We start from the raw sequence: 72,089 nt of genomic DNA, 5'->3' as shown, positions 1-72,089 counted from the left end.
AGTTTGAGATGAGAAAGGAAGAGGGTGTGTGTCACGTTCCTGACCTTATTTTCCTTTGTTTAGCTTTGTTTAGTTGGTCAGGACGTGAGCTGGGTGGGCAGTCTATGTTATTTGTTTCTATGTTTAGGTTCATTGTTATTTAGCCTCATATGGTTCTCAATCAGGGGCAGGTGTTTGACGTTTCCTCTGATTGAGAACCATATTAAGGTAGGCTGTTCACACCGTTTGTTTGTGGGTGATTCTGTCACGATCGTCGTAACTTTGAAGAGAGGACCAAGGCGCAGCGTGATATGAATACATCTTCTTTAATGAAGACAAACAAACCCGAAGCTAAACAAACTACGTGCACACATGCGACATAGACATAGACAATTACCAACAATAGCCTAATGCCTATGGCTGCCTTAAATATGGCTCCCAATCAGAGACAACAATAAACAGCTGTCTCTGATTGAGAACCAAACCAGGCAACCATAGACTTTCCTAAACATCTATACTGAACACAACCCCATACACTCTACAAAACCCCCTATACAATACAACCACCCAAGACGAGACAAATACACACAAACATCCCCCATGTCACACCCTGACCTAACTAAAATAATACAGAAAACAAAGATAACTAAGGCCAGGGCGTGACAGTGTGTCAGGAAGGGGGGAGAGATTTTTTACCGCATATGTGGTGAGAAATGTTTGTGAGTAGGAAACTGTTGATAGTTTAACCCTTTACACTTGTGGGAATTGGCCTATATGGATAGGGCTAAAGTGAAATGTTTCTTAATGAAGACATATGAACAGCATATGCATAACCATGATAGCAATTGAAAGGAAACAGTTTGGAGATTATGGGGAAATTATTAGACCAAAGGTGAGGACACAACAGTTCACCTGACAAAAGACTGAATCGAAACATTACACTGTTTAATTTTATGTGTATTTTAAATTTACTGTACTTTCGCCGCATTTGTTGATTTACTAAATCTGAAAATAATCTGGGTACATTCACTAATATGACAAGAATATTCCTGGAATTGTCAGCATCGTGTGTATAGGTGGCAGGGAAGTCAGGCGCAGGAGAGTCAAACGGAGTGTAAAATKGAGTCTTTTAATGAATGTCCAAGTAACATGGTCCATAACACTAATAAGAAAAGAACATAAACAAATATGGGTACGAAGACCCGTCGCGCACCTATACACATAAACACAACACTAACAATAAACAATATCTGACAAAGACATGAGGGGAAACAGAGGGTTAAATACACAACAGGTAATGGATGGGATTGAAAACAGGTGTGTGGGAAGACAAGACAAAACCAATGGAAAATGAAAAAATGGATCAATGATGGCTAGAAGACCGGTGACGTCGACCGCCGAGCACCGCCCGAACCAGGAAAGGCAACGACTTCGGTAGAAGTCGTGACAGGAATACGTTGGGTAGATGCAACATAAGACAACAAAAATACAAGAGTTAGAGGTTTAGAGGACTAATTTGGTGTTCCTCCGAAGTGTTCACACACTCTCCGAAGTGTTCACACACCTCTCCGAAGTGTTCACACACACCTCTCCGAAGTGTGCACACACCCTCTCCAAAGTGTGCACACACCTCTCCAAAGTTTTTTCACACACTTCCGAAGTGTGCACACACCTCTCCAAAGTGTTCACACACCTCTCCGAAGTGTTCACACACCTCTCCAAAGTGTTCACACACCTCTCCAAAGTGTGCACATACCTCTCCAAAGTGTTCACACACCCTCTGAAGTGTTCACACACCTCTCCGAAGTGTTCACACACCTCTCCGAAGTGTTCACACATCTCTCATAGCTGTGCCGTTGAGGAACTAGAGCAAACACACTTGTTGTTGTTTTGTTTGGAACACAACCTTGCATCCCCGCCATCACACAATTACTGTTGTTGTTTACACAATCCAACAACGGTCCATTATAAATTGCAATCTAGGTCAGGTGAGAATCATTTAAAAGCTTATTCTATTGCCAACATGACTACCTAAGTTATAAAATATGATGCTACAGTGTTAGGCTTTCACAATGCAATTCAGGGAAACAGATAACCATTTTGGTGTGCATAGAATGGAGTCATGGGTGCATTCAGGTGCGTGTACCGCAACACATTTTCTTTGCAATAGACCAACATAGGCTCATTCTGTTCTTGTAACTATACATCAAACATAGTGATCATAAATGCTGACAGTGTATACGACATGAGTTTTATGATGTGAAAATGTGAGGTGCACATTTGGACTTGCTTSAATTAAATCAAAGTGGTATTTGTTATAATTGTCAACATCTCATCTTTCAACATACATTTCCCTCGATCAGACAACAAAACATTTGCAAACGTTGCCCAATTTGCGGGAGAGATGGGGTCAACTTCTTGTCTCGGGAGGTGCTCAAGTTCAGAACGGCAGTCAGTAAAAACCCATACAGCGCTGTTAAGCGCAGAGCCAAAGCTCTGATGTCATATTAACTGTAGCATGTTACTGTACAGCCACTGCGTTCCAATTTAGGCATTTATCAGTGCCCAAATCTGCCATTTTCAACCCGTATACGGGTGYGAGTCTAAATGTAGTGCTACAGACCTAGTTTTCTCACACCACACAAGTGAGACTTTCTCAAAGACTTGTAGAGGATGTTGATTTTCAAAATAAGTTTCCTTTTGTTGACCATTTGACTTCTAAGGATCAAAGTTTGGAAGGCTATTTATTAGGCCCTATACTGTACACTGAGTATATAAAACATTAAGAACACCCGCTCTTTCCATGAGGTAGACTGACTAGGTGAATTCAGGTAAAAGCTATGCTCCCTTATTGATGTCACTTCTTAAATCCACTTCAATCAGTGTAGATCAAGAGGAGGAGACAGATTAAAGAAKAATTTTTAAACCTTGAGACAATTGAGACATAGATTGTATACAGTATGTGTGCCATTAAGAGGKTGAAGGGGCAAGACAAAACATTTCTGTGCCTTCGAACGGGGTATGGTGGTAGACGCTGCTGGGTTTTTCATGCTCAACAGTTTCCCGTGTGTATCAAGAATGGTCCACCACCCAATGGACATCCAGCCAACTTGACACAACTGTGCGAAGCGATGGAGTCAACATGCCTGTGGAATGCTTTCAACACCTTGCAGAGTTCAAGCCGAATTGAGGCTGTTCAGAGGGAAAAATGGGGGAGTGCACCTCAATATTAGGAAGGTGTTCCTAATGTTTGGTAAACTCTGTGTATAWTTGGGGGTTTTCTCTGTGGACTATTTTCCTTTTGATTATTATACTAAACTGTGCAACTGGACTGTTACAGTCAATCCTATTTTGGAACTGAACTGAATTAAACATTTACTTTCATTGGAGGACAAATACACTACCGTTGAGTTGACAAGTTTGGGGTCACTTAGAAATGTCCTTGTTTTTGAAAGAAAATGTTTTGTCCATTAAAATAACATCAAATTGATCAGAAATACAGTGTAGACATTGTTAATGTTGTAAATGACTATTGTAGCTGGAAACAGCAGATTTTTTATGGAATGTCTTCATAGGTGTACAGAGGCCCATTATCAGCAACCATCTCTCCTGTGTTCCAATGGCACGTTGTGTTAGCTAATCCAAGTTTATCMTTTTAAAAGGCTAGTTGGTCATTAGAAAACCCTTTTGCAATTATGTTAGCACAGCTGAAAACTGGTTTTCTGATTAAAGAAGCAATAAAACTGGCATTCTTTAGACTAGTTGAGCATCTGGAGCATCAGCATCTGTGAGTTTACAGGCTCAAAATGGCCAGAAACAAATAACTTTCTTCTGAAACTCATCTGTCTATTCTTGTTCTGTGAAATGAAGGCTATTCCATGCGAGAAATTGCCAAGAAACTGAAGATCTCATACAATGTTGTGTACTACTCCCTTCACAAAACAGCGCAAACTGGCTCTAACCAGAATAGAAAGAGGAGTGTGAGGCCCCGGTACACAACTGAGCAAGAGGACAAGTACATTAGTGTCTAGTTTGAGAAACAGAGTTCCTCTGTCCAGTGTCTGTGATCTTTTGCCCATCTGTATCTTTTCTTTTCATTGGCCAGTCTGAGATATGGTGTTTTCTTTGCAACTCTGCCTAGAAGGCCAGCATCCTGGAGTAGCCTCTTCACTGTTGACGTTGAGACTGGTGTTTTGCGGGTGCTATTTAATGAAGCTGCCATTTGAGGACTTGTGAGGCGTCTGTTTCTTAAACTAGACACTCTAATGTACTTGTCCTCTTGCTCAGTTGTGCACTGAGACTGAGCCTATACATTTGAGTTGATTGTGTTGATTGTTGTGGAATGTTGGTTTGATGCCATCTGATTTATTTGTGAATACACATCATTATTTTCCGGACATTTGTGCCCTCCCTTATAATTTCTATTAGCGCCCTTGGATTTGGTCGTAAATGACCGTTTTAACCTTTTCACTATCATCTGCAAATTGTTTGGGATTGTTCTTGGCACTTTCACATCAACAGGTGTGTTCACCTCTACCAATATTTGCATGGTCAGAATCACTGGTCTCTTTATTTACACATGTACCTACAGTACCTGTAAATTATATGTATTCATAGTTAAAGTGGTTCCTGATTTACTGGATATAATATGAGTTATTTCCTCCATAATCACAATCCCTTGAAGAATCTCACAAGGCAAGAGCATGGAAAGGTCAAGGGGCAATCAGGGATTTGAAAAGCAACAAAGCTATCACCCTGCCACTTGTTTTGGGAGGGATGGGGCTGAAGCAATGTAACCACTCTCAAATTTATAGACACAGAATCGATGGCAATATATCATTCTTTTAAAAGTTAAAAAATGTAATAGATATACCAATCCCAGATTGCCCCTTAAATGAAAAATAATTAGTTTTTCCGCAAGACTTGCACTATTGCGCTGACTTGTCCAATTCCATCAGTTTTGGAACAGTTGTTATGCACTGCAGGCGGCTGCTGTTTGGGTTTCCTGTGGCTTTGAGTCTAACCAAGACAGACTGAGAGAGGCTTATTAATGCCTGCCTCGCACCGTAGATCCATTCTTAAGGCCACGACCAGGAAAAATGCATCGAGCCACAAATAGATTCCTACACRTAGATTATCTAAATGTATAAAGCACAGACATAAATGTCCACTGCACTAGGTTGTTTCCTGAAGGGAGAAGGAATTCAATGTTAATAATAGCTGACATTTTCATAGTTCATGTCTCCATCTCTGTGTATAAACATGAGAGCAGGCCTGTTGAGTTTTGCTTGTGTAATAGACCCAAATTGTAAAGTGTGATACTTTACACCTCTTTGGCTAACCCTTTACATTACATTTCCCCCCTGTTAATATGTAGCTACACAGTAATAACTGCAGTAATGTCATAGTACTTACATAACTATTACTATGTAGTTACATGGTTATAGGGTTTAATGGTATGAGTTATTACACAATTATACAACTGGTGGGCCTAATTCTGAATGCTGATTGGTTAAAACCRCATTCCAGTTAGTGTCTATTCCACAAGTTACCACCGGCCAAATCTATGATGTTAAAATGCCTATTTACTCTGTTCCATCTGACTGCGCAATCCACTGTCTAATCAGCCCAGCCAGGCAATTTATAAACTTGATCTTTACTATAAAAAGCATCTAGACAGTATCTCACATTTCTTTTAGACTAACATTTAGTTTGCAACAGCGGAGATTTGTATAAACCTTGTGGTCTGTTTCTCCGACATTTGCAACATTGTTTCAATATTCAAATTTGATCTCCAGATGTCCTATATAGTAATGAACGTGTCGGGAGTCGGGATGAGCCAGACATGCAGGCAGCTTTTCTCAGCCAGTCAAAATCATGAATCAGTATTACTGTGATGGATATATACAAAGAACTATCAATAGAAAACAGGTAAAACGAAATTAAGTGCAGCTAGTTTTCTGTCTTTTCAGCTTCAGTTTGAAGTGATTCAGTTTGAATCACGCATCATTAGCTCATTGTTATGGATATATCCAAATAAACRTAACTAGAAAACAACTTAAACAAACACAAATTCAGCTTCTTTGCTGTTATTCTGGCTGCACTGTTTGATGTACCTGTAAGTTAGCCGTAGTTGGCTAGCTARCAAGCAAGGAATAAGAACGTTACCAGCCAGTATGGCAATGGAACATTTACAACAACTGGGTCGCGTCTCTGGCAAACGAACCTATAGAACGAATGGCCAGCCGGCTTGGGTAGCAACCCTAGATTTGTGTCGGGACTATATCTTGTGGAAGGATGAAATAGTATGAATAAATTAATCCAAAAATGTTTTAATGAAAATACACTACCGGTGAAAAGTTTTAGAACACCTAYTCATTCAAGGGTTTTTCTTTATTTTTTACTATTTTCTACATTATATAATGATAGTGAAGACATCAAAACTATATAATAACACATATGGAATCATGTAGTAACCATAAAAGTTTTAAACAAATCAAAATATATTTTAGATTTTAGATTCTTCAAAGTTGCCACTCTTTGCCTCGACTTCGTCTCGGGCCTAATAACACCTGTGCCAATATATCCTACAAACACCGGCTTCGAGGGAATTATCCCTTCATTGGAGCAAGGACTGTGTAATTACACATCCACTTGCTGAAGGTTATTCCACATGTGCAACTAGTAAGGTTATTAAACAGTTTTCTTGTTTCACTATATAAGTACTGTTTTGTAAGTACTTTTTTGAAAGTCACCTGTGAATTATCATGTTAATAAAGCCAACAAAATTGCCGCTACCATCAAATCCACAGGTAATCCCAGGGCTGATACTATCTTGATCTAATGATGTAAATAGCCTAGGACCTGGTAACAAGGCACACCTTACCGTTACCTACAGCTTGTTTTCAGTAGTTTTTTCGATGTTATAACCAGATTCAAAGGGTATATTGAATCAAATGGTATGTTACTACAATGTTGTTAAAAATGGATACACTTGTATTTATAATGCACTGTTATGGGATAGGTTAGGCAGTTTAGACAGCACACAACAGCTCACTATCACTTCCACACTCCATTCCCCCAGGGGGCAGCAGCAACCTTGTCCAGATGCCGAGACTAGTTGATGAGCACATCAGGTGCTGACAAATAAGGTCAGTCAGTGTCCCAGCTTGCAAAGCATGAGGCATTTTGTCTGTTTTTGAGTCTTTAGTTTGGGCATGCATTTGGTATTTTTCCTTTTTCTACATACAGTGCCTTGAGAAAGTATTCACACCCTTGATTTTTTCCCACATTTTGTTGTGTTACAGCCGGAATTTAACATTTATTAATGTTGCTTAACAAGTCACATAATAAGTTGCATGGATTCACTCTGTGCAGGGGCACAACTTCCACATAGATTCCTCCTAAATCGTTAATTTTCCAAAAATCGAAAAACAAAACCTAGATTGGAGCCAATGTCTTAGGTAGCTGAAACTGTCATTATGACAACCTTGTGAAAGTGACAAACAGACAAGTTTTCATTTATTTCAAACAACTTTATATTGAAGGAGTGCCTTTGATTTGATGGCCTGCATATGCACAGTTCAGTGCGACACCACAGTTAGAACCGATGACGTGTTTATGCACATGTGCTGTGCTAGCTAACGTCGCCATGTCATTGCCTACAAGTGTGATCTGGGATTTCTAATGGAGAAGCAGATTCTGCCTTTCTTTATACTGTACTTAATGTATTTGATGTTGCATTGCAAAGGAGAGAGAGCAGTCATTGTTTCTGAAACAATCCTCCCAAAAACTCACAAAAAATGTAAGTTAACCAATTTGTTCACTATTTCATGACTGATACTGTACGTTTCCACATTAAAATCAAAAGAAAAATAAGAAGCCAGAAGAACACTAGGCTGACATCAGGAAGTAGCGTCAAACTGACCTCTCACACTTTCCTCTGCAGCCCAAATAGAAAACACTCTGCGCAACATGCTGATTCTGTCTCCTAATTTGTGCTGTTTTTAAAGGTTTGTGATGTGAAAAAGTAGTAGCGGTGCATGGGTAAATTCACTGAGGAAGCCAAGCCAGGAAAAAAAGCAATATTACAACTTATGTTGAGATAATTGTGTTGTTTGTTATATAACCCATTTGTTCATACGCCACTGTGATATACAATAAAGCCGAGRCAAAAAGACAGCATTCACACAGTGGAGGAATAAATTCAACCACACATAAGTTTGTTTCATCACAAAACCGGAGAGCATGACCTACAGCAGGGGTATTTAACTCTAACCCTACGAGGGCCGGAGCCTGCTGGTTTTCTGTTCTGCAGTACCTGATAATTAATTGCATCCACCTAGTGTCCCAGGTCTAAATCAGTCCCTAATTAGAGGGGAACAATGAAAAAACACAGTGGAACTGGCCTCGCGGTCCAGCGTTGAGTTTGAGGGACCTACAGCATAGTCAAGCAAAATAATGTTTCCGACAGTTTACTAAASAACTACTGATTTAGAACCACAGAGAGTTAACGCAAGTCAGCACAAAATAAACAGTAGTACTGCCTCCATTATTCCAAAACCATTTCAATGTAAACATTTAAACATCATTAAATCAACTAGGCCAGGGATCATCAATTAGATTCAGCGGGCTGATTTTTTCTTGAGCATATGGTCAGGGGGCCAGAACACAATTACAAATCATTTGTAGACTGCAAATTGACCGCAAGAAACCCAAACAGATTAAATATTTTACTAAAACATAATCATTTCAAACCTTGCTTACATTTGTATACGATCACATTTATCTCTCTATTATGCATGGGAATACTTTCCTAAATTAAATTCACTTGGAGCTGATTTTCTGGTATTTTTACAGTCTTATGTCCAACAATAAAAAATAATAATAATCTGCCCAGAAAACTTGTGGGGCAAAATAAAATCACTAATACAGTGAAAACAAACTTAAAGATACCAAAAACGATTTAGTCCAATCAATGTTGCTAAATAACATGTGCTTGTCCATGTTTACTGATTTCTCTGTGTGTGTGTGTGTGTGTGTGTGTGTGTGTGTGTGTGTGTGTGTGTGTGTGTGTGTGTGTGTGTGTGTGTGTGTGTGTGTGTGTGTGTGTGTGTGTGTGTGTGTGTGTGTGTTTTATGTGTTTTGTGTGTGTGTGTGCAGGCGCAAGCAGAAAAAAACATAACACACAACCTATGTATTTCCACTGTATCTGACATTGTGATGTTGCACACTCCATAATAAAATCCTGGGATATGTTGATTATCCTGGTGGCTAGGAGGTTCCCAAAAAGTTCTGCAGGCTGATAAACAACAAATATTCAACATTTGAATTCAAAATTCATATGAAAGTAATTGGTTGAAAATGTTAACAATTTCGTGAACAATTTAACGTTATCCTTACATTTCGCAAAGGTATTCCTTATTCTTCTGAAACAGTGTCGACTTCAAATCAGAATTGTTGGTGCGCCGCAAGGTGTTATGGGATAGACTCCCCGGCAAAGCCTTGCTAGTGTCACGACTTCCACCGAAGTCGGTTCCTCTCCTTGTCCGGGCGGCGTTTGGCGGTCGGCGTTGCCGGTCTTCTTGCCATCATCGATCCACTTTTCATTTTCCATTTGTTTTGTCTTGTTTTCCTCCCTGCCACCAGTTACACACCCCTTACAGAATTACACACCACAATATGGAGTCAGCAGGAGCAGATGCCCCTGGTATAGGGTTTGAGGAGCGTGTCCAGGAGCAAGCGGCGATGATCCACCATCTCGGCGCCGCCATGGACCGCGTCGTCCAAATCATGGACCGCTGGGAGAGACARGGAGTTCCTCCAGCGCTTCCACCAGCATAACCAGGGCCTCCTCTACTCGCCTCCCCTTCACCCGGTCCCAGTGGGATTCATCTCGCCCTTCCCCGGGAGTACGACGGGACGGCTGCACGCTGCCAGGGTTTCCTATTGCAGCTGGATCTCTACCTGGCAACCGTTCACCCRGCTCCTTCGGGCCGTAAGAGGGTGTTCACCCTCGTCTCGTGCCTCTCAGGGAAAGCCCTGGAGTGGGCCAACGGCGTGTGGGGAGAAGGAGATGCGGCGCTGGACCATTTCGAGGATTTCACCTGCCATTTCCGGGCAGTCTTCGACCACCCGCCCGAGGGTAGAGCGGCAGGTGAATGTCTCTACCATCTGAGGCAGGGGATGAGGAGCGCCCAGGAGTTCGCTATGGACTTTCGGACCCTGGCCGCCGGCGCGGGATGGAACGACAGGGCCCTGATCGACCACTATCACTGCAGTTTGCACGAGGACGTCCGTCGGGAGTTGGCCTGCAGGGACACCACCCTCACCTTTGACCAGCTGGTGGACCTGTCAATTCGGTTGGATAACCTGCTGGCTACCCGCGGACGTCCAGAGCAGAGTCTGTCGGGTCCATTCCCCAGCACCACCGCTCCAAGGCCCATGGAGCTGGGAGGTGCTGTGCGCAAGGAGACCGGAGGAGGTTCCGTCTCGTGCACCATCTGTGGCCGCAGAGGTCACACTGCCGGTCGGTGCCGGGTTGGTTCCTCTGGGGATCGAGGCAGCAGGCAGGGCACTCTGGTGTCACCCCAGGTGAGCCAGCACCATTCTCACTAAGCCCTCTGTTGCACACATGTTTTGTATGTCACTTATCCTCAGTTTTCCCCGCTACGGTGGAAAGTCCAGACCAGGTCTCCACCATGCGCATTCCCCCTGAATATGCCGATTTGRCTATCGCCTTCTCCAAAAAGAAGGCGACTCAATTACCACCACATCGACGGGGGGGTTGTGCGATAAATCTCCTGKTAGACGYTGCACTTCCCAGGAGTCACCTCTTCATTATTGATTCTCCTGTGTTTCCCATGGTGCTGGGCCTACCCTGGTTAGTCTGTCACAACCCCACTGTTTCTTGGCCACAGAGGGCTCTCACGGGGTGGTCGCGAGAGTGCTCAGGTAAGTGTTTAGGGGTTTCTGTTGTTGCTACTACGGTGGAGAGTCCAGACCAGGTTTCCACCGTGCGCATTCCCCCTGAATATGCCGATTTGGCTCTCGCCTCCTGAAAAAGAAGGCGACTCAATTACCACCTCATCGACGGGGGGATTGTGCGATAGATCTCCTTGTAGGCGCTGCACTTCCCAGGAGTCACGTGTATCCCGTGTCACAGGCGGAGACGGCGGCTATGGAAACATATGTCTCMGAATCCCTGCGTCAGGGGTACATTCGGTCCTCCACTTCACCCGCCTCCTCAAGTTTCTTTTTTGTGAAGAAGGAGGGAGGTCTGCGCCCGTGTATTGACTATTGAGGTCTCAACCAGATCACTGTGAGGTACAGTTACCCGCTACCTCTCATAGCYACAGCGATTGAGTCAATGCGCGGGGCGCRCTTCTTCACCAAACTAGATCTCAGGAGCGCTTACAACCTGGTGCGTATCCGGGACGGAGACGAGTGGAAGACGGCTTTCAGTACTACCTCGGGTCATTATGAGTACCTCGTCATGCCATACGGGTTGATGAATGCTCTGTCAGTCTTCCAAGCGATTGTAGATGAGATTTTCAGGGACCTGCACAGGCAGGGTGTAGTGGTGTATATTGATGACATTCTGATATACTCCGAAACACGCGCCGAGCATGTGTCCCTGGTGTGCAGGGTGCTTGGTCGTCTGTTGGAGCATGACCTGTACGTCAAGGCTGAGAAATGCCTGTTCTTCCAACAATCCGTCTCCTTCCTAGGGTACCGCATTTCCACCTCAGGGGTGGAAATGGAGAGTGACCGCATTTCAGCCGTGCGTAATTGGCCGACTCCCACCACGGTAAAGGAGGTGCAGCGGTTTYTAGGGTTTGCCAATTACTACTGGAGGTTTATCCGGGGTTTTGGTCAGGTAGTGGCTCCCATTACCTCACTGCTGAAGGGGTGACCGGTACGTTTGCAGTGGTCGGCTGAGGCGGACAGGGCTTTTGGTCACCTGAGGGCTCTGTTTACCTCGGCTCCCGTGCTGGCCCATCCGGATCCCTCTTTGGCGTTCATAGTGAAGGTAGACACGTCCGAGGCTGGGATAGGAGCCGTGCTCTCTCAGCTCTCGGGTACATCACCGAAGCTCCGCCTCTGTGCCTTCTCGCGGAAGCTCWGCCCGACGAAGCGAAACTATGACGTGGGGGACCGGGAGCTGTTGGCTGTCGTCAAGGCTTTGAAGGAGTGGAGACATTGGCTTGAGCGGAATAAACACCCTTTTCTTATCTGGACTGACCACCGCAATCTGGAGTACATCCAGGCGGCGACGAGACTGAACACTCGCCAGGCAAGGTGGGCCATGTTTTCACCCGTTTTGTTTTCACCCTTTCTTACAGAACAGGTTCCCAGAACGTGAAGGCAGATGCACTGTCCCGGCTGTATGACACAGAGGAGCGGCCCATGGATCCCACCCCCATACTCCCGGACTCCTGCCTGGTGGCGCCGGTAGTGTGGGAGCTGGACGCGGACATTGAGCAGGCGCTACGTGCAGAGCCCATTCCCCTCCAGTGTCCCACTGGGCGTCAGAATGTTCCGTCTGCTGTCCGTGACCAGCTGATCTATTGGGCCCACACGTCACCCTCCTCTGGTCATCCAGGCATCGGCCGGACGGTGCGCTGTCTGAGTGGGAAGTACTGGTAGCCCACTTTGGCTAAGGACGTGAGGGTTTATGTTTCCTCCTGCTCGGTGTGCGCCCAGTGTAAGGCTCCTAGGCACCTGCCCAGAGGTAAGCTACACCCCTTACCCGTTCCACAACGGCCTTGGTCGCACCTGTCGGTGRATTTCCTTACCGATCTTCCTCCCTCACAGGGTAACAACACGATCCTGGTTGTTGTGGACCKTTTTTCTAAGTCCTGTCGTCTCCTCCCTCTACCTGGTGTCCCTACGGCCCTACAGACTGCGGAGGCCTTGTTTACACACGTCTTCCAGCACTACGGGGTCCCTGAGGACACAGTGTTTGATCGGGGTCCCCAGATCACTTCGAGTGTCTGGAGTGCCTTCATGGAACGTCTGGGGGTCTCGATCAGCCTTACCTCTGGTTTTCACCCCGAGAGTAACGGGCAGGTGGAGAGAGTTAACCAGGATGTGGGTAGGTTTCTGCGGTCTTATTGCCAGGACTGGCCGGGGGAGTGGGCGGCGTTCGTGCCCTGGGCAGAGATGGCCCAGAACTCGCTCCGCCACTCCTGCACTAACCTCTCCCCCTTCCAGTACGTACTGGGGTATCAGCCGGTTCTGGCTCCTTGGCATCAGAGTCAGACCGAGGCTCCTGCGGTGTTCACCTTCAGCGTGCCGTGCTGCGCCAGAAAGCCAACGCAGACCGTCACCGCAGTGAGGCCCCGGTGTTCGTACCGGGGGACCGGGTCTGGCACTCAACCCGAAACCTGTCCCTCTGCCTGCCCTKCTCGAAGCTGGGTCCGCGGTTTGTGGGGCCAYTTAAAGTCCTGGGGAGACTGAACAAGGTGAGTTACAGGTTACAGCTTCCCCCCGATTACCGTATTAACCCCTCGTTCCATGTGTCTCTCCTCAGGCCGGTGGTGGCTGGCCCGCTCCAGGAGTCTGAGGTGCGGGAGGTTCCTCCAACCCCTCTGGACATCGAGGGGGCCCCGGCGTACTCCGTTCGATCCATACTGTACCCCAAGGCCGGTGTCGGCGCGCTGCTGGAGCCGCGCATCAAGGGGGGGTACTGTCACGACTTCCACCGAAGTCGGTTCCTCTCCTTGTTCGGTCGGCGGTCGGCGTCGCCGGTCTTCTTGCCATCATCGATCCACTTTTAATTTTCCATTTGTTTTTTCTTGTTTTCCTACACACCTGGTTTTCATTTCCCTCATTTATTGTTGTGTATTTAACCCTCTGTTCCCCCCATGTCTTTGTGTGGAATTGTTTGTTGTAAGTGCTTGTGCATGTTTACTGGTGCCGACGGGTTTTGTACCCATGTTTGTTATTCTTTATGCAGTTGATTTTGCAATTAAACTGCTCCGGCTATTACCTTGCATGGGCAATAATGAACCAGCTAAGTTAGCTAGCTACAGTAGTTAATGTGAGGCTACATCTAGTCTACATATTGAACTTCAATTGTCTCAGGCCAGGGGCACAATGTATGAAGTTATGGTTAGATCAGAATTGCCACTATAATCSTTGGCCTTGACAGAGAATTAAGTCAAACAATAAGTCCAAATCCCCATCTCCATCGATGGCTTTGGAAAGGGCAGATTTAGCTAGCTAGCTACAGCAGGACAAAAACACAAGGAGACCAGAAACAGACACTAGTTTCTGACAATTATGTTTTGCATTTGATGTGATTAGATTGGTGTGAAGCCAAATCCCAACTGGCCTCCCTTGGGGGTGGTTTTGCTGTGCCAGAACTACCCACAGTTGAGCTCAGCTCAACGATGATTGGCTATTCTTTTCATTATTTTTATCAAGGGAGGCCAAATGCTTGCTGGCATCAATCAATCAAATGCTACGACGGCAACATGTCATACTCTATTTGTCCAGACAGCATCAGATATATGGGCTACAAGAGACAGATGGGCGCTGTTTCCCTCGCTCTGATGATTTCTCCAGATAGATTCAGTGAAYTGAAGGAAAATTATGAAAACACTGGAAGACGAAATCAATAGTTTTATTATTTATTTATTTTATTGGTCAAATATTTTAGGAAGCCTGGCTTCCGTTGGCATCCATGAATATACACCACTGAGAAAAACTAAAATGTAAGTCTCAAATCATTAAATAACATTATTAACTAAATGTTTCATGAGTTTAATGACGATTTGTCAAATGTTTTGACATAGTTGGAAAATGCGTTGACATTGAGATTAGCTAGCTACTTGCTAGCTAGCTACATTAGTGAATTAATAGGGGAATGCTAGCTATTAAATTTACCAACCTTTTTTTACTCACTAAAGTAATTATTGCTGAGCGTCTGAAATAGGGAATAAAATTTGAATGGTTTGAATATGATCATTTTTTATCCATTAAACAAAAGTCAAACCGATATTCTGTTAAGTATATCCATTCTTCTATCTCCTAATTTTTCCTGGTTAGCCTATTGACTGCAGTGATTGTTACATAATCACTAAAAAGTAATTTCACTTTACATTGTAATAACAGAGTTGATTGTTAAAGATTGTTATATTGTAAGTACAATGTAACTAAAAGGGTTATACCTAATTCTCCTGTGCAAAATTGCTGTTAAATTGTAACTACATAGTCATTGAAAGTTATTTAACTTTACATTAACTTGCTTTCTCCTGAGTAGGTGCATTATAATTGCAAGTGTATCCTTTGTAATAAAATTGTAGTTACATATCATTTGTTGTAAAACGTTTTGTTTGGATCCTGGATGCTGATTTGACAAACCACGTTCCAAGCCGTGCTGTATGGCGCTTTCCCCTGCCATTGAAAATTGTTTCCCGAGTCAAGTTGCCGAGTTGTAATGTTTAACCACTGACCATTTACCTTTTCATCCAAATGACAACAAATCTGTTTTTGACAACTACAACCTTATCAATATGGATTGTGTAGTTAGTTTGACCATATTGTCAATGTTAGGCAAGCTAGCCACCTTTACTATTAGAAACKTTAGCTAGCTTATCAAGCTAGCTAAAATCTTATTGGTTGAAGAATTGTTCCAACCAAAAATCGCATGAATCAAACAAAGTCAGATTTCTGATGTCACACCTAGGAAATAGGAAGTTCGCAGCTGTATTCGCCGAATAGGAACATCCAGGCAAGTGTACAGATAGAGCACCTGCCCTTTAACTCCCCCATGAGAAATGTGCCTTTTCAGATTGGTGTCATTTTTTTATTATTACATTTTTATTTCACTTTTAATCTATTTTCTCTCTTGATATTTAAATGAATTTCCCATCATACTAGTTAATAAAAATATATGTATCTTCGAAAATCTTCTCGAAATCTAAAAGCAATGCCAAGATTCGAAACAACGTCAAAACAATGTAGATGAAACTGTCATTACTACGACCTTGTGAAATTTTCATAAAAAACGACTTTACATCAGATGAGTGCCTTTGATTTGACAGCTTGCACATGAATAGTTTGTCGCGACAAAAAGATCATCAAGGACAACAACCACCCGAGCCACAGTCTGTTCACCCCGTTATCATCCAGAAAGCGGTGAGTACAGGTGCATCAAAGCTGGAACCGAGAGACTGATAAACAGCTTCTATCTTATCTATCTCTCACTAGCCGGCTTCCACTCGGTTACGCAACCCTGCACCTTTGAGGTTCCTGCCTTGTATACATAGACCTGGAATCACTGGCCACTTTAATAATGGAACACTAGTCACTCTAATAATGTTTAAATTATGTTTACATACTGCTTTACTCATCTCATATGTATATACTGTATTCTATTCTACTGTAGTTTAGTCAATGCCACTCCGACATCGCTCGATCTAAAATTTATATATTTCTTAATTACATTATTTTACTTTCAGATTTTGTCACACCCTGATCTGTTTCACCTGTTCTTGTGCTTGTCTCAACCCCCTCTAGGTGTCGCCCATCTTCCCCATTATCCCCTGGGTATTTATACCTGTGTTTTCTGGCTGTCTGTGCCAGTTCGTCTTGTTTTGTCAAGTCAACCAGCGTGTTACTCCATGCTCCCGCTTTTTTTGCTAGTCCTCCCGGTTTTGACCCTTGCCTGCCTTGACTCTGAACCCGCCTGCCTGACCATACTGCCTGCCCTGACCTCGAGCCTGCCTGCTACTCTGTACCTCCTGGACTCTGACCTTGTTATGATCTTTTGCCTGTCCACGACCATTCTCTTGCCTGCCCCTTGGATACTAATAAATATCAGAGAATCTAACCATCTGCCTCCCGTGTCTGCATCTGGTCTCGCCCTATGCCCTTATAGATTTGTGTGTATTGTTGTGCATAATACGCTACTGCACTGCTGGAGCTAGGAACACAAGCATTTCTCTACACCCGCAATAACATTTGCTAAATATCTGTATGTGACCAATACAATTTGATTTGATTTGATTTGATTTGGATCAGGGATTTCTATGGAGAAGCAGTTTATAGGCCACTTTATTCAAATGATCTTTGACGTTAGTCACAAAGATCAACACCAATCCGGCAGCAAAGAGGAGAATGGATACTGTTCCTGAAGACAACGCACCAGGCAACATGGGACACTTTTTTAGTGAATGCATGATAAATGGCAATGGACAGATTCATGTGAACAAATGTTAGCAGACATAACTAGGCTAGCTGTAAGCTAGCTAGCTAGCTAGTTTAGCTATAGAATTGAAAATCAGTTTTGTCCGTACTATTTAGTCTGGGGAAGAATGAAATAGGATGAATTTACTTATTAAAATAGTATTTTTAAAGGTCCAATGCAGCCGTTGATAATAGAGCTTTTATTGAGAGTGCTCATCAACAGTGGTGTAACCTTGCCTGGGCCTGACGAGTACTGAGCTGTAGTATAAGTGATGGGTCTCTGCCAGGATCTGACCACTAAGACTCATTAGTCCCAATTGATAGCCCTGATGCACTGATAGGTACTCCGAAAGGTAGCGGCGCAGGAAAAGGTCAGCGTATGGATATTGATTTGACCTCACTAACCCATCCCTGATTGGCAGCATCTGTCATCCTTAGATTTAATTTAGCGGTGATTGAGTGCTGGAGAGGACAGCTTGGTAATAACCCCTGCGGGCTATCTCATTGCACTGGCTCTTCCAGATGGAATCTGTGTCCGCCAACATTAATGGCACATTGACCACTGTGCCCACTTGATCTATGCTGCAAATGCAGGGGGTGTGTTCAAGATACGTATTTACAGTAGCTTTTGCTCTCTTTTCCCATATAAATGTTATACTTACCATGATGAAGACAAACTTAATTTCAGACAACAGATGTAAATAGTTCTGGAATGTCCAGGTKTGATACATTCCGAGACTGTGACAATCTGCCCTGAAAGAGCCCCGCTCTCCGATTCCCCATCAGCACACCACAACATTGTTTGTGTTCTTGATACTCTAGATCAGGAGCGTCAAACTCATTTTGCCCCGGGTGCCGCATTCGGTCTTCAATGAGGTTTGGAGGGCCACACACAAAATGTGTGCGGAAAATAGTCCTCTATCCATCATTTTGGGAATTTACGATGCTCCCTGACTGTCTATCTTTCATTTCTGTGATTATTAGCGAGCTTGACACAGTCAAGAAACTGTATGAATGTAGGTCCATTAGCATTTCTACACAGTCTTGATTTGGTTTTAGTCGTAGATTAGATTGAGTTTGTTCCCTCCCCCCAAAAAAAATATTAAAAAAAAATGTATATCCTGCCCGCGGGGCCATATGTTTGACACCCCTGCTCTAGATAGAGGAAGACCAGGGACCATTTGTTCTTGAGCGATTGCACAGTTGTTCTTAAGTCACTAATCAATATCTCATTTTAATTTATGAGGTGGCTTGGCGTCTTCAGTGAACAAATGTGCATGGTGGTAGACAGCTACTTTAATGTCTCTGGCCATCATAGCAACACCTTAAATGTTACATTATTCAGTTATGGGATGCACTGGACATATTTTTTGTTGTTGAGCAGAGCAAGACCTGCTGGTGAATCCAATGCCAATGTTAAGAATATGGGAGGAGGAGACTTGTCCAACTATCACACATTCCCAGGAGGGATGAGAGCAAGTGTGAGCCAACCAACATCAAGCATTCCATCTCCCCCCACTCCACTCCTCTCCAGCCATCCTCCAGAGCAGATAGAAGACATAAATAAACAGGGATGGTGGAATGGAGGGGTTGCAGAAAGGAGGACAGGCCTGGTTACATAATGGAGGGACTTGTTTGCATGTCCCCTCTTAGTTCACATTAGCAGATGGAGGAGGGGAAGCTTCAAGACACCCTGCCTTTCCTTACTTGGGCTATGCCACACTGCATTAATGTCTCCCATTCCTAGTCACTGATAATTGGCCTACTTTGAGGGGTTTGTTTCTTTGTACAGTACCAGTCAAAAGTTTGGACACACCTACTCATTCAAGGGTTTTTCTTAATTTTTTTAATATTTTCTACATTGTAGAATAATAGTGAAGAAATCAAAACTAAGAAATAACACATATGGAATCATGTACTAACCAAAAAAGTGTTAAACAAATCAGAATATATTTTATATTTTTCAAAGTAGCCACCATTGCCTTGATGACAGCTTTGCACACTCTTGGCATTCTCTCAACCACCTTCATGAGGTAGTCACCTGGAATGCATGTCAATTAACAAGTGTGCCTTGTTAAAAGTTAAATTGTGAAATTTCTATCCTTCTTAATGTTTGAGCCAATCAGTTGAGTTGTGACAAGGTAGGGGTGCTATACAGAATATAGCCCTATTTGGTAAAAGACCAAGTCCCTATTATAGCAAAACAGCTCAAATAAGCAAAGAGAAACAACAGTCCATCATTACTTTAAGACATGGTCAGTCAATGTGGAACATTTCCAGAAATGTGAAAGTTTCTTCAAGTGCAGTCACAAAAACCATAGAGCGCTAAGATGAAACTGGCTCTCGTGAGGACCGCCACTGGAATGGAAGACCCAGAGTTACCTCTRCTGCAGAGGATACGTTCATTAGAGTTAACTGCACATCAGATTGCAGCCCAAATAATTGCTTCACAGAGTTTAAGTAACAGACACATCTCAACATCAACTGTTCAGAGACTGTGTGAAGAAGACACAATTAGAGACAATTAGAAGAAGAGGCTTGCTTGGGCCAAGAAACAAGAGCTTTTAGAGATTTTTGGTTCCAACCACTGTGTCTTTGTGAGACGCAGAGTAGGTCATCTCTGCATGTGTCTGCATAATCTCTGCRTGTGTGGTTCCCACCGTGAAGCATGGAGGATGAGGTGTGATGGTGTGGGGGTGCTTTGCTTGTGACACTGTCTGTGATTTATTTAGAATTCAAGGCACACTTAAACAGCATGGCTACCACAGCATTCTGTAGCGATACGCCATCCCATCTGGTTTGCGCTTAGTGGGACTATCACTTGTTTTTCAACAGGACAATGACCCAACACACCTCCAGGCTATGTAAGGGCTATTTGACCAAGAAGGAGAGTGAGGGAGTGCCGCATCAGATGACCTGGCCTCCACAATCACCCGACCTCAACCCAATTGTGATGGTTTGGGATGAGTTGGACCACAGAGTGAAGGAAAAGCAGCCAACAAGTGTGCATATGTGGGATTCCCGCAAGACTGTTGGAAAAGCATTCCAGGTGAAGCTGGTTGAGAGAATGCCAAGAGTGTGCAAAGCTGTCATCAAGGCAAAGGGTGTCTACTTTGAAGAATATAAAAAATAAAATGTATTTTGATTTGTTTRACACTTTTTTGGTTACTACATGATTCCATATGTGTTATTTCATAGTTTTGATATATTCACTATTATTCTACAATGTACAACATTTTTTAAATAAAGGAAAACCCTTGAATGAGTAGGTGTGTCCAAACTTTTTACTGGTACTGTATATACTGTAGAATTATACATTTATATAACTATGGTGTGCAACATGCAGACTGATTTCTCCCATCTGCAGCCTAGTAAACGTGCAAAAGCAGAAGCAAAGAGAAGCAGAGAGAAGCAGAGAGAGTGAGAATACAGTGAAATCAAATAGAAAATGGAAAAAATACAGTACATGGCTAAACTGCTACTGGAGGCTAGATTCTTTCATGCATCAGGAATTGTTCTGCATTTAGTCCCTGAATTATTCTGCACAGTCTCATTGTTTGACCATTGCAGACAATGTTAAATATCTACAATAAGAATAAAACATTTATACAGTATTCAGATTAGGATTGTATGCATGGTTGCAATCTGTATTTTATCACTGAGTAAGATACATTTATGCTAAGTTACTGTACATAATAACTGTGGTGTTTCCTTGTGCACTACAGCCAAATGAATGTGTTCTGTTTTTATTTGGCGAACATGCAATAGGAGAAATGTTCAGGATATCAAACCCTTAAAATGGAACTGTTTAGACAAAATAAGACATTAGCCAAGAGAGGCAATGATAGTCATTCCAAAAAATAAGCATGTTTCCTGAGAAGCTTGCAGCACACACTGTACTGCATGTCTGGGATGTTGCTTTTAAGGTTTTTTTCCCACTGTGTGACATGCCATCCCTAATAAACTCTGTTTAAGCTGTGTGATGACAGAAATGAGACAAATAGAGAATCGAAGGACCTTGACAGCTTAGGAGTTGTTAATCCTGCATTTCTAGTAAAACTACTCTTGTCTACTTGAGGTATACGTTTAAAATAGAGACTGAAAAATTCTTGTAAGCATATTCACAGATATATTTTTTTATGATTCCATGATACAAAATGTCTGAACAATTATTGAACAGAAATACATACTATTATAACTTCATGATACATCAAAAAGTTACAATACAGTAAGTATTTATTCATTGTAATAATTACTGAGAATTTTTCACTGAGGATTTTTGCAGTACTGAACAGTTAAGTGGACTGTGTGGCATGTGTGAAATTCAATTACAGACCCGCTGTGGAGGCCCTCTGTGCAACACTGGCTGATTGGAGGAAGCACCAGCCAGGTGGCGACCCTGCAGGCAGTATCTAACACACAGCACAATGCCCTGGGCCACGGCCAAGAGCTGGGGCTCTGCCACCTCCCAGCCCACCAACACCACCACTCACCACTCCACACAACACAAGTAAATTGACATGGTCACTAGTCGCAGACATGCAGTCTCTACAGATGGCTCTAGCTGCCTTTCTGCACTCAGGTCACTAGGAAGGTAAAGTACATTGTTGGGCACTTTCCTCTATACCTCATGTACTGCTCCTGAAATAGCACGTTCTGATTTTTTCATCTTCACACACTCACAGAGTAGAATCACTGTATATGGGAGGTTTTTGAGGGGAAAACATGTGTAGAACTGTGTTTGTGGTTAGAAAAACACACAAGTACCGAACATTACGATGACATACACTGAGTGAACAAAACTTTTTGAACCTGCTCTTTACATGACCAGTGAATTTACTGACCAGGTGAATCCAAAGCTAAGATCCCTTATTGATGTCACTTCTTAAATCCACTTCAATCAGTGTAGGAGAGGAGACAATGAGAGGAGACAGGWTTAAGAAGGATTTTTAATCCTTGAGACAATTGTGTATGYGTGCCATTCAGAGGGTGAATGGGCAAGGCAGAAGATTTAGGTGCCTTTGAACAGGGTATGGTAGTAGTTGCCAAGCGCACTGGTTTGTGTCAAGAACTTCAACGCTGCTGGGTTTTTCAAGATCAACAGCTTCCTGTGTGTATCAAGAATGGTCCAACACCCAAAGGACTACCAGCCAACTTGACACAACTGTGGGAAGCACTGGAGTCAACATGGGCCCGGCTCCTTGTGGGTGTTCCTAATGTTTGGTATACTCAGTGTATATTTTGGGGGTTTTCTCTGTGGACTATTTTCCTTTGGATTATTATACTAAACTCTGCCACTGAACTTGTAAGTCTGTTCTTAGGAAGGTGTTCTTAATGTTTTGTACCCTCAGTGTATATTGTACCCTTAACATTATGCATTCCTTTGGAGTTTGAACTGGTAAAGTGAAGTGTTTGTTTATGATACTGAATTCATGGTTATATATTATGTATTAGGTGAATTGAACCACCTGGTGACTCTGTCTGTCTCTGCCACTGTGAGATATAGGGACAGTAAGTGCCAGTGGCTGGGCTGATGTGGGATTGAAGTGGAACTAAGTCAGAGGTCTTTCTGGTTGGAGAAGGCTCACCCAGGCAGACATGACACCTCCATGTTGTTCAAAAACGTACTTTCTACATGTGACCAAGACTCAGTGCCTTCAAGAAATACTGTACCACAGTAGATGTACAGTAACTAGTGGTAACAGTAAAACTAGTGGTAACAGAAATGTATTATGAAATCAAGACTGTTTTTTCTTACTGTGCCATTGTCAATGGCACAGTAACAGGCAAAAGTAAAGACAAAATCAGACGAGCATTCCTGGGTCCCCACATTCCCCCACCCATCACCATCACCTCTGACTGGCAGACCAACTAATGGGTCCTGACAGAAGAGAATCAGCTTCAGTTGAGAGGGAGCAGCTGTTGGAGAAACACCTGCCTGCCACTCTGTTTGGCCATCAGCAAGAACGACCAGGCTTCATTCATACAAGATTCTAAATACCATCTCTTACTTTCCTTTACCACCACCCAACCATTCCTCCTTTCTTAGCCTGCAGAACAGCACCCAATACCAAAGCTACATGTTAACACCTATAGCATGATCCAAGTTTTTATTTTAAGCTGTGAGGGTTGTTTGGTTAGAGCTTATTGGTCAGTCATCACCTGTCAAATCCAATCTCCAATGACAACTGTGTGGATCATTACTTTACATTGGTCAAACTGTACTAGCTAGCCTCCAGAAAATCATGGGCTAATGTGCTGGCATCGTTGGACTACCAGTGTGAGCTCTCAGACAAAAGGCAGAATTCAGACAGATTAGGATGCCACATTATCACTGCAATGCAGCTTCCAACATATCCCTTCGTGCTCTGCATTTTAACTCAATGAGACCCATCATGACACTGGTGCAATATGGACTTCTAACCCCTTCTAAACATAATGTGCTTGAGCTAAAGACTTCTGCATCCGTTGGTACATACCAACCATTAGTCTGTGTGATTAACTGAAGCTAGAGCGGTGTTTGTGAGGCAAGGGCAGATGCCGAAAAAACATCTGTAGAGTCCGAATGGTTTGAGATGCAAACTATTACAAGCTATCTATGACTGATAGGGTCAACCAAGCTCTATACCTTCCATTCTCTCTTCCAGATTCTTCAGAGGAAAATCATGTTTCAGTGATGTTAATTTGAATGTTTTGCTTACTCAGTTTCAAAGAGACAGCTTGGGACTGCCCCCACCCCAGCCACCCTGAGTATGCATAAGATCAAGAAGACAATGAGCAATGAGGAGGGGCATGATCAAACCAAGCAGGCTGTTTCTAAAAAAGGAAGGAGTAATTAGTGAATTTGGTTGGAGAGGAGTATGGCGAATTAGAAACCTGCTGGATCATGTAATTAGGAGTAGGCATGTCTGGACCACAGCACTGAGAGGAGGGTACTGTAGGGATCTCAGTGTTGGAAATATCAGAATCACAGTGGTCATGCCTTCATCATGACTACTTTAATGCTTGTGGAAATCATTAGAAAATATATTTCACAAAAATATTAGGATTGTGTATGACCATGACTATAATATTGTTACCTTTAAATCAATATGTGCACTTATGCATGTGTTGAGGGTTCCACGCTCAAAGATCAAGGATTCACTGTGCTGTGTTTGTTTGGCGGAGTCAGAGTCTACCCACTGAGCACAACAACCCAGTTGTTCGATGGTTTCACCTGGCCCTGAGCTTGGCTCCAGGAGAGCAAACCAACAATACACCCAGTGTTATCAGCCTCTCACATGTGCGTTTAAGCAAATGTATTCAAAATAGGCCGTAAAGATTAGTTGCTGATTGGTGCCTTAAGCCAACGTTGGCTCAGTTTACGGCAAAAGTAGACATCTGCTCTTATTTCTTCAAATCTATATACATTGTACGGTTTATATAACCATTAKATGAATTTGACTTTGGATTAATATCAATCCCCATGAATAGCTAGCTAATTGACAGAATAGACGAAAAAAAGGTCTGATTAAATAGCTGCCTTAGAAAGAAGAGGGATTTATGATAGAATGAATCTGAGAGAGAGCAGATAACAACAGGGATGAAATCATAAATAAATGTCCTGTGAGAGAGAAGTAGCCAGAGGACTGACAGCACCAGATTAAAGGCTAGGCCTTTTAAACAAATTGGGTGGTCAGAGAGGCATATTGCCTGTGTCCTAGAAGATGTTTTATAGCTCAGATATATAACCACTGTGACACAGAACACTTACAGCACAAGCCACAGGACATTATGCCATGAGCTCCAACAAGCTCAGATAATGGGTTCCTCATATGATATTAATGAAAACTATGTTATACCATTATGTATTGTTGTAAACAGAGTAGTGTACACATTTATTGTCAGGTCAATCTATTAATCAGATGCTGGACTGTTTTTTTTGTGCCTCCCTTTTTATGGGAGGCTGCATTTTATGAAAACAGGCTGAATTAGATCCAGTGTGCAATGACCTTTAAAACTCAAATCCAACACCTACATGTTCTGGAATAGAGAGGGAGGGTGAAATGATCTCCTGTTCACTGGTTTGAAACATTTGAGAGACCTCCCGAAATACTTCAACAACCCTGCTAACTCATTCTATTACAGTATTTCACTGGTGTTGATTTCCAACACCTTACATTAACTGTTAAAGTCTGACATTTGAGTCACTTTATTTGAGTAATGCCAATGGATGTCTCACGAATCACCTTCAAAAATCCTAGTGGCTTTTAATCAACTCTATGAAGGTTAAGTCCCCCAGTAAGGGATTTGAATAGCTAAAGGTATCCATTAATTGAACAGAGTCATCCTGATGTTGCTCTTTGTATCATCTTGTGCTGGCTTTGAATGATAGCATTATTCAGCAACATATTGTATTTTATGAGGAGCTGTCGATTTTATTGTGTCTGAAAATGTTGTCATCAAGCCTCTTATGGAATGGCTGTAGATAATCTGCTGCCCTGGGACTAATCAGAGCAACTAATGAGAGAAATATAATACAAGAGAAGAGAGCTACCAAAGGTCAATAAAGACAAATTGCTGTGAATCAATTACTGTATGGGTTAAGGAGATCTTATCGTATGTCCTCATGTATGTGACATGGATGTAAACAGCCTGTATGATTGCAATAAGAAAGTGGTGGTTATTGGATGGCAGAGAGAGAGAATGAGAGAGAGAGAGAGAGAGAGAGAGAGAGAGAAAGAGAAAGAGAGAGATAGAGAGAGAGAGAGGAGAGAGAGAGAGAGAGGAGAGAGAGGTGAAAGAGGATGAAGCAGGAATCTGTATGGCACAGCAAGGGCAGAGCAGACAGCCCTCAGATGTGCTGAAATGAGTTGTCCCTGCCACTCTGGTATGTGTGGACCTGGCTGGCTGRCTGAGGAGAGCCATGTTAGGGAATGATGGATGAGTGACCATTAGCATAAGCTTAATATAATAGAGAATCTGAGGGAGGCCACGGTCTTAGCGGATAAGACAGGTCTCAGCTATGGCCTCCAGCTCTTTGCATCATGTGTGAAGTGAAGAGAATGGATTTCATTTTTTTCTGCTAGAATAAGCACTTTGATCTTCAACAAACAAAATGTCAAAGTATTGCCTATGCTAACATCCTGTAAAGTAGGCTAAAGCCAGTTCCATTTACATTCAATATTATAAATATACCATTTTTAAATATACATTTGTTGAAATAATTGAGGAAACACAGTTGGATGTTATTTGAAAAATACTGCTGCTTACTGTCCTGTGATGATGGTCACTCTGAAAACATCTCACTCTTCATCCCAGATCGAGGAGCAATATGGGACAGCGTTCTCCAACCATCTGCTTTCTGTCACTGGACCATAATTTACTGCAGCCAAATCTTTGTTAGGTAGGCTGAGAGTGCAATAGTACTGACAGCAACAAAACACCATGTTTTATTGCAAGGAAACAGAATACACTGACAATTGCTCAGGTGGGTCAACTTGAATAGGTTGCCAAACATGGGCTAAAGCAATTCAAGATGTATGTCCAATCGACATAATCATTAACCAAATGTATTACATGAATGTATTGGCAAGGCAAACTCTTTATTGATGTGTCAGTGAATAATACCGAGCTTTACAGTTGAGTGTTCAAGACTGCCAACTGTTTTGAGATTATTTAATTTAAACATTTGAAAAGGCCTATGGTATTCTGTGAATCACATGGATTTAGGACCCTTATATAGCCACTTGTCCAATGTACTGTAGTCTGTAATGAGCTTTCACTATATTACTGCCCCCTTTTCAAATGTATGCTTTTTATTCTCTGAGTGACAAGGAGTTACCATTCCACCTCATGGAATAACAAAAATAAGTAGCAATTCGCCAATAACACAACTTCCATGTTTGTTTAATGAGAGTAGTCAAGTGTCATGTTTAATTCGAAACACCTGAGAAATAAGCATGAAAAAAAACAGCTCATGCAATGTCTTCACTTTTACTTGTTTTTAATTCGTTGTCCAAGGTTCTGAAATGTGCTTTCCCAAGGACCCGTCACGTGACTTCCCTGCCTGCCTAGCTCAGCACCGAGCTCACTGGTTTCTGGAGATTTCACGTGAGAATACGACAAACCACGTCGCGCACACTGTAATTCTCTTCCTTTGCCAGTCTCGGTTTAAATTGACAGTCGGTCTGTTTAATCTTTCTTTTTGTGGAGGAATGTGATAATCGAAGCCCTAACAAGCTCGTCAACGAATTTAGGATGATACACCCGTGTTCTTCGTTTTGTTTCTCTCTTTTTTCCTTCATGCCAACACGGTAAATGCAGGGGGTAGAGCGGACTGCTTGTCCGCAATCAGAAAGTCCACGTCTGTCTGGGGACCGAGTTTAAGAAGATGTAAGGATCAAGTAGCTTTTTTCAACCAAAGTCTCTTTATCAAAATGCAGAAGGGAATACGATTTAATGATGGTCATGTCACCTACCTGGGTCTTTTGGCAAAGAAGGATGGTACGAGGCGAGGTTGCTTGAGCAAAAAGAGCTCAGACAACACTAAATGGCACACAAAGTGGTTCGCTTTATTACAAAATATGCTGTTTTATTTTGAGAGCGAGTCCAGCTCTCGACCCGCGGGATTATACCTGTTGGAGGGATGTGTGTGTGACAGAGCGCCGTCACCGAAACCCTCACAATCATCCAAGGAGTGTTTAGAAAAGCAGGTAGGAATAACACACWTTCAAGTTCATAACATTGTTTCATTTGTCTTTTGGGGGGGAAACGACTGTAACTAATTTACAGGTTGATTGAATAAACATGAGTGATGCACCAGTTACCGATGTACAGATATCCTCATGGTGAGGTTGAAAACAGGTGATCATGTGAATCAGACGGTTCAGTGTTATCAGTGCATGTAACGGATCTTTTTTTTGGAAGAGTAGTCTAGCCTACTTGAAGTATTGCCATGATTTATGTTTCTTTCCTATTCCTCTTTATCCACAGCAATTATTCCATTCCAATCCAGCGGAATTATAACCTACAGTAGGCCTATATCAGATTAAATTCAGAGCCGTTTGCTCAGTGTGCGTGTGTTATGTAATCTGTGCATCGGATTAATGATTCCATTATCAACACCAAATTGAATACCGAGCTACCTCGCGATTTTGCTGCATTGTGCCTTCATCGGGTTTGCTTATTTTAGACAACAATATAATAGCAACTAATTGGAAATTATGGATTTATAGAAATGTATAAATCCCTTAATCTATATAGCCTACATAGTCTAAAGGCCTATGTGTTTTTAAATGTGGTTGATCTGGACATATTATTGTGCAACCAACGTAATGTTATCTCACTGATATACAGTCAAGTTTGGTGATACTGTTTTTTTTTCAGCAAAATTGCGCTAAAGAAAAAAGGTATTGCATCCCAGCGTCGCCATCTTGTGGGACATGGWCGTAATACCACTGTTTGACGTATTGATTTAACTCTCCCAGACTCGCACTGATATTAATAGCATCCTACCTTGGCAACTGCGTCTGCAGCAAATAGTGTTTAATAACAAGACCGTAGGCCTATTTCAAGCGAGCACTGGGGTCATCATCACTAGTGTTTTTCTGTTTTGGTACATTGCATTTTGCTCTCAAAGAAATGGGCTGAGTTATTCCTTCACATTTGGGATCAGTGAATGGTAGGATGAGGCTGTTCAGATCTGGAAGAAAAAAATAAAACGTAATCATTTGTCTTGATTGGCTACTCACTGTAAGCCTATTATGAATATACAGTAGGCCAGGGTCTGTAATATTTCCAGTACTTTCAACTAATGAAATATACCCATTGATGTGGAAGAATATGATTTATAATGCTGGAGTAAATCTGTAGAAGTAGACACCATAAGATACTACGTTCTTACTTCAAATAAGATGGTTAACTGATACCCTTCATCTTCTTATATGGCTCAACTTGTTTCACATTCCTGACAGAAAAACAGTAATGAAAAATAGAATACAAAATGGTGCTGTAATCCTGGTGTTCTCTATTACTGATATAGGATAGTTAGAAGTATTGTGCACATGAAGGAAGATGTAATGATTCTGGAATGTTTTGTGTGTAGGGTCATTGGATTGAGGCTCTATCTATGAGTGGTTCTGTTTGTGTCTGTTTTGTTCAGTCTGCAGTCCCTATCCATGACTCTATAGGGCTGCAGTCCAAAGAGAGTCCAGGCCTTTCCTGTGAACAGCTGTCCCTGTGCTGACAAAGCAGTATGTGGCATAGTGGCTAATATTTTGCTCTCCCAGTCCCCTCATAAGAGAATGAAAACTCCTCATATCACGAACGTGCAAATTGTTACAGAGGAATTTGTCAGGAATTTCCTTGTTTTGATCCTTCCTGTTCATCATGATTATCGGATGGCTATCTAAAACAGATTAGGCATCTGTATATTAAATAATTACATATAATTTATAATGCATTGCTCATCTTTTACCAAATGAACACTGACTGACCAATGAACACTCACTCACCTGTACTATATGTGAGAGTATGGTGGTGTTTCTGTTTTCTAATAAATAACTGCTATAAGTAGTAATGTATGTTGGCTTGGAAATGGTAGTAGGATGCAACGGGGTGTGACAAATACAATCTGAACTATGTAACACAGATTAAGTTGTGAATAGAGCTTGTTGACTCTGGCAGCTTTGAAGCGAGACAGGTGGGAATGGATCATTCCTTCAAATACATACTCCACAGACACTATCAAAACAACATCAAAATCTCTTAATTAGATCACTCTTTTGTTGCTGAGAATTATTTTCCCGCACAGCAGGAAATACAAACTTGTAGTGTATTCAATGTTTAAAAAGGCTTCTTTTGTCATTTCCACTTTAAAATGTCAGAATTGATTTGCCCTAACGGAAAATGTATCAACCCCTACAAAAAATGTCAATTAATTATAATCCACATAATAATTCACATTTCCTGTTGCTGCATGATTATTTTCCTGCTGTAGCAAACTGGCTCAAATTAAGATATGGCATCTGTAGAAGAATGGGTTGTATTTTTATGTCTTATGAGTRTGTATAACCAGAGACCATTCAACTTGTTTGCACAACAGCAAGTGTATCCTGAATGATAGGATATAGGATGGCACAGAGACAATCAACAGCCTAAATCTGTGACAACCCTAGGATTTAGAGAAGTAGATTTTTAATGATAATCTTCAATAGTCATGGTATGCTGGTTTGTAATGAACATTATCTATACTATTCATACAAACTGCCCTCACACATTGGCAGATTTACATGAAATTTCACTGAAGTGAACTGCAATGATGCAGGTCGTTGTGAAGTTTGACGGCTTTAGTGGCCACCATAATGATGAGAGCACAGAAAGACAGGGGTGCCAGTGCTTTCTAAAGAGAGCATTAATGCCCCAGGACGTCTTGCCTTTCTCATATTTGCATCAAAATCAGGTGTTTAATTGACCTTTTAACTGTCACTACAGTTCTGGATTGAGGATTTATTCCCACATGTATGTATCCCCAAAAGCCATTATCTAAMGAATGCTAATGTATTTGAGCCCAAGGTTCCTATGGCAACCTTATTTGCATCTAAAATAATGATGTGTGGAAGGGCTCGGGGACTGCAGAGAGTATCTGTGTGTCGTCGCGACTCCCTTCCCCTATTAATACAACCAACCGCTATCTGTGCTAAATTTGTTCCTTGCAGTACCTCGTAGGGGTCAGGGCCCAGTTATAGAAAACCACAGTCACTCCTCTTTGGAGAACAGCAGCATTTTCTAGCATTCCGCAGCCAGTGATGGCTGATGTATTTCTGTTCTGTTCTTTCTCACCCCACTTTGAGGTAGCTGAATGAGTGGATGACACTCAAAGCCAGACAGAATATTGGGACTTTTTATTGCTATGAGCAAAAAGCTGTAGTAGATTGCCTCTACAGAGTATATTTTACCACAGTTCTCCAACATTGTGCATAATTATATGGCAGGATAATATGTGACTTGCTAATGCTATGCTAATTCACAGGAAGCATAGATGGGAGGAAAATTATTGACGCTGCATGCCTGGTTGCTCTTGTGGACAGGTGGGATATTGTTTTATTACAAAGGCCTCTGCTCTGGCTTTTTTGTTATTCTGTTAGGGGAATGGGTTGCAGGTACAGGCATGTAGCAGATGTTGGTTTAAGCTGTATCACAACATTGACTCACTTACTGGTGACTTAAACCTGTTTATTCCTTCCTTGGGGAGCATAAGTCATCCACAATTTTCAACCAGCAGGCACAACATTCCATTATCACAACATTGATTTTCCAGCTGCACGAGAAAAATGTTATTCATTACTTACATCTCCAAAACAAACAATTGTTCAGTTCAGATCATCAGGTTTGCAGCATTGATTGTATATGTTAAGAAACCATTGAAAGTGTGTGAGTGGTATGACTCAGCCGTAAACATAAAGCGTGAAGCAGGCTATGTGTTAAACAAGCCACTCTCCCTGCTCTTAAAGAGAGGATGAAGGAAAACTACAACAACAACAAGCATGCATCCCTGACACAAATAGATTCTCTTTGAAGGGAGGATGAATACCTAATGAATGTGAAGATGGAAAGCATTCACCCATGAATAGTGATGAGGTGCAGGTTGATGGGCGCCTGTTGGACATCTGCAGGCCAAAGATAAGGCTTGGCTTTCACTCAACATGGTTGCTGCCAAAGTACTCACAAGGAGTCACGTTTTTAACCTTGAGCGTGATTCCAATGTGTGAGATGTGATAATGTAGGCGTTCTTTTCCCAAGCAGCACTGATCTTTTTCCATCTTGCTATGTCGTTGTGTGTTTTGGTGTGGTCAGAACATATTGTTTTACAAGAAAATTGTAAGTGCAATGATATTCTTATTTGAATAAGGATTATTCATCATATGTTAAGGGAGTGTTAAATGTACAACAACCATGTAGAAATTGACTATATGCACAACACAGTAGTCTGGCATGGTCTGAAATGAACTTTTGTTCCATCAGCTAATGTGGACGGTCTATGATCGTGACTGTGATGGATGGTGGATGGTCTATGATCTGTGACGTCTATGAGGTGACTGTGATGGATGGTGGATGGTCTATGATCGTGACTGTGATGGTTTGTACACAGACCTAGTGGTGCTGGGGAATTCAGCGCAGAGAAGACCTGCTTAGTTAAAATGGAGTGAGACAAGAAGCGCTAAGAGCCTATCCATTCTCACAGAGTGGAGTTGCTAGGTAACAGGTAGCACACAGTTATGTAATTGGCAATGCCTCCAGCTTACATGTCTTATGGCTTTTCCTCCTGGGAACCAGAGCCATCCCAGGCAGCAAGGCAGTCAGGGGGAGGCTTCCCACTAAAAGCCCCATCGATTGAGCTGGTGGGTGAGGATGTGGGTTTCCCTTTCCCACCCCCTCTAATGTCAACAGTGAGAAAGGATAGATACAAGCTTAGATTGTGAGAGGGTTCATGGTTCCAATAATGTGTGTCTGCAGCACACAGATTTTTAAGGGCCAATAATACTCTTCATATTTTTCTTGTAAAATATACATGTAGTGTAATTGTTTTTGTGGTATAGCGCCTATACTGTGCATTGTCTGACCTTTTCATTGCATTTTGTGGTTATAACATGTTATCTCATCTAGATTCCTATGGAGTAATACAAATACTTTTTCTCATACAATGTATTAAAAAATAAAGAATACAAAGGCATCCTTACCCATGCAATCTAGTAATCTGTTTACGAGCTAATTAAACCTGTGCTTTTTTTGTGTGTTTCAGTACTATTTCACCGTAAATTTCACCCATGAAAACCAGAAAGCCCTGGAGTTGCGTACAGAGGATGTAAAGGACTGCGATGAATGGGTGGCTGCAATAACACATGCCAGGTACCAGGCCTCTACTACTTCTGCTCTACCCAGTCAACAACTGCGTCAACACACACATGGGCTATTATTGATGCTTGCTGTATGGCTGGGTTTAGTCTCTTACTGTAGATATGACATGATGTACGGTTTGAAACTTGACTCTGTTGAGGTGTGATAGAAGTGTCATGCAGCATTAAGGCAAGCTTTGTGRCATACAGTTCTGGGGACAAATCCTAAAGAAAATCTGATAGGGGCATTGATAAGGTCTGTGCAAAGGCCCCTTGTTTGGCTTTTTTGTCCCCTGAGGTTATAGTATGTATGTAGCTCATGTTAAAACATATTGCTCACATTTTGTTATTAAACTCTTGGTAGTGAATTGGTATTGAATGATTTCAGTTGAATGAAACAGGCTGACTGGTGATGTAGTTTACTGTATAATAATCATTGTGAAATAAGCAGTGGCGTTGTAATGATTGGTGGTCTATTGTGACTGTGGATTTGAGAGTTAGAATACTAGAGTAAACAAGGTGCAATTTCGAAATGTGGTTGTACATCACCAGTTTTTCGCTTGTTATGTCATGTTTCCATTAACTTGCCCAGGGATTTTTTTGTTTTGTTTTAGCTTTCTGTTCTCGTAGAAAATAGATTTGAAAATTGCCTGCTACAGTGCGTTTCCATTTAACAATCTTGCGTCGATAAAAACATCTGGACGTGATGGCATACAACAACAAAAAATCTACTTGTTCCCAAAACTTACAGTGTCTAATAGAAATTAATTGGTTCAAGTGTTTCCATTACCCATTTAGGCAAATTGCACATTAATAAATTGCAGACAGCCTGCATGCCCTCCCACCTATCTCTTTCATGTTTCAGGTAGCCCGCAAAAGTCAGCATGGATAGAATGCAAGAATATTTGCCATATTCTAATTATTGTCATGTGCCAATGTATCGCCACGGTCCGTGCCATGGTGAATCTTGCACTCCTGTAGATCTGAAATAATTGGATGGTGAAACTTGCATCCAGCCAACCAGAAAAGCAAGGCAAAGCAATTCAGCTATTCTTAAAAGTAAAAAAACATAATTTTTATAGTTGACATTTTTATTTAGCAGGCAGTAGGCATTTGTGTGCGGTGAAGCTTCATACTGTAGGTACGTGTTGACATCACATGCCCCACGTACCTTTGTCAGGTATCCGTAAGTGGCTGCAAGGAAGTCAGGCGCAGGAGAGCAGGTATTTGGTAGCACACGGAGCCTTTTATTCAGGCAAACCAAAAGCACACGGCACAATGAACACGAAATACAAAACGGGTATACATAACCCAGCGCAACCAGACTAACGTGCGCATACATCAAAACAGATAAACAATACCACACAAAGACATGGGGGAAACAGAGGGTTAAATACACAACACATAATGAGGGACAATGAGAACCAGGTGTGTGGAAAAACGAGACAAAACAAATGGAAAATGAAAAATGGAACGACGATGGCTAGAAGGCCGGTGATGTCGACCGCCGAACACCGCCCGAACAAGTAGAGGCATTGACTTCGGCCGACGTCGTGACAGTACCGCGCRTCGACACCGGCCTCGGGGACGACCCGGAGGACGAGGCGCAGGGCGATCCGGATGGAGAAGGTGGAACTCTTGCAGCAGAGAAGGATCTATCACGTCTTCCACCGGAACCCAGCATCTCTCCTCCGGACCATACCCCTCCCAGTCCACGAGGTACTGAAGGCCCCTCGCCCGACGTCTCTAATCCAGTATGGAACGAACGGAGCACGCCGGGCCCCCTCGATGACCAGAGAGGGCAGAGGAACCTCCCGCACCTCAGCCTCCTGGAGCGGACCAGCCACCACCGGCCTGAGGAGAGACACATGGAACGAGGGGTTAATGCGGTAATTTGGGGGAATCTGTAACCTATAACATACCTCGTTCACTCTCCTCAGGACTTTAAATGTCCCCAAAAACCGCGGACCCAGCTTCCGGCAGGGCAGGCGGAGGGGCAGGTTTCGGGTCGAGAGCCAGACCGGTCCCCCAGTGCGAACACAAGGGCCTCACTGCGGTGACGATCTGCACCAACTTTCTGGCGCAGCACGGCACACTGAAGATGAAGATGGGCGGCGTCCCATGTCTCCTCCTTGCGCCGGAACCATTCGTCCACCGCAGGAGCTTCAGTCTGACTGATGCCAAGGAGCCAAGGAGCTAGAACCGGCTGATACCCCAATACACACTGGAAGGGGGTGAGGTTAGTGGATGAGTGGCGTAGCGAGTTCTGGGCCATCTCAGCCCAGGGCACGAACGCTGCCCACTCCCCCGGCCGGTCCTGGCAATAAGACCTCAGAAACCTACCCACATCCTGGTTTACTCTCTCCACCTACCCATTACTCTCGGGGTGAAAACCTGAGGTAAGGCTGACCAAGACCCCCAGACGCTCCATGATCGCCTTCCAGACCCTTGAGGTGAACTGGGGACCTCGATCAGACACTATATCTTCAGGCACCCCGTAGTGCCGGAAGACGTGTGTAAACATGGCCTCCGCAGTCTGTAGGGCCGTAGGGAGACCGGGCAGAGGRAGGAGACGGCAGGACTTAGAAAAACGATCCACAACGACCAGGATCGTGGTGTTACCCTGTGAAGGAGGAAGATCATTTAGGAAATCCACCGACAGGTGTGACCATGGCCGTTGTGGAACGGGTAAGGGTTGTAACTTACCCCTTGGCAGGTGTCTAGGAGCCTTACACTGGGCGCACACCGAGCAGGAGGAAACATAAACCCTCCCGTCCTTAGCCAAGGTGGGCCACCAGTACTTCCCACTCAGGCAGCGCACCATCCGACCGATGCCTGGATGACCAGATGAGGGTGACGTGTGRACCCAATAGATCAGTCAGTCACAGACAGCAGACGGAACGTACAGACGCCCAGCGGGACACTGGAGGGGAGCGGCCTCTGTACGCAACGCCCGCTCGATGTCCGCGTCGAGCTCCCACACCACCAGCGCCACCAGGCCGGGAGTATGGGAGTGGGATCCATGGGCCGCTCCTCTGTGTCATACAGCCGGGACAGTGCGTCTGCCTTCACGTTCTGGGAACCTGGTCTGTGAGAAAGGGTGAAAACAAAACGAGTGAAAAACATGGCCCACCTTGCCTGGCGAGGGTTCAGTCTCCTCGCCTCCCGGATGTACTCCAGATTACGGTGGTCAGTCCAGATGAGAAAAGGGTGTGTCTCCACGCAAGCCAATGTCTCCACGCCTTCAAAGCCTTGACGACAGCCAACAACTCCCGGTCCCCCACGTCATAGTTTCGTTATGGGAGCAGCTACTTGGCCAAAACCCCGGATAAMTCTCYGGTAGTAATTGGCAAACCCTAAAAATCGCTGCACCTCCTTTACCGTGGTGGGAGTCGGCCAATTACGCACGGCTTCAATGCGGTCACTCTCCATCTCCACCCCTGATGTGGAAATGCGATACCCTAGGAAAAGACGGTCTGCTGAAAGAACAGGCATTTCTCAGCCTTGACGTACAGGTCATGCTCCAACAGTCGTCCAAGTACMCTGCGCACCAGGGACACATGCTCGGCGCGTGTAGCGGAGTATATCAGAATGTCATCGATATACACCACTACACCCTGCCTGTGCAGGTCCCTGAAAATCTAATCTACAAAGGATTGGAAGACTGATGGAGCATTCACCAACCCGTACGGCATGACGAGGTACTCATAATGCCATGTGGTGGTACTAAACGCTGTCTTCCACTCGTCTCCCTCCCGGATAYGCACCAGGTTGTACGTACTCCTGAGATCCAGTTTCGTGAAGATGCGCGTCCCATGCATTGACTCAATCGCCGTGGCGATAAGAGGTAGCGGGTAACTGTACCTCACTGTGATCTGATTGAGACATCTATAGTCAATGCACGCGCGTAAACCTCCATCCTTCTTCTTCACAAAAAAGAAACTCGAGGAGGCGGGTGAAGTGGAGGACTGAATGTATCCCTGACGCGKGGATTCGGAGACATATGTTTCCATAGCCTCCGTCTCCGCCTGTGAGAGGGGATACACGTGACTCCTGGGAAGTGCAGCGCTTACCAGGAGATCTATCGCACAATCGCCCCGTCGATGAGGTGGTAATTGAGTCGCCTTCTTTTTCAGGAGGCGAGAGCCAAATCGGCATATTCAGGGGGAATGCGCACGGTGGAAACCTGGTCTGGACTCTCCACCGTAGTAGCAACAACAGAAACCCCTAAACACTTACCTGAGCACTCTCGCGACCACCCTGTGAGAGCCCTTTGTGGCCAAGAAACAGTGGGGTTGTGACAGACTAACCAGGGTAGGCCCAGCACCATGGGAAACACAGGAGAATCAATAATGAAGAGATGAATTCTCTCCGTATGACCCCCCTGCGTCACCATGCCCAAAGGAGCGGTGACCTCCCTAGTCAACCCTGACCCTAATGGTCGACTATCTACGGCGTGAATGGGGAAAGGTACATCCACGGGAACGATGGGGATCCCTAAACTATGTGCAAATGATCTGTCAATAAAATTCCCAGCCGCGCCTGAATCGACGAGCGCCTTATGCTGGGAATGCGGGGAAAACTCAGGAAAAGTGACAAAAACATGTGTGCAACAGAGGGCTCTGGGTGAGAATGGTGCCTTCTCACCTGGGGTGACGCCAAAGTGTCCTGCCTGCTGCCTCGAACCCTAGAGAAACCAACACGGCACCRACCAGCAGTGTGACCTCTGCGGCCACAAATGGTACACATGAGAGCCCCTCCTCCGGTCTCCCTGTGCTCAGTACCTCCTAACTCCATAGGCACCGRAGCGGTGATGCTGGGAAAAGGAATCGACAGAGCCCTCTCTGGATGTCCGCAGGTGACCAGCAGGTCATCCAGCCGAATGGACATGTCCACCAGCTGGTCGAAGCTAAGCGTGGTATCCCTGCAGGCCAACTCCCGACGGACATCCTCGCGCAGGCTGTAACGGTAGTGGTCGATGAGAGCCCTGTCGTTCCATCCCGCTCCAGCGGCCAATGTCCAAAATTCCAGTGAGAACTCCTGGGTGCTCCTCATCTCCTGCCTTAGGTGGAACAAACGTTCACCCGCCGCTCTACCTTCGGGAGGGTGGTCGAAGACTGCCCAGAAGCGGCAGGTGAAGTCCGTGAAGTCATCCATCTCCCTCTCCCCATACGGYGTTGGCCCACTCCAGAGCTTTCCCTGAGAGGCCCGAGGCGAGGACGGCCACCCTCTCCCTTCCCGGGGGAGCTGGATAGACGGTGCTCAGGTAGAGGTCCAGCTGTAGCAGGAAGCCCTGGCACCGTGCCGCCGTTCCATCATACTCTCCGGGAAAGGCGAGTACCGGAACCGGGTACAGGAGGGACGGTTAGTGAGGACTCCTGTTGTACTGGATGAGGTACCGCCGAACACGGCCCGAACAAGGAGAGGCATCGACTTCGGCCGAAGTCATGACAACCTTAAAACATTTTCGGCAAACATAATTTATTCGAAAAACAGTTTCCATCATCATTTGTCACAGTAAATACAGTTAGACAAAAGAAAAATCCAACCCTGTCTAACAGATAAAAATGGATTCTCTATCTACCATTTCCATTATACATGTCGCAATGATATTTTTTGCGACATTGCTTTTGTTGAATAAACCTGGGTCAACTGAAACCTGCCTACTGACAGTCACTCGATTAGCCCATGTCAGCTAACATTATTTATATAAAAAATGTGTCTATCGGCCAGCTATCTAAACCAGTAGTAATCATGGTTGCATTATCGACCCGGCCCCCATTGATTTTGTTAGTCACTCTCACTCAGATATAATATTAAAAACTGCAAACATTTCTCTCCACCCATGCCAAAATGTGTATAATTGCAGAAAATTTGCTATAAAACTGAGGGAAAAACATTCTGCCCAATGGCAAAATGAGTAGAATTGCAGCTAAATGGGGGGGATACGCAGACCCGCAAGCCACTATGGCCCATTTTTTGTGGCCCCTACCCCCATAAAAGTTGCCCATTCCTGTTCTAAACCAAATGGGCCTGCTGTATTTTGGTTGCTTATCTGCCGAGACAATCTACTGTAGTTACACTTCACTGAACACAAAGGATATTAATATTTTATAGCACTCCATTATGTGAATGTGCATAGACCTACACACCTGAGAGTGCTGTATGGGTACAGGTGTGTCTGTGGGGCGGGGGTGGATTGGTGGATGTATACAGTCTGCATGTGGGGGAGCATATAGAGTCTTGAGTGTGTCTGGAGCTTTGGAATTATGTCTGTGGTGAGTTGCTGCAGTGTGTGTGAGTGTGTGTTTCCTGTCCACAGTTACAGGAACCTGGCCACAGAGCATGAGACGCTCATGCAGAAGTATCTCCATCTACTCCAGATCGTGGAGACAGAGAAAACGGTTGCTAAGCAACTTCGACAACAGATAGAGGACGGGGAAATAGAGATTGAACGGCTAAAATCAGAGGTAATATTCATAATGATTATTTCTGCCTCGGTGGGGGATTGTTATGTTTTTGCCATACTGAACAGGAAATGGATTGGAGCTTGTGTGGGATCTAGGGCAACTACAGTACAGTTAAATGTCTCTCAGGAGCACCGCTCAAGATTTCTAGGATTTTGTCATCTGAGTGAACTGAAATGGATAGGGCTGTGCTAGTTGTTTTTTATGTCTTCTTTATTTGATCATTAGAGAGAGAGAGAGAGAGAGAGAGAGAGAGAGAGAGAAGAGAGAGAGAGAGAGAGAGAGAGAGAGAGAGAGAGAGAGAGGAGAGGAGAGGAGAGAGAGAGAGAGGAGAGAGAGAGAGAGAGAGAGAGAGAGAAGAGAGAGAGAGAGAGAGAAGAGAGAGAGAGAGAGAGAGAGATTGGGAGAGGAGAAATGGAAGCGCCACTCTGTCACAAAGAGATGTGTGCAGACCCACCGGGCTCCACTTTGCATCTCCATCTCATAAATAATCCCTCCAATAAAACTATGCTCCCTGCTGTATTCTTAGATCAAATAGTCATTTTACTTTAATTGTGCAAATGTGGGGCTTGAAATGAAATGGTGTGTTGAATATGCATGAACAGGGCTTTATTATACACGGTGCACCCCCCCCCCCCCCATCCCACCCCCACACCCCCTCTCACAAACATAATAATAAACTATATCAGTCTATACAAAGTAAATGGGGACACTTACCTTCAGACAGTTCTGAGTAGCTCTCAGCTCTTTTGTGCAACACATTTATGGCTTTTCAATGCATTTATCATCTTCAAATAATATTTTTGCAGGAATCTCCTTGCGAATGATTTGCCGAAGATTGTATCTTGTATGCACAGTACATCTGCATTTCTAACCAATGGAAATGAGTGCTGATGTAGAGATATCAGCCAGGTGAATAGAGTTAGTATATCTACCACCACTACCACATGTCAGAGCTGGCAGCTCTGACAGCCTCTAATCTCATTTGACACAGTCACTTTGTTAATACGCTGGCAAGTGAGGAGGAAACTTGGAGAGCAGGTTGTGAGGGATGATGACTGGTCTATCCTGTCTGTGGATGTTCTCTTTGGCAGCTTTCTGGGCTGCACAAAGACAACGGGAAGATCCAGTCAAGTCCAACAGCCGAACCCAGCGAAGATGATGACTCTGAACTCAAGAAAATCAAAAAAGTACATATTTTACACAAAATATTTTTGATTCTATTTTCTGTATATTTGCTAATGTTGGGGGAAAATAATCACCTTCCATTCCCCACAATTCCCGTGGTCCACTAGGTGCAGAGTTTCCTGCGAGGCTGGATGTGCAGGAGGAAGTGGAAAACCATCATCCAGGACTACATCCGGTCACCCCATGCAGAGAGCATGAGGAAGAGGAACCAGGTGGTGTTCAGCATGCTGGACTCTGAGGCTGAGTATGTCCAGCAGCTCCACATCCTGGTCAACAACTTCCTTCGACCCCTCCGTATGGCCGCCAGCTCCAAGAAACCACCCATCACCCACGACGACGTCAGCAGCATCTTCCTCAACAGGTGTGCAGCTGTAGATGATCACACCAAGCTAACCACTCACACTGCTGTCTCTCACCTCTCTCAGGGAGACAGTGATATGACTGTCTCAATGCTGTCGGACTTTATGTTCATGCTTTACAACTATGGTCGATAATGAGAACATAAAGACAGTAAGATGTGATGGCAATATACTATGTCAAAGCCTCATTCTAAGATGTTTATTTATTTTATTTATTTAACCTTAAGAACAGATTATTATTTGCAATGATGACCTGTCAAGAGACAAGTGCAGCGATATAACATTTAAACACACTTGCAAATACAGGCATATTCGCTGTTTGCATGTTTGAATCCTTTTTACATAACTATGGCTAGTGTATATTTTTCTCAGAATGGATACTTAGAGTCTTGTTGATTTACCCTTTTCTTTAGTGAGACCATCATGTTTCTGCATCAAATATTCTACCAAGGGTTGAAAGCAAGAATAGCAAGCTGGCCAACATTAGTTTTGGGTAAGTAGACTAAACTCCTTTTTTGGGGATCACCCAAATGGATGGATGAATATGATAATACTATGGTAATAATATGCCCCAATTGTCCTCAATATCATCTATCAATCTCTCATTCAGTGTCTCAATCTCTCATTGGTCCTCTTTCCACAGCGGACCTGTTTGATATTCTACTGCCCATGCTAAACATCTACCAGGAGTTTGTGAGGAACCACCAGTACAGTCTGCAGATTCTGGCCCACTGTAAGCAGAACCGAGACTTTGACAAGCTGCTGAAGCAGTATGAGGCCAAGCCCGACTGTGAGGAGAGGACTCTGGAGACCTTCCTCACCTACCCCATGTTCCAGGTAGGCATACAGTACTGTACACTCTACTGTCCTCTCATTGACTGTCCAAACCCTGTCTCTCACCTGAAACAGTTCTCTCTGTTCAGACAAAGTCTCCACCACTGATCACTGACAACACAGCAGCCATTTGTCTCACATGCMTTTGCTCAGAATATCCCTGTTATGTTTTTCATAACCACATAAACCGGTTGTTTGTGATGCTCAGGTTTTCATAATGGCTCTTTTCTGGCAAGGCATGCAGTTTCAGTGCAGTCTGCTCCACTGGGGTCTACTTTGGGCTCTGCTGTGTTGGTAATACATTTCTGCTGATGACTGTGGATGTGCATAGAGCTCCCCACTGATCTGCTGCTACGAGTTTGTGTATGTGTGTGTGTTTGCACGCAATCTTGTATGCAAGTGTGTGTGACTCACCTGCCCCTATTCATTCCCTGTCATTCCAGATTCCCCGCTACATTCTTACACTCCATGAGCTCCTGGCCCACACACCACATGAGCATGTGGAGAGGACGAGTCTGGACTATGCCAAGTCAAAGCTGGAGGAGCTGTCCAGGTATACCTGCCTTACCACCTTATTGCACCAAGCAGCACACAGGACACCCCAGTTAATCAGCGCTTTCCTAAGTTGTTCAACAGAAACGCAGTAGGATAATTGCTTACTGTACAGAATGTATACACACTGACAAAGTGAATACAATGACATTCCAAATCTGCACCTAGAATCATGCATGATGAGGTGAGCGAGACAGAGAACATCAGGAAGAACCTGGCCATTGAGCGCATGATCGTAGAAGGCTGCGAGATCCTCCTTGACACCAGCCAGACATTCGTCAGACAAGGTAAGCCCCCAGAGAAGATCCACAAAGGAACCCCAGATCCCACATAAGGACACTATCATAGAGATGGATTTTCTGCCTCTCAACTGTTTGACTGCCAGCCCCTTTGTGTTCTCACAACTTCAAACATCCATAGCCCTACCTGAGCCTCCATAAGGGAAAGACTTAACCAGAGGGTTGGGCCATATAATCCTGTCTGTCTCTGAAGAACAGCATGTACTGAAAGTGGGCCAAATCTTTCATTTCCAAGGGTAATTAGACTGTTAGGAGGCAATACGACGATGAGTCAGGGTTTGTAAATGTCATACATCCCCAACAGTCTTTGATGGACGTTTAAAGAAGAAGAGGCAAAACATATAGAGAAATGGTTTAACCCTATAGTATGTATATATCCCCCCAGTCAGTGAACAGGTGAGGGGAGGCCTCTCCCAGTCTTGCAGTACAGTTGATCTGTGGGCCTCTCGTCACTGACAGGGCCCCCTGCTGTCTCTCTCCCCCTCCTGCCATACAGGCTCTCTCATCCAGGTGCCAATGAGTGAGAAGGGCAAGATCACCCGTGGGCGACTGGGCTCTCTGTCTCTGAAAAAGGAGGGGGAGAGGCAGTGCTTCCTCTTCTCTAAGCATGTCATTATCTGCACCAGGGGCTCTGGAGGAAAACTGCACCTCACCAAGGTGGGTGTGCCCTGGGCTGCTGAGCCTGCTATACAATCTCTCAAGATGCATCATTGACCAAACTCCTAGAGCTTAATGTAAAATCAAATAACATTCAGGGGATACAATACACAGATGAGGCTTTAGTTAATACACAGCAAATTGGCCGTACCTTTTTAGTGTAACATTTTTTGTTTATTCAGGTGTTAAATTAACACTCATGATGTGTAAAGTGTAAAAGAACCCCAGTGTTAGTGTTATTAACCACTGTTAAATAAAAAACATTATTTTTCCCAGAATTCTCTAGTGCTGGTTGGTTTTTAGAATTGTTTGTTTCAATATCTATGTTTTTGCATGTACATTGATTGATTAATTAATCTTATGCTACTCATACATAAATAACATACACTACCATTCAAAAGTTTGGGGTCACTTAGAAATGTCCTTGTTTTTGAAAGAAAAGCTAATTTTTTGTCCATTAAGATAACATCAAATTGATCAGAAATACAGTGTAGACATTGTTAATGTTGTAAATKACTATTGTAGCTTTTTATGGAATATCTACATAGGCGTACAGAGGCCCATTATCAGCAACCATCACTCCTGTTTTCCAATGGCATGTTGTGTTAGCTAATCCAAGTTGATCATTTTATCATCAGTCCAAGTTCATCAAAATGATGAACTTGGACTGGCAGCTACATTAAACTTCTCTTGGGCACGTGAGACGGTAGCGTCCCACCTCTTCAACAGCCAGTGAAACTGCTGGGCGCCAAATTCAAATACAGAAATAAAATCATTATAAAAATTCAGAAAACRAAACATATTTTACATAGGTTTAAAGATTAACTTCTTGTGAATCCAACCACGGTGTCAGATTTAAAAAATGCTTTACGACGAAAGCATACATTACGATTATGAGAAACATAGCCCACAAGACAAATCATTACAAACAGTAGCCAGCCAGATAGAACAGTTACACAATTTAGAAATAGAGATAAAATTAATCCCTTACCTTAGATGATATTCATATGGTTGCACTCAGCAGACATTCATTTACTCAATAAATGTTCCTCTTGTTCGATAAAGTCTCTTTATACCCAAAAACCTCAGTTTTGTTCGCGCGTTTTCTTCAGTAATCCACAGGCTCAAACGCAGTCAAAATAGGAAGACAAAAAAAATCCTAATTGTAAACGTAAAGTTCATAGAAACATGTCAAACAATGTTTATATTCAAACCTCAGGTTGTTTTTAGCCTAAATAATGGATACTATTTCAACCGGACAATAACATTGTCAATATAAAATGTAAACAAGAAGCGCACTCTCTCGGTTGTGCGCAAGAAAAAGCTCCGTGAAACTTTAGGGTCCACTCATTCAGACTGCTCTTACTTCCTAATTTTTCAGAATACAAGACTGAAACACTTTCTAAAGACTGTTGACATCTAGTGGAAGGCATATAAACTGCAAGTTGAGTCCTAAGTCAAGAGATACTGTAATGGCATTGAATAGAAAACTACAAACCAAAACMAAAACTTCCTGAATGGATTTTCTCAGGTTTTCGCCTGCCAAATCAGTTCTGTTAAACTCACAGACACTATTTTAACAGTTTTGGAGACTTTAGAGTGTTTTCTATCCAAATCTACCATGCATATCATATCTTCTGGGCCCGAGAAACAGGCCGTTTAATTTGGGCATGCATTTCATCCAAAATTCCGAATGCTGCCCCACACCCTAGAGAAGTTAAATAGTACCTACAAAACACCAGTCTCAACGTCAACAGTGAAGAGGTGACTCCGGGATGCTGGCCTTCTAGGCAGAGTATCTTTTATTTTTATTGACCAGTCTAAGATATGGCTTTTTCTTTGCAACTCTGCCTAGAAGGCCAGCATCCCGGAGTCGCCTCTTCACTGGTGTCGTTGAGACTGGGGTTTTGTGAGTACAATTTAATGAAGCTGCCAGTTGAGGACTTGTGAGGTGTCTGTTTCTCAAACTAGACACTCTAGTGTACTCTTCTTCTTGCTCAGTTGTGCACTGGGGCCTCCCACTCCTCTTTCTATTCTGGTTAGAGTCATTTTGCGCTGTTATGTGAAGGGAGTAGTACACAGCATTGTACGAGATCTTCAGTTTCTTGGCAATGTCTCGCATGGAATAGCTTTCATTTCTCAGAACACCAATAGACTGATGAGTTTCAGAAGAAAGTTATTTGTTTCTGGCCATTTTGAACCCACAAATGCTGATGCTCCAGATGCTCAACTAKTCTAAAGAAGGCCAGTTTTATTGCTTCTTTAATCAGAACGACACTTTTCAGCTGTGCTAACATAATTGCAAAAGGGTTTTCTTATGATCAATTAGCCTTGTAAAATGGTAAACTTGGATTAGCTAACTCAACGTGACATTGGAACACAGGAGTGATGGTTAGTGATAATGGGCCTCTGTACGCCTATATAGATATTCCATTAAGTCGATCAGCCGTTTCCAGCTGCAATAGTCATTTACAACATTAACAATGTCTACACTGTATTTCTGATCAATTTGATGTTATTTTAATGGACAAAAAATTTGATATTCTTTCAAAAGCAAGAACATTTCTAAGTGACCCCAAACTTTTGTACACTAGTGTACATTTTTCTATACTCATCCAATCTGTTACGTGGACTTATTGCACCCATTACTGAAATGGTTGTCCAGTTAAGTTGGTTCATATCTTAGTCTTCCCAACCTTGCAGTCATTCATTCAAAATGTTAGATATACCCACTCTGGCTGGATTCCAATAGGAATTGCACATCACTTTGCAAGCCATCATAATGTGACTTTCAGGCCTGAAAACCTTGAGTTTCAGGCCACTGTATTAGGTTAAAACTAGGCCCTTAAAAGAAGGCCTTATTAATTAATAAATCCTTTTACTGCACTGGGCTAAATCAGGGTCACACAGAGTGTTTCTTGGTAGTCTTAAACAAATCTACTTTGTAACAAAAGTATACACCTCACACACATGTTTATAGGTAAAAAAAACAAAAAAACACCTGTACCATGTCAGATATAGAGTTAAAATGTGTACATTGTAAGTTTTCATCCCAAAATTATACTTTATATACATCACAGAAGACTGAAATAAAATAAAAAACCGTTTGACATAGAAACACCGGATTTCCAGCTGGTTTTTGTAAAGGTTTATTAATTATGAAATGATGATAAGTATTAATACAATTCCACCCATGAGGCCACAAGAGGGCGATTTAAAAATATATATATTTGACCTTTATTTAACTAGGCAAGTCAGTTAAGAACAAATTCTTATTTTYGATGACAGCCTAGGAACAGTGGTTTAAATGCCTTGTTCAGGGGCAGAATGACAGATTTTTACCTTGTCAGCTCAGGGATTTGATCTTGCAAGCTTTCAATTACTAGTCCAACACTCTAACCACTAGGCTACCCTGCCGCACCAGTTTTGGTCAGTTGGTCATTTGACTGTATCTGATTTCATCTGTTTATTGACCTGTAGTCCTACACGTGTTGAAAGTTGTTGAGCTACATAATAATGTCAGTGATATTGTTATTGATTATTCAGTAGTGGAGGGGATTTATGGAATGTGGTTGTGAGTGTGCTAATGCATATTGTTGTTCTCAGAATGGCGTGGTCTCTCTTATTGACTGCACTCTTCTGGAAGACCCCGAGGGGACAGATGATGAGTGTAAGCACCACAATGTTTCATTCCTACCTCACTGAAATATGGAGCATGTATACGGTGCTGTATAATGTATGATTCCTGTATACACAGTGTAAGATATGGTACAAGATGTAGTGGCACAATTTGATGAGCTATACTATAGACTCCCTGGAAGTTTCATCTGTTCTTCATCATTTAGAAGTACAATAAACCTCTCATTTATGCCATAGTAATGACCCATTTCTCCTATTCACCTCTGTTTTTGTTTTGCCCAAAGCCAAACCAGACAAGGGTGTACAGGACATGGAGCATCTGGACTTTAAGATCGTGGTGGAGCCTAAAGAAGGCCAGTCGTTTACAGTGATCCTGGTGGCCTCCTCGCGGCAGGAGAAATCTGCCTGGACCAGTGACATCAGCCAGGCACGTTTGTTCTGCTCTGCATGCATTGCATCTGTCTCTCTCCACCAGGGAGACATGGGTGTCTGTCTGCAGAGTGACTGTACTCACACCTTTCCTCTCCCTCATTCCTTCTCTTCTTCTCTCTTACAGTGCATAGACAACATCCGCTGCAATGGGCTTATGATGAACGCATTTGAGGAGAACTCTAAAGTCACCGTGCCACAGATGATCAAGTGAGCCCCATTCACAATCACAGCAAAACAGTCAATGAGATGTTCATGCAACAGGCAGATCTTTGTGATGTCTTTATTTGTGTGTTCTAGTGTTTTCATATGTGTTTGTGTGTTTTTCTGTGAGCAGGTCCGACGCCAGCCTGTACTGTGACGACGTGGACATCCGTTTCAGTAAGATGATGAACTCGTGTAAGGTGTTGCAGATCCGCTATGCCAGCGTGGAGAGACTCCTGGAGAGGCTGACAGACCTGCGCTTCCTCTCCATTGACTTTCTCAACACCTTCCTGCACTCCTACCGCGTGTTCACCAGCGCCAACGTGGTGCTGGACAAACTCATCACCATCTACAAGAAACCCATCAGTGCCATCCCAGCCCGGTAAGGCYATAAAGGAGCTGCTAGTGCTTTAGCCTTGACTTTGACAAACACAGTCAGCAGAATGTCTAGATCTATCTCATGCGTGGTGCTTTAGCTGTTTAAAGAAGATACATTGTCAGTGTTTTTGCATTGCAATGTCCCCGACACAGTAAAGAGGGCTGTAGTTAGGGCTGATGACGATAACATCTCCTGACAGGCCCAGCAGCCTCTGGCCTCCTCTGGCTGCCTCTATCTCTTTTAGCCCACCACTGATTCCCTCACAGCTCTACTTCCACAGCCCACAGTATTAGGTATTTTTAACCACGTCCTGTGTCTGTGTGTCTATGTGTGTGTGTGCATTTATGTTTTGATGTGGGTGGGTGGGTGGGTGGGTGGGTGCGTGCGTGCGTGTGTGCGTGTGTGTGAGGGAAGGTGAGGTGAGGTGAGGTGAGGAGAGGTCATGTCTGTGTGTGTCAGTGTGGTGTGTTCTGTGTGAGAAGGCAGTAATTGGGCCCAGACTCTTTTCCTGCTTGCCTAAGAGCGTCTCAGCGGGGCTCTGTCGCTGTCACCTTAGCAACCGGTCTCTCTGCTGCAGGACCCCACCCTCCCCTGGTCTGCAGAGGATCTATAGTATGAAATATTTATGGTCCGTGTTGTCGGCCAGAGCAGAGCAGACCCCTTCTCCGGCCTAGGATAGTGAGCCCAGCTCCCAGGCTCTTATCAGGGGGAGCCCCCTCCCCATGCCCACACCCTGCAGCATGTTCTCCTGTGGAGCCTGTCATGTCTCTGTGAGCCACCGCCACTCTGATGCTTGTGTCAGCAGCATGGCTGCTCGCTCGCRGTGTCACTTGCTGTGCTATTTATGGGAACTCGTGAGGTCTCGAGGACGGTGGCAGTGAGTGGGAGAGGGCTTCTGCAACATTGTATCAGATTTTTTACTTTTATTGCAGAAACACCATGTTGCCTTGTATTATCGCTGTTGACAATGTATTGATTTCTATATTTAACACAGAAAGACATGTATAATTCAGATGTCTTAGATATTTGCAACACACTGAAGTACTGAAGTACATAGCTACAATACACTCTTCTGATTAGAATAAAATGTGTTGTTTTCCCTGATGCAGATCCCTGGAGTTGTTCTTCGCCAGCAGTCAGAACAATAAACTCCTATATGGGGAGCCACCCAAATCCCCCAGGGCCAGCCGTAAGTTCTCCTCCCCCCCTCCCCTGGCCATCACCAAGACATCGTCCCCTAACCGCCGCCGTAAACTCTCCCTCAACATCCCCATCATCACTGGGGGCAAGGCTCTGGAACTGGCCGCCCTCAGCTGCTCCTCCAACGGCTATGCAAGCATGTACTCCTCCATGTCCCCCTTCAGCAAGACCACCCTGGACATAAACAAGTTATATGTCACCAGTCCCATCACCAGCAAGATCCCTGCTGAGGGAGAGGGCAAGACRGACAAGGCAGAGGAGACCACTGTGTCTAAACAAGGTAAGCCAGCTAATCTGCACTGTGGAGATGGGGGGATTTATGTCCTTATTGATGCTTCTAAAGAGGAATGTTGGGCTATTTATTTGAATATAGAATGAGGGTTCAGAATTGTAATCATGACATGTGTCTAGAATGTGGTATTTACTGACCTGTTTTGAATCATGACAGGTGTCTAGAATGTGGTATTTACTGACCTGTTTTGAATCATGACAGGTGTCTAGAATGTGGTATTTGCTGACCTGTTTTGCGCTTGGTGTAGATATTTCAGTTCCAGAGGAAAGTGACATTGACCAAAGCCAGAGCGATGATGCAGACCCAGAAACGTCTCCTATCAAGTCACCAACCACCCCTCAAAAAAACGTGAAGTGCAAAAACTCCTCAGGTACATTGTGTCCCAGACAGCACAGTGGTGTTGTTATCACTCATGCCATGATACCAGAGCACCTGAATCACATGCTGGCAAGCCACCTGCATCCTCCTCTCAGCCAAAATACCATATTTGTGACCGACCGGCTCAAATCGATATTATGTAGGAAAATTTGAAATTGCGTTTTTTATATTGGATAAAAGTAGAGACTCAGAGTTACAAAATGGTATATCATACACTACAGTTGAGGAACAATGGAAAGTTATTTTTCTTTGAAAGTTGGTAAACTTGTAAACTTACTTTTGAGAAAATGGCCTTTTAATGTTTTGGTACTACTATTGGAGAGCCCTCTTTGTCTACACCCATTCAGCATCGTCCACACCCTCTTAAACTTTAGCCCCACCCATCTCTTTAAGGGTTGATCCGAATGTACTAACAGCAGTCAAGCACCCTAGCTAACTACTTCCAGACATCTAAGTGAGAGAGAACAGCTCACTGAACATTACTCGCCCAAGTAGACCTGGTTAGGCTGTTATGTTTTCCAGAGCATTGGTGACTGCAACTGTCTTGTCAGATTGTCCGTTCATAAATTTAGAGCGTTTCGCATTCAGAGCGCATACCGGACGCTTTGGCCGATCCGAACGTTCTGACCTCACAACGGAAGTCAAGCGCCGAGCTAACTGGCTAACATTGGCTAGCTTGTTAGCTACTTCCAGACACATAATTAAAGAACACCCCACTCTGACCATTTTACTCGCCCTAGCAGAGCTGGTTACCCAGCCATCACAGTGATTCAGGGCCAGCTCCGGCTGARAGTCGGGGCACTCAGCTGAGAGTCAGACTCGRCCGACGTCATGTGGCCCRAGTCTGAGCCGCCTTCGGCAGTATTACTTATGGCTGGGATGCAGGGATTGAGTTTGGGCYGATTCCRGTGTGAGTTATCTGGCMCAAATRTATTACTTGGGGCTCGGGCGGATTCCGGTGATAGTTATCTGGCCCAAATGTATCACTTGGGGCTCGGCGATTGGGGCTACTCTCTTGCAGATGATTACCCAGGCTGCTTTATATCATTAACTTTTCATTATTATATATTATTTTTCATTGTTTCTGTGATCAAAAAAGACAATTAACATTTACATGAAATTCTTTAATAAGAGTCCTGTGTAGTATTTTAGTATTTTGATACTTTGTGCAAGGCAATTGATAAGCATTAAAAACTTTGTGGATGGAGCCTCCCGAGTGGTGCAGCAGTCTAAGACACTGGATCGCAGTACAAGCTGTGTTGCTACAGATGCTGGTTCAAGACCCGTGCCGTCCGGGAGACTCATGAGGCGACGCACAATTGGCCCAGAGTCGTCCGAGTTAGGGGAGGGTTTGGCCGGCCAGGATGTCCTTGTCCCATCACACTGTAGCGTCTCCTGTGGTGGGCCAGGCGCATGCACGCTGACACTGTCACCAGGTGTATGGTGTTTCCTCCGACTCTAGATGTTTTTTTTGTGGATGGGTATAATTTGTATGTAAAAAGTGTATAATAGTATTATTTAAAATGACTAAATCTGGTAATTTTGTATACATTTATAAAAATTTGCATCTAGCTGCTTCTGGTGGGAATCTGGTAAGATTCCGACAAAGTCGGCTGAATTCTGGTAGACGGAAATTAGTGGCTGGGTAGGTTGTTTTCATGTTATCCAGAGCGTTGGTGACTGTAACTGTGCTGCTGGCAACAATTAAATTCCGCTTTTTTGCCAACGTTTACTGACACTGGCCATATTCAACGGGTGTTGAGTGTTCGTAAGTTCATCAGTTATTCTGCGCTCTCTGGCACACTCAGGTGAGAGTGCTGAAATCGGAGTAGATGGCGAGACTGAATTTACGAACTCACCCAAAATGGTTACTTGCATAGTGGAGTATTTTGTTAAGACATGTAGCTAGCTAGCTCTGCAGGTAGCTAACCAACCAGGTTCAATGTTAGCTAGCTAACATCAGGCTATAGCTAGTCAAGCAAATAGCTCTGAGATACGAATAATAAGATCATACACGTAATGTGAGCTGGCGAGCCAACCAGCTAATGTTAGCTAGCTAGGTAGACAATTAACCATAATCACAACTCGTGACGTTACTATCCTGCATGAATCTGCAGGTAGCTAAGCAACCAGGTTCAATGTTAGCTAGCTAACATTAGGCTATAGCTAGCCAAGCAAATGGCTTTTTCTGTCAAAATTAGAACATATGTGAAAATGTAGCTAGCTAGACTATCTTACCCGTATACATCATTCAAGGTCTCCTGTCGGTTGCCATAGTTGCCCTTAGTTTGAACAGGTGTTTTCTCAATCTCCTTGATTTCAATTCCACTGATTTCAAAACTCAGTCCTCCAGAAAGTGGAGAGCAACCCTTATGCATTTTTAATTCACAAAACATTAAAAAAGCCACGCTAGATAAGATTACCTAGACATACTGACCAGCTCAAATAGACAGAAGCTTGCTATATGGCAGAACAATCCCAACTCATCTCTCGGCATGTCCAGCCCACTCGTTATCTCAGCCAATCATGCCTAGCGGGAAGGTTGCGCACTTTTTCTGTGGCTAAACCAATTGAACAATTTTATTCGTATTTACAAATGGCATACACGTTTGTTATTAACTTCTCTGCGCTACGGATCCCTTTTACGAGATCATTTTCCTAAACAACCCTGAATTGCAGGGCGCAAAATATTACAAAAAATATTTATAATCATGCAATCACAAGTGAAATATATCAAAACACAGCTTAGCTTGTTGTTAATCCACCTATTGTGTCAGATTTTGAAAATATGCTTTACAGAGAAAGAAATCCAAGCTTTTGTGAGTGTATCAATCAATGCTAGAACAGCTAGCCCCAAATTAACATGGTCACGAAAGTCAGAAAAGCAATAAAATTAATYGCTTACCTTTGATAATCTTCGGATGTTTGCACTCACGTGACTCCCAGTTACACAATAAATGTTATTTTTGTTCGATAAATATTACTTTTATAACAAAAAAATGTCATTTGGGTTGCGCGTTATGTTCAGAAAACTACAGCCTCGTTCCGGTGTTGAAAGGCAGAAGAAAATTCCCAAACGTATCAGATTCAAAAATATTACTAAGAATATTTATAATCATGCAATCACAAGTGAAATATACCAAAACACAGCTTAGCTTGTTGTTAATCCACCTATCGTGTAAGATTTAGAAAATATGCTTTGCAACGAAAGCAATCAAAGTTTTTGTGAGTGTATCAATCAATGCTTGAACAGTTAGCCTTATATTAGCTTGGTTAGCTTGGTCACGAAAGTCAGAAAAGCAATCAAATTAATCGCTTACCTTTGATAATCTTCGGATGTTTGCACTCACGAGACTCCCAGTTACACAACAAATGTTATTTTTGTTCGATAAATATTACTTTTATAACAAAAAAACGCCATTAGGGTTGTGCGTTATGTTCAGAAAACCAAAGCCTCGTTCCGTTCGACGAAAATTCAAAAAAGTATCCGTAATGGTCGTAGAAACATTTCAAATGTTTTTTACAATCAAGCCTCAGGTTGTTTTTAACAAACATAATCGATAATATTTCAACCAGACCGTAATCTATTCAATAAGAGAGAAAAGAAAATGGTGAGCTTCCCTCTCGCACGCAGGAACTATTCAGAGGACACCTGACTACTTTTGAAAAATCTCGCTCATTTTTCAAAATAAAAGCCTGAAACTATGTCTAAAGCCTGGTCACAGCCTGAGGAAGCCATTGGAAAAGGAATCTGGTTGGTACCCCTTTAAATGGAAGAAAGACGGGCCAGGAAACACAGATTAAAAAATTTAAAAAATCACTTCCGGGTTAGATTTCCTCAGGTTTTCGCCGGCAGAATCAGTTTTGTTATACTCACTGACAATATTTTGACAGTTTTGGAAACTTTGTAGTGTTTTCTATCCTCATCTGTAAATTATATGCATATTCTACGATCTGGACTTGAGAAATAGTCAGTTTACCTTGGGAACGTTATTTTAAAAATAAATAAAAATCTGACCCCTAGCGTCAAGAGGTTTTAAGGCACATGGCACAAGTTCACATGTTCAAGAAGGCGTTTCTGCCAAAAAACGCATTTTGATAAAAACAAAAAAATTACGTTCAAACGGCTCTCCTGTCAAGTACTGACCCGCAACATACGTTTAGTTTCCTGAAACTGGTCACATTTTTCAATGACTCAAACATGCTCTCCTGTTAAATAGAGTCAGTGATAAGAAATCAAAACATACAGTTTTAAGGGGTTGTTACTTTTATTTTATTTTTTATTTCACCTTTATTTAACCAGGTAGGCCAGTTGAGAGCAAGTTCCCATTTACAACTGCGACCTGGCCAAGATAAAGCAAAGCAGTGCGACACAAACAATAACACAGAGTTACACATGGATTAAACAAACGTACAGTCAATATATATATATATATATAATATATACTGTGTGTGCAAATGAGGTAAGATTAGGGAGGTAAGGCAATAAATAGGCCGTAGTGGCGAAGTAATTACAATTTAGCAATTAAACACTGGAGTGATAGATGTGCAGAAGATGAATGTGTGAGTAGAGATACTGGGGTGCAAAGGAGAAAAAATAATAATAACAATATGGGGATGAGGTAGTTGGATGGACTATTTGCAGATGGTCTATGTACAGGTGCAATGATCTGTAAGCTGCTCTGACAGCTGATGCTTAAAGTTAGTGAGGGAGATATGAGTCTTCAGCTTCAGTGATTTTTGTAATTCGTTCCAGTCATTGGCAGCAGAGAATTGGAAGGAAAGGCGGCCAAAGGAGGAATTGGCTTTGGGGGTGACCAGTGAAATATACCTGCTGCTAAGGTGAACAGTGAGCTGAGATAAGGCGGGGCTTTACCTAACAAAGACTTATAGATGACCTGGAGCCAGTGTGTTTGGCGACGAATATGAAGCAAGAGCCAGCCAACGAGAGCATACAGGTCACAGTAGTGGGTAGTATATCGGGCTTTGGTGACAAAACGGATGGCACTGTGATAGACTGCATCCAATTTGCTGAGTAGAGTGTTGGAGGCTATTTTGTAAATGACATCGCCGAAGTCAAGGATCGGTAGGATGGTCAGTTTTACGAGGGTATGTTTGGCAGCATGAGTGAAGGAGGCTTTGTTGCGAAATAGGAAGCCGATTCTAGATTTAATTTTGGATTGGAGATGCTTAATGTGAGTCTGGAAGGAGAGTTTAACAGTCTAAACCAGACACCTAGGTATTTAGAGTTGTCCACATATTCTAGTCAGAACCGTCCAGAGTAGTGATGCTGGACGGGCGGGCAGGTGCGGGCAGCGATCGGATGAAGAGCATGCACTTAGTTTTGCTTGCATTTAAGAGCAGTTGGAGGCCACGGAAGGAGAGTTGTATGGCATTGAAGCTCGTCTGGAGGTTAGTTAACACAGTGTCCAAAGAACGCCAGAAGTATACAGAATGGTGTCGTCTGCATAGAGGTGGATCAGAGAATCACCAGCAGCAAGAGCGACATCATTGATATATACAGAGAAAAGAGGTCCCGAAAATTGATTTGAATTGGTCGATGAATACGGCTACATAGTATTGTCTTTTATCGATGGCGGTTATGATATTGTTTAGGACCTTGAGTGTGGCTGAGGTGCACCCATGACCAGCTCGGAAACCAGATTGCATAGCGGAGAAGGTACGGTGGGATTCAAAATGGTCGGTGATCTGTTTGTTAACTTGGCTTTCGAAGACCTTAGAAAGGCAGGGTAGGATAGATGTAGGTCTGTAACAGTTTGGGTCTAGAGTGTCTCCCCCTTTGAAGAGGGGGATGACCGCGGCAGCTTTCCAATCTTTGGGTATCTCAGACGATACGTAAGAGAGGTTGAACAGGCTAGTAATAGGGGTTGCAACAATTGCGGCGGATAATTTTAGAAAGAGAGGATCCAGATTGTCTCACCCAGCTGATTTGTAGGGTTCCAGATTTTGCAGCTCTTTCAGAACATCAGCTATCTGGATTTGGGTGAAGGAGAAATGTGGGAGGCTTGGACAAGTTTCTGTGGGGGGTGCAGAGCTGTTGACCGGCGTAGGGGTAGCCAGGTGGAAAGTATGGCCAGCCGTGAAGAAATGCTAATTGAAATTCTMAATTATTGTGGAATTATCGGTGTTGACAGTGTTTCCTAGCCTCAGTGCCGTGGGCAGCTGGGAGGAGGTGCTCTTATTCTCCATGGACTTTACTGTGTCCCAGAACTTTTTGGAGTTTGTGCTACAGGATGCAAATTTCTGTTTGAAAAAGCTAGCCTTTGCTTTCCTAACTGCCTGTGTATATTGGTTCCTAACTTTCCTGAAAAGTTTCATATCGCGGGGGCTATTAGATGCTAATGCAGTACGCCACAGGATGTTTTTATGCTGGTCAAGGGCAGTCAGGTCTGGAGTGAACCAAGGGCTATATCTGTTCCTGCTTCTACATTTTTTGAATGGGGCATGCTTATTTAAGATGGTGACACTACCGTTCAAAGGTTTGGGGTCACTTAGAAATGTCTTTGTTTTTGAAAGAAAAACCAAAAAATGTTGTCCAATAAAATAACATCAAATTGATCAGAAATACAGTGTAGACATTGTTAATGTTGTAAATGACTATTGTAGCTGGAAACGGCAGATTTTTTTATGGAATATCTACATAGGCGTACAGAGGCCCATTATCAGCAACCATCACTCCTGTGTTCCAGTGGCACGTTGTGTTATCTAATCCAAGTTAATCATTTTTAAAACGGAAGCAATTAAACTGGCCTTCTTTAGATTAGTCGAGTATCTGGAGCATCAGCATTTGTGTGTTCGATTACAGGCTCAAAATGGCCAGAAACAAATAACTTTCTTCTGAAACTCATCAGTCTACTATTGTTCTAAGAAATGAAGGTTATTCCATGCGAGAAATGACCAAGAAACTGAAGATCTCGTACAGCGCTGTGTACTACTCCCTTCACAGAACAGCACAATCTGGCTCTAACCAGAATAGAAAGAGGATTGGGAGGCCCCGGTGCACAACTGAGCAAGAGGACAAGTACATTAGAGTGTCTAGTTTGAGAAACAGACTCCTCACAAGTTCTCAACTGGCAGCTTCATTAAAGAGTACCTGCAAAACACCAGTCTCAACGTCAAAAGTGAAGAGACGACTCCGGGATGCTGACCTTTTCCTTTTCTTTTCTTGTGCTTTTCTTTCAAAAACAAGGACATTTCTAAGTGACCCCAAACTTTTGAATGGTAGTGTATATAAAGTGCCTTCGGAATGTATTCAGACCCCTTTGAGTTTTTTCCACATTTTGCTACGTTACAGCCTTATTCTAAAATGAAAAAAAATAATCTTTAGTAATCTTCTCACAATACCCCATAATGACAAAGGAAAAACWGATTTTTTAAAAAATGTTTGCAAATTAATTTAAAATAAAAAACAGAAATATCTATTCAGACCCTTTGCTATGAGACTCAAAATTGAGATGCATCTTGTTTCCATTGATCATCCCTGAGTTGTTTTTACAACTTGATTAGAGTCCACCTGTGGTAATTTCAGTGGATTGGACATAATTTGGAAAGGCACACACCTGTCTATATAAGGTCGCACAGTTGACAGTGCATGTCGAAGAATTGTCCGTATAGCCCCGAGACAGGATTGTGTCGAGGGACAAATCTGGGGAAGGGTACCAAAAAATGTCTGCAGCATTGAAGGTCCCCAAGAACACAGTGGCTTCCATCATTATTTAATGGAAGAAGTTTGGAACCACCAAGACTCTTCATAGAGCTGGCCGCCCGCCAAACAGAAATCGGTGGAAAAGGGTCTTGGTCAGGGAGGTGACCAAGATGGGACTGGGAGACTAGTCAGGATCGAGGGAAAGAAGAACGGAGCAACGTACAGAGAGATCCTTGATTATAACCTGCTCCAGAGTGCTCAGGACCTCAAACTGGGGCAAAGGTTCACCTTCCATCAGGACAACGACCCTAAGGACACAGCCAATACAACACAGGAGTGACTTCGGGACAAGTCTCTGAAAGTCCTTGAGTGGCCAGAGCTTGAGAGGATCTGCAAAGAAGAATAGGAGAAACTCCCCAAATACAGGTGTGCCAAGCTTGTAGCGTCATACCCAAGAAGACTCGAGACTGTAATCACTGCTAAAGGTGCTTCAACAAAGTACTGAGTAAAGGGTCTGAATTCTTATGTAAATGTGATATGTCAGGGTTTTTTGAAAATAACAATAGAAAAAATGTCAAAAGAACCGTTTTTGCTTTGTCATTATTGGGTATTGTGTGTAGATTGATGAGGGGGAAAAACATATTTAATGCATTTTAGAATGAGGCTGTAACCTATCAAAATGTGGAAAAAGTCAAGGGGTCTGAATAATTTCTGAAGGCAATATATATATATATATATATATATATATATATTTCCTTCAGAAATTACTATATATATATATAGTACCAGTCAAAAGTTTGGACACACCTACTCATTCAAGGATTTTCCTTTATTTTTACTATTTTCTACATTATAGAATAATGGTGAAGACATCAAAACTATTAAATAACACATTTGGAATCATGTAGTAACCAAAAAAGTGTTAAACAAATCAAAATATAGTTTAGATTTTAGATTCTTCAAAGTAGCCACCCTTTGCCTTGATGACAGCTTTGCACACTCTTGGAATTCTCTCAACCAGCTTCACCTGGAATGCTTTTCCAACAGTCTTGAAGGAGTTCACACATATGCTGAGCACTTGTTGGATGCTTTTCCTTCACTCTGTGGTCCAACTCATCCAAACCATCTCAATTGGGTTGAGGTCGGGTGATTGTGGTGGCCAGGTCATCTGATGCAACACTCCATCACTCTCCTTGGTCAAATAGCTCTTACACAGCCTGGAGGTGTGTTGGGTCATTGTCCTGTTGAAAAACAAATGATAGTCCCACCAAGCGCAAACCAGATGGGATGGCGTATCGCTGAAGAATGCTGTGGTAGCCATGCTGGTTAAGTGTGCCTTGAATTCTAAATAAATCACAGACAGTGTCACCAGCAAAGCAACCCCACACCACATTCAGAGACTTGTCCCGAAGCCACTCCTGCATTGTGCTGGTTGTGTGCTTAGGGTTTTTGTCCTGTTGTAAGGTGAACCTTCACCCCAATCTGAGGTCCTGAGCGGTCCTGAGGTCCTAAGGAGTTGCTTCCGTCTGGCCACTCTACCTTTAAAACCTCTTAAGGATCCGCTGCTTTTTTTCAATTTTCTCCTAAAATGACATACCCAAATCTAACTGCCTGTAGCTCAGGCTCTGGATCAAAGATATGCATATTTTTTGAAAGAAAACACTTTGAAGTGTGTGGAAATGTGAAAGGAATGTAATAATAATAATATTACACAATAGATCTGGTAAAAGATAACACAAAGAAAAAACCAACCGTTCTTTTGTATTTTTTTGTACCATCATCTTTGAAATGCAAGAGAAAGGCCATAATGTATTATTCCAGCCCAGGTGCAATTTAGATTTTGGTCCCTAGATGGCAGCAGTGTATGTGCAACGTTTTAGACCGATCCAATGAACCATTGCATTGCTGTTCAAATTTTGGTATCAAGACTGCCCAAATGTGCCTAATCTGTTTTTTAATAACTTTTCATGTTCAAAATTGGGCACTCTCCTCAAACAATAGCATGATATTTTTTCACTGTAATAGCTACTGTAAATTGGACAGTGCAGTTAGATTAACTTCTCTGCGCTACGGATCCCTTTAGCGGGATCATTTTCCTAAACAACCGCTGAATTGTAGGGCGCAAAATATTACAAAAAATATTTATAATCATGCAATCAATCAGTCAGATTTTGAAAATATGCTTTGCAGCGAAAGCAATCCAAGCTTTTGTGAGTGTATCAATCAATGATAGAACAGCTAGCCCCAAATTAGCATGGTCACGAAAGTCAGAAAAGCAATACAATTAATCGCTTACCTTTGATAATCTTCGGATGTTTGCACTCACGAGACTCCCAGTTACACAATAAATGTTATTTTTGTTCGATAAATATTACTTTTATAACAAAAAAACGCCATTTGGGTTGCGCGTTATGTTCAGAAAACCAAAGCCTCGTTCCGTTCGACGAAAATTCCAAAAAGTATCCGTAATGTTCGTAGAAACATGTCAAATGTTTTTTATAATCAATCCTCAGGTTGTTTTTAACAAACATAATCGATAATATTTCAACCGGACCGTAACCTATTCAAAGGAACTAATCAAAGGACACCTGACTACTTTGAAAAATCTCGCTCATTTTTCAAAATAAAAGCCTGAAACAATGTCTAAAGCCTGGTCACAGCCTGAGGAAGCCATTGGAAAAGGAATCCGGTTGATACCCCTTTAAATGGAAGAAAGACGGGCAAGGAAACACAGATTTAAACATTTTAAAAATCACTTCCGGGTTAGATTTCCTCAGGTTTTCGCCTACAGAATCAGTTTTGTTATACTCACAGACAATATTTTGACAGTTTTTGAAACTTTGGAGTGTTTTCTATCCTAATCTGTACATTATATGCATATTCTACGATCTGGACCTGAGAAATAGTCTGTTTACCTTGGGAATGTTTTTTTTAAAATTATTATTAGAAAATCTGACCCCTAGCGTCAAGAGGTTAACAAGAATGTAAGCTTTCTGCCAATATCAGATATGTCTATGTCCTGGGAAATGTTCTTGTTACTTACAACCTCATGCTAATCGCAGTGCTGCAGAGATGGTTGTCCTTCTGGTAAGTTCTCCCATCTCCACAGAAGAACTCTAGAGCTCTATCAGAGTGACCATCGGGTTCTTGGTCACCTCCCTGACCAAGGCCCTTCTCCCCTGATTGCTCAGTTTGGCCGGGCGGCCAGCTCTAGGAAGAGTCTTGGTGGTTCCAAACTTCTTCCATTAAAGAATGATGAAGGCCACTGTGTTCTTGGGGACCTTCAATACTGCAGACATTTTTTGGTACCCCTCCCCAGATCTGTGCTTCGACACAATCCTGTCTCGGAGCTCTACGTACAATTCCTTCGACCTCATGGCTTGGTTTTTGCTCTGACATGCACTGTCAACTGTGGGACCTTATGTAGACAGGTGTGTGCCTTTCCAAATCATGTCCAATCAATTTAATTTACCACAGGTGAACTCCAATCAAGTTGTAGAAACATCTCAAGGATTTGAATTTAATCAATTTTAGAATAAGGATGTAACGTAACAAAATGTGGAAAAAGTCAAGGGGTCTGAATACTTTCCGAAGACACTGTGTATATATATATATATATATATCTTATTCATGTTATTTCCTCTACCTCTGTTTTTCTAATAAATAGTCAAAAGTGATATAGAAAAATGCTTCTTTGAGTGTTCTATGCCTATTCAATTGTCAGTGGAATGGTGCATACACTGCAGAAATGCTCAATTCTGTGTGCAGTGATCTCTGCCACACAAGATAAAATTCATGCAGACTAATTCGGTGTAGAGAATATGAACATGCAGGGAAAGCCAACGCTAGGAATGAGTAGGTGTTGGGGATACTTGTGTCATAGCAACTACAGTATGAGCGTGTTTCCCTGCCTGCCGCCCCCGGTAACGAGGTTGTTTTAGTACAAGACAGTCAGTGAAGAAAGCTCTGCTGTCTGTCTTCCTGCTCTAAGGACAGAATGTACACCAGGTCAAAGGTGAATCGAAATCTGCCATAATTTGCATTAACAGTACCGGGGACGGCAGGTAGCCTAGCAGTAACGAGCATTGGGCCAGTAATGGAAAGGTTGCTGGTTTGAATCCCTGAGCCGACTAGATGAAAAATCTGTTGATGTGCCCTTGAGCAAGGCACTAAAACCGAATTGGTCATGTAAGTCGCTCCACTAAATTGTACTCAGATTTGTTTTATATTACTCTCACCATAAAGCTCAATTGATTTTATTTGTTAATGAATGGTTATTGTAAGTCAGTGTGCAGACAGTGTGCACAGAAACCAGTCCATTCTTCCATTATGCTGATATTGGTGGCTATATTTAGCTAAACCCATCTTAAATATCAAAGCCTCATGTATAGTCTATGTTCTACTGGGAGAGAATGTGGTGCTCTTCGATTCTGCTGCCCTCTACTGGAGACAGAATAAATGAAAACCTGTCCTGTTACACAATGAATTACACTGACACAATAGCTAATGCCTTTTTGGGTAAGATCCATTTAGTTGCATATCAAGATTAATGTTGCTTGCTAACCGTTGTCAACTACCTCTTAAATCTCAGCGAAAAGGTTAGAGTTGCAGTACCTACTGAAGTAGTAGTGACCCACTGGACACAGACGTCCGTTTAACGTCTAGTATTGATTTAAATTTGGTTGAATTGTCAACTATTGTGAATTCAATGTGAAGTCAACAAAAAATGTCACCATGTCATTGGATTTAGGTTAAAAGTTAGGTGAAAATAATAAATGCCCTTACGTTGATACATTTCTCCACGTTGATTCACTGTCATCATATAGATTTTTGGGGGTTGAAATTATGTGGAAACAACGTTGATTCAACCCGTTTTTGCCCAGTGGTTAGAGACCCATAAAGAGCATTTCATGCAGCTGACACTATCATGGATCACTTTAGTGGCTGTCCAAGTGCAGTCATAATCTCAACAATTCTATTTTATTGGCTTGGAATGGTCTTTCCATTTTATACCTACAGTACTTTATTGTAAAGGTATCAATTAAGTACACTAAAATAAATCCCATGGCATTTTACAGCCAGTATAACTGTCTCCATATTGTATCTTCCTGTAGAATTCTCCCTGTTTTCATACAACAATGGCACGGTGATGTCTTCGTGTCGCCCTGAGATGGACAACAACAACCGCAGTGCCCTCTCTGCAGCCTCCGCCTTCGCCATCGCCACGGCAGGAGCCAATGAGGGCACGCCCACCAAGGAGAAGTATCGCCGCATGTCCCTGGCCAGCACAGGTACAGTGTGTGTTAAACATCAGTTCTGTCCACAATGGGACAATTTGAATATACCACATTTTCAAAAGCATGAGAACTTTAATGTCATTTTTGTTCTTCTCAAGATTTAAAAAATCTATATAGTCATTAAAAATGTAGGTCTGATATTTACATGCCGTTTTTGATCCATTTTCCCAGGGTTCCAAACCGACCAGAGGAACGGGGACAAAGAGTTTGTCATCCGAAGGGCTGCAACCAACAGAGTCCTGAATGTTCTGAGGCACTGGGTGTCAAAACACTCTCAGGTAATACTTCCAGATACATAGTTATGATAATTCACTACTTCTAATGTAAATAGAGGAAGGTTTCCAATCAGTTAACTTTTTTGTGTACATTTGTGTTGACCTCCAGGACTTTGAGAGTAACACTGAGCTGAAGCTGAAGGTGATAGCCTTCCTGGAGGAGGTGATGCATGACCCGGAGCTGCTGACCCAGGAGAGGAAAGCAGCCGCCAACATCATCAGGTACCTACCAGCACTACCATCGCCTCAGCTTATAGACACACACTGCTAACATTGAACACATGGGCTATAACTTCTATAGGGCTGATTAACACTGATGTACAGAGTAAAGAGAAACACATTATAAAATACATACCTGTTGTATGGTCTATTAGGACCCTGACACAGGAGGACCCTGGTGATAATCAGATCAGCCTGGAGGAGGTTAAACAGCTGGTGAGTGGGATGACTGCATGTGGATCTGGCAGTAATGTAAAGAAGACACTATGTTTTACACAAGATGGCAATTGAGTCAATAGAGGACAATCTCTCCTTGACATATGTTAAGTATGTGTCTCAAGAATGTTAGAATATAGGGCAGTAGTTGTCATACCTCGCGTCTTGAGAATGGTTACGACTGATGCTCTTTTGTGTGTGTACTAGGCGTCAGTAGGGAAGGCAGAGGCGTTTGAGAGCCATTCTGCCCTGGAGATAGCAGAGCAGCTCACCCTACTAGACCACCTGGTGTTTAAGGTCATCCCATATGAGTGAGTGATACCCAAACACATGTTGTATTCTCAGTTGATGATACGTACAGACATACAATATGGGAGACATACAGTGATTTTGAATAACAACCATGCAGTATTAATGAGAACAAATTAGATGTATTTCTACTTGATCCTCCAATATTGTTTTACAGAGAGTTCTTTGGTCAAGGCTGGATGAAGAATGACAAGACTGAAAGGACACCATATATCATGAAAACAACAAAGCACTTCAATGATGTATGCAGCTAACAACGCCCACCCCCCAACATAATATTACAACTGTACATTTTCACGGTTTGGTTGTTATGCATTAGGAACATGGCTATTCCTTGTCTGTATTGCCTCTGTTAGATCAGTAATCTGATTGCCACGGAGATCCTGCGCTGTGACGATGTGACTACGCGGGTAGTGGTGATGGAGAAGTGGGTGGCGGTGGCGGACATCTGCCGCTGTCTCCATAACTACAACGCTGTGCTGGAGATCACCTCCTCCCTCAACCGCAGCTCTGTGTTCCGCCTCAAGAAGACCTGGCTCAAAGTGTCCAAGCAGGTAAGGCCACATCTCCTCACTACACACACCCAGCTCACTGATGGCTCGTAGCCTGGTCCTAGTAATATTATTACACATTTTATCATTGCACTGGGTCCTCAATACACTCTTATAAACAGCTTGTTATAACACCTCAGACCTCTATGAATCCTTATAGCGTACTACCGATTACACATCACTTTAACAATGGTGATTATACCATTGTTTTCCAACATAATATTTTGATACAGTATTTTATTTAATCTCTCAGACTAAAACCGTCATTGACAAGCTGCAGAAGTTGGTTTCGTCAGAGGGGAGGTTCAAAAACCTGAGGGAGGCTTTAAAGAAGTGAGTTTTTCTTCTGCTTGTTCTAATAACTACAAAGCCAATGTGTATCAGAAAAATTATACTGGCCATTCGGGCAGTGGCTCGATCAAAGTATTAGCACATTTTTGACTTCTGTTTTTCATTTTAGCTGTGACCCTCCCTGTGTACCATACCTGGGGATGTACCTCACTGATCTGGCTTTCATTGAGGAGGGGACTCCCAACTACACTGAGGACAAATTAGTCAACTTCTCAAAGATGAGGATGGTAAGCGGTCTCTGCTTTGTGTAATGTTACAGAGATATTCAAATGCGTTCTGTGGCTTTGTATTGTATACATGGCTTATGTTGTTATCTCTCTGCAGATTTCACATATCATCAGAGAAATTAGACAATTCCAGCAAACAGCATACAAGATTGATCATCAGCCAAAGGTAAACTTTTAAAGCTGTTTCGTGGTAACTTCTGTTATATTGTACATATAAAGAGAAACAGAAGAAAATGGCATTGGCCATGAGGGAATTCCAATTTAAAGTCTGAGTGTCGGTATTTGTCACATCGTATAGATTATCGTAGTTGTAGCCAACCTGCTGAAACTGTATATTTGTCCTGGTCTAGGCAGCACGGTATTTGCTGGACAACGGCTCTATTCTGGATGAAGAAAGCCTATATGAAGCCTCTCTCAGAATTGAGCCTAAAGTCAACAACTGAAGAGGATGACAGTTTCCCAAAGTGTAATCTCTGCTCAAAAACTATTATCATACACAGTAGACATAAACAATAGCTGGTGTTAAGTCATGTTTAACATTTTTGCTCTTTATACATGTATTGTTTTTAGATGTTATCTTATGTACACATGTTAATTTAATTGTCACATTGTTGTTGAAATATTTAATTTTTCCTCTGCAACAAGGACCATTTCACTGGGCTTATTAGAGTGATAACTAAAGTCACAATGATCTTGCATAATGGTGTGTCCTTTGTAACCAATGAAATTGATTGACACCTTTTCATACTGTGGACTTTGCACTTCCTGTAAGCACACCTGCTGCCAGGGTCCTACTGTACAGGAAATATTGTTCTCTTTACTCAAATAGATATAATGTGTTTATCTGCAACTGATGTAGCATTGTAAAAATCKAACCAGGTAAAACAACATGGACATTTTTAAACCCAAAATTGATGCGGCTAAACCAATGTGTGTTCCTTTAAATGTTCTATATCAATCCGCCTCCTCCCTGCTTTGATTATTTGCTTCCATTTGAATTTCTATCAACATTTGAGTAATCTTGTCACAGTTGAGATGTGAGAGATGTGAGAGCCACTAGCACCACAGAGCTTTGTCTTGTCGTTATGAGGACTGATTCTTACATAATAAGATATTACACTTGCCTGATACAGGAAACACTTGCTCTTAGTAGAAGTTTCTGACTTGCAGTACAGTACTGAATCTGCTCTGAAATGAATGAAGAACAACTAATATATAAGGGCATATTCACACAACAAGCTTTTATCTAAGAACCAGCAAGGTCTGGTTTCTTTTGAAAACATTGAAGTCAAGTGTGAATACACCCTAACCTAAAACACGATTAACAATATTTGTAGCTTTATTTCATTACTGTTGCATGTTGCATTGTAACAGGCGGTTAAATCACAAACCTCTTACTGTATATTTGCAGAAGTAATTCAAGTCAAGTAGCCATAAATTCAATTTTGTTTGCAGAATAAACTCTATTAATCCATGCAATTGAAATGGCTGGTAATAAACCAGTGTACGTTATATCTCCAATACGAGTGTACTTCCAGTTTGACAATGATTAGTTGGGGGTGACATCTTGTTTGACTAGGAGTTTGGGGAAGTTTGCTGCTATTCTTGGAGCATGCCATTGTAGCTGTTTCCCTTTTATAAAGCACATGTGTGTTAGCTTTCAATTTAAACTTAACGGAGCACACATATTAAAGAAAAATAAAGCAACACCCTTGAAATTGTAGTATTTTCAGGCTTTGTGATATTTGTGTACAGTAAAAGGTTGCTCCGCTATTATACTGTATCATTCAAAGACGATCTATGTCCTTTTGCTGTTCCAGTGATTGTGGAACGTGACCGTATATCACTCTGTTAAATGCATTGTTGTTTAAGAGTATGATAAAAGTAAGTGAATGAGTTACTCCGCCTGCAGCATTCAAAAGGTATTTTTGTAGTATTAGTATAAGGTAAGGGGTTACAAGAACACAGGAAAGTATTTTGTACTTTGTTGTTGTTAATTCACCTTGCTGAAATGTATGCTGTACATTTTGTACATGCAGCCCTGCATATTTCTTAATGTGGAACAGTGTCAAGTACACCTCTGAAAAGCATTGTATCCCAAGCGTCAACACAAAATGCTACAACAATTGTAATTTTGAAACCATGACTTAGAGGTAGAAGACAACTTCAAAGTGTTTTGCATATACTGTAATCCTGTCTATAATCATTCTCTTAGCAGGAATATAGTAATGTAGTGCTTATTCTGTGAATATTTGTATGTATTTTTACCATGTACAGTCTAGAAACATTTAAAGCTCATATGGCAGGCATGCAACACTGTATCAGACAATATTAAAACAATATATATACATATATATACTGTATACACTTATACGTGCACATACTCTTATAAATGAAATATTAACAAACAAACGTTTTGCTGTTAGCAATACCCAGTGGTATGAGAATTATCTTTCAACCCTTATGTTTATTTCCACAGCTTGAGAAATATTTCCAGTTTTGTAAAAAGAAAAAATGTATGTTTCCTGATTACCTCTTGCTAATAAATCTATTCTATCTCAGGGGCATTGTTGTCTCAAGTGTGTTTGTGAGAAAACAATAAAAAAAWAWAWTTCGCTCTTCTCTCACTCCCCACCCCCCTCTATCACATGCACACACCACACAAACACACACTGCCATAGCCGTGGGAAGTACGGGTGCTGGAGGTGAAAGAATTTGTGTTGTTGCAATAAAAGCTATTAAACTATTTTTGTGTTGCATTATATTATCATCATACTAGGCCCTGTAGATAGATAGATATACTACATTTTGTTTTCAACTTCAATAGCCTGTATGGAATTACTGAGAAACTGGGATACTAGATACTGTCTTATCTAATGCATATTGGAATGCACTGTATCCACATAAAATAAAACGGTAAATTCACAATGACCTGAATTTTTTTGATGTTACTGTGTCATCCATGCAGTACAACAAGGTGTTTGACATGGAGGAGTACTACCACAGACTTCAGATCTTCATTGAGAACAAGAGGATTGACCATCACAATGAAGGAAATCACAAGTTCACAAGTATGAATAATTGCATTATAGTTGTGTTTCTTCAGTTGTTAGAAGTGTCCATATCCTTTGAGTATGTCAATATAATAATTGTGCCTTCTTCTGACATTTGACCTCCTTACCTAGTGGGACTGAATCAGTTCTCGGACACAACCTTACTGTGCTCAGGCCTTCAACAACCATGGCCGTAAGGGGTGAGTGCCACCACTGGAAAACCCATTTCCTTGTAAATACTGTATATTCACAAAAATCTCTTGGTCTAACTGTACACTATTAGATTCTTACTCCGGCTCTGAAAAAATATATATTTTAGCGTCTCTCCAGTCAAGCATTTGAGTACATCAAGTATAACAAGGGACTCATGACAGAGGATAACTATCCATAACAGCACATATATGTAAATAGCAATGCCATCTTTATAACAACTAGAGTACTAGCACTTCGAAAGGTGACAATCTATTAACATAATTTATGCTGAAATCATTTTGAAGGAGGGCACTTGCAAGTTCAAGACTGATTTGGCCGCTGCTTTCGTTAATGATGTGGTCAACATAACACGGGTAAGTAAATTCACATTACTTTGGGTTATTTGGTGCATTGACTACCCAGGCAGTCATCTTATTGTATGTTTTTTTTCATGGCAGTATGATGAAATGGGTATGCTGGATGCAGTGGCCAGACACAACCCTGTCAGCCTTGCCTATGAGGTGACCTCTGATTTGATGCATTACCATAACGGTGTACACAGCAGGTGAGAATGAGTCTCTACTATATTTTTAAACCTATAATAATGGTGATATCTGTTGTGGCGTACAGCAGGTCAGCCACCAGGGGGAGACTCGKCGAGGCCTGGTGACAGACGGAGTATACATCACGAGGCTATGGCTCCATCTGCTGGACGTGCCAGGTCTCGACGGGCTCTCTGGCCAGGACTAATTGGGGCTGATTGGGGATTGGTGAGTAATCAAGGGATGATTGCTCACCAGCTGTACAACTCCCATAAAGCTGCCAGAAGGGCAGCACAAAAGGGAGAGACTGGGGGAGGAAAGGACTCCCGTATAGTTGGGGACGGTACCAGAGGTAACAGGAGGGAGTTCAGGTTTGATTTCCCACAAGATACAGCAAGACCCGGAGCCCAGAAGACGGTATCCCGGAGAAGGCCTCTTGGTGGAGACCTATTCGTTTCTTTTGGACTATTATTTTAATAAACACCTTTGAAACTGAGCTAATCCTACTCTGTCCGTGTCTAATCTGTGTAAATGTTTTGACCCAACCCCCTGGTCTGCTACAAGTGGTGGAGAATGCAGGCACTCTGATAACGTGGTCAGATCAGGGTTGACGTTTACGCAGCATCAGCATGGACAAGTTGATAGCTCAGTTCATCCGGGCCCAACAAGCCCAACAGGCRGTTCAGGAACGAACGCCGGAGGAACAGCGGCTACAAAACGTCCACCTCATTGAGGAAATCAGGAAGCTATAAGGAGGAGCGTCTACTGAATCACATCCAAACAAGTTTTTAATCAAGTTTACAGAAGATGACGACATCGAAACCTACCTCTTTTGAAAGGACGGGTAAGTAAGGATGGCCAAGGCAGAAGGCGGCCAGTCTCAAAAGACGTATTGGGACCTGAACGATGAACAGGCGGCTAACTACGACGGACTCAAACGGGAGATACTCAGCCGCTACGGGTACAGCCTGGCCCATTGGGCTCAATTATTCCACGACTAAAGGTTCGTAGCGACGCATCCCCCCGAGACCAGATGAGCGACCTACTGCACGTCACCAGGGGATGGCTCCTAACCGACATATCCATCCTCTCCATCCTAGACAAAGTGGTCCTGGATCGCTTCCTAAGGGCACTACAACACGACATGAAGAGGGCAGCGAGTCTATGCGCGCCCTAGACCTTGGAGGGCCTCCTGGAACCAGTAGAGACGCATCAGAACACTCAGGCCCTGCTGATCGCGCCCCTGTGGTGCTGCCTGTGCCTGTGCAGCCCGGAAGCAAACGGTTGATCAGGTCCGGAGTCGGAGTCAGATGGGGTGCAGGAACCCCCCCCCCCTGGGGGAACCACAGGAGAAAGAGCCCAGCCTCCCCCTCCTCGATTTCGAGGGGCCAGTCGAGACACCCCCTGGGGGCCAACTGAGGGGACAATTCGGGACGGCCCAGTGGGAGGATCCTAACTTTAAAGCCACCTCAGCCCAAGTGATAGCGGTGGATGGACAGCTACTTCCGGGGGTGAGTGACTGGCGATACCCCCATTTCCAAATCAAAAATAACCTTTTGTATCAGGTGTCGCGCCAACAGGGGGAACTTCGAGAGGTATTGTTGCTGCCCCGACGGTACGTGGGAACCGTTCTTCAGCTGGCCCACACCCACCTGTWGGGGGCGCACCTGGGAATGGAGAAGACCCGGGAACGGATCGCCGCCCGGTTCCACTGGCCCGGGATGAGGAGGGCCGTGGAGATTACTGTCGCAGCTGTCCGGAGTGTCAAATGACTGCCCCTAAGGCACACTTCCGAAACCCACTGGTCCCCCTACCGATCATCGGGGTGCCCTTTGAACGCATCGCCATGGACATAGTGGAACCCCTGGTAAAAACAGCACGAGGACACCGGTACATCCTGGTAATAGTGGACTATGCCACCCGGTATTCCGAGGCCATTCCCCTACGGGCGGCGGTATCCAAGGGAATCGCTCGGGTGCTGTTCCACCTCTTTAGCCGGGTGGSCATCCCAAACGAGATCCTGACAGACCAAGGTACTGAGTCTATKKCCCGCCTAATGAAAGATTTGTGTGCTCTCCTGCAGATCAAGCAGATCCGGACCTCCGTCKTCCACCCGCAGACGGATGGACTCGTCGAGCGGTTCAATAAAATGCTCGAACAAATGCTTTGGAAGGTCATCGAGCAGGACGGGAAGAACTTCTTATCGGCATACTCAATAACCTTGGCTTCTCAAATGACTGCCTCGCCTGGTTCACCAACAACTTCTCACCAACAAACCTCCAAATGAGCTTCAACGCCATACAACACTCCTTCCGTGGCCTCCAACTGCTTTTAAATGCTAGTAAAACTAAGTGCATGCTCTTCAAACGATTGCTGCCCACACCCTCCCGCACGACTAGCATCACTACTCTGGATGGTTCTGACCTAGAATATGTGGACAACTACAAATACCTAGGTGTCTGGTTAGACTGTAAACTCTCCTTCCAGACTCACTTTAAGCATCTCCAATCCAAAATTAAATCTAAATCCTATTTCGCAACAAAGCCTCCTTCACTCATGCCACCAAGCATACCCTCGTAAAACTGACTATCCTACCGATCCTTGACTTCGGCGATGTCTTTTACAAAATAGCCCCCAACACTCTACTCAGCAAATTGGATGCAGTCTATCACAGTGCCATCCGTTTTATCACCAAAGCCCCATATACTACCCACTACTGTGACCTGTATGCTCTCGTTGGCTGGCCCTCACTACATATTCGTCGCCAAACCCACTGGCTCCAGGTCATCTTTAAGTCTTTGCTAGGTAAAGCCCCGCCCTATTTCAGCTCACTGGTTATAGCAACACCATCCATAGCACGCGCTACAGCAGGTATGTTGCACTGGTCATCCCCAAAACCAACACTTCCTTTGGCCGCCTTTCCTTCCAGTTCTCTGCTGCCATTGACTGGAACGAATTGCAAAAATCTCTGAAGCTGGAGTCTTTTATCTCCATCTAACTTTAAGCATCAGCTGTCAGAGCAGCTTACCAATCACTGTACCTGTACACAGACAATCTGTAAATAGCACACCCGACTACCTCATCCCCATATTATTACTTACCCTCTTGCTCTTTTGCACCCCAGTATCTCTACTTGCACATCATCATCTGCACATATGTCACTCCAGTAATAATGCTAAATTGTAATTATTTTCGCCTCTATGGCCTATTTATTGCCTACCTACCTACTCTTCTACATTTTCACACACTGTACATAGATCTTTC

General features: G+C 43.0%; 1 protein-coding gene across 1 annotated transcript; it reads left to right on the top strand.

The window, feature by feature from the left end:
* The first annotated feature begins 27,247 nt into the window (after positions 1–27,247).
* On the top strand, positions 27,248–67,603 carry LOC111953096 (ras-specific guanine nucleotide-releasing factor 1-like). The gene is made up of 27 exons (XM_023972194.2): positions 27,248–27,869; positions 32,957–33,063; positions 39,373–39,520; positions 40,612–40,707; positions 40,813–41,066; positions 41,478–41,557; positions 41,708–41,901; positions 42,342–42,451; positions 42,619–42,737; positions 43,246–43,406; positions 47,013–47,076; positions 47,330–47,472; positions 47,602–47,684; positions 47,812–48,060; positions 49,167–49,537; positions 49,797–49,919; positions 62,708–62,884; positions 63,062–63,168; positions 63,275–63,387; positions 63,540–63,600; positions 63,808–63,911; positions 64,067–64,151; positions 64,266–64,463; positions 64,714–64,793; positions 64,921–65,038; positions 65,136–65,204; positions 65,389–67,603. The coding sequence occupies exons 1-27, from the start codon at positions 27,594–27,596 to the stop codon at positions 65,479–65,481; spliced, it is 3,783 nt and encodes a 1,260-aa protein (XP_023827962.1). The 5' UTR covers positions 27,248–27,593; the 3' UTR covers positions 65,482–67,603.
* Positions 67,604–72,089: the final 4,486 nt, after the last annotated feature.

The sequence above is a fragment of the Salvelinus sp. IW2-2015 genome, linkage group LG26 (genome assembly GCF_002910315.2).
Source record: "Salvelinus sp. IW2-2015 linkage group LG26, ASM291031v2, whole genome shotgun sequence".
NCBI lineage: Eukaryota > Metazoa > Chordata > Actinopteri > Salmoniformes > Salmonidae > Salvelinus > Salvelinus sp. IW2-2015.
Note: the sequence above shows the minus strand (reverse complement) of the source record. Positions and strands in the feature narration are given on the sequence as shown.